The sequence below is a fragment of the Prionailurus bengalensis genome, chromosome A1 (genome assembly GCF_016509475.1).
Source record: "Prionailurus bengalensis isolate Pbe53 chromosome A1, Fcat_Pben_1.1_paternal_pri, whole genome shotgun sequence".
NCBI lineage: Eukaryota > Metazoa > Chordata > Mammalia > Carnivora > Felidae > Prionailurus > Prionailurus bengalensis.
In genome coordinates this window covers 144,489,774-144,561,862 of record NC_057343.1, presented here as the reverse complement: position 1 = coordinate 144,561,862, position 72,089 = coordinate 144,489,774, and the positions used below count along the sequence as shown (strand labels likewise).

Genomic DNA, 72,089 nt, shown 5'->3' with positions numbered 1-72,089 from the left:
GAATCCCGCCCCTAGGAGAGGGGAAGAGAAGGCACACACCAGTCTGACTGTGGCCCCAGCGGTGGGCTGGGGGCAGACATCAGGTCGGACTGCGGCCCCGCCCACCAACTCCAGTTATACACCACAGCACAGGGGAAGTGCCCTGCAGGTCCTCACCACGCCAGGGACTATCCAAAATGACCAAGCGGAAGAACTCCCCTCAGAAGAATCTCCAGGAAATAACAACAGCTAATGAGCTGATCAAAAAGGACTTAAATAACATAACAGAAAGTGAATTTAGAATAATAGTCATAAAATTAATCGCTGGGCTTGAAAACAGTATAGAGGACAGCAGAGAATCTCTTGCTATAGAGATCAAGGGACTAAGGAACAGTCACGAGGAGCTGAAAAGTGTTTTAAATGAAATGCAAAACAAATGGAAACGACGACAGCTCGGATTGAAGAGGCAGAGGAGAGAATAGGTGAACTAGAAGATAAAGTTATGGAAAAAGAGGAAGCTGAGAGAAAGAGAGATAAAAAAAACCAGGAGTATGAGGGGAATATTAGAGAATTAAGTGATACACTAAAAAGAAATAATATACGCATAATTGGTATCCCAGAGGAGGAAGAGAGAGGGAAAGGTGCTGAAGGGGTACTTGAAGAAATAATAGCTGAGAACTTCCCTGAACTGGGGAAGGAAAAAGGCATTGAAATCCAAGAGGCACAGAGAACTCCCTTCAGACGTAACTTGAATCGATCTTCTGCACGACATATCATAGTGAAACTGGCAAAATACAAGGATAAAGAGAAAATTCTGAAAGCAGCAAGGGATAAACGTGCCCTCACATATAAAGGGAGACCTATAAGACTCATGACTGATCTCTCTTTTGAGAAAGAATTGGCACGATATTTTCAGTGTGCTAAACAGGAAAAATATGCAGCCGAGAATCCTTTATCCAGCAAGTCTGTCATTTAGAATAGAAGGAGAGATAAAGGTCTTCCCAAACAAACAAAAACTGAAGGAATTTGTCACCACTAAACCAGCCCTACAAGAGATCCTAAGGGGATCCTGTGAGACAAATTACCAGAGATATGACTACAAGCATAAAACATACAGACATCACAATGACTCTAAACCCGTATCTTTCTATAATAACACTGAATGTAAATGGACTAAATGCGCCAACCAAAAGACATAGGGTATCAGAATGGATAAAAAAACAAGACCCATCTATTTGCTGTCTACAAGAGACTCATTTTAGACCTGAGGACACCTTTAGATTGAGAGTGAGGGGATGGAGAACTATTTATCATGCTACTGGAAGCCAAAAGAAATCTGGAGTAGCCATACTTATATCAGACAAACTAGACTTTAAATTAAAGGCTGTAACAAGAGATGAAGAAGGGCATTATATAATAATTACAGGGTCTATCCATCAGGAAGAGCTAACAATTATAAATGTCTATGTGCCGAATACCGGAGCCCCCAAATATATAAAACAATTACTCATAAACATAAGCAACCTTATTGAGAAGAATGTGGTAATTGCAGGGGACTTTAACACCCCACTTACAGAAATGGATAGATCTAGACACACGGTCAATAAAGAAACAAGGGCCCTGAATGAGACATTGGATCAGATGGACTTGACAGATATATTTAGAACTCTGCATCCCAAAGCAACAGAATATACTTTCTTCTCGAGTGCACATGGAACATTCTCCAAGATAGATCACATACTGGGTCACAAAACAGCCTTCATAAGTTTACAAGAATTGAAATTATACCATGCATACTTTCAGACCACAATGCTATGAAGCTTGAAATCAACCACAGGAAAAAGTCTGGAAAACCTCCAAAAACATGGAGGTTAAAGAACACCCTACTAACGAATGAGTGGGTCAACCAGGCAATTAGAGAAGAAATTAAAAAATATATGGAAATAAACGAAAATGAAAATACAACAATCCAAACGCTTTGGGACGCAGCAAGGCAGTTCTGACAGGAAAATACATTACAATCCAGGCCTATCTCAAGAAACAAGAAAAATCCCAAATACAAAATCTAACAGAACACCTAAAGGAAATAGAAGCAGAACAGCAAAGGCAGCCTAAACCCAGCAGAAGAAGAGAAATAATAATCAGAGCAGAAATAAACAATATAGAATCTAAAAAAACTGTAGAGCAGATCAACGAAACCAAGAGTTGGTTTTTTGAAAAAATAAACAAAATTGATAAACCTCTAGCCAGGCTTCTCAAAAAGAAAAGGGAGATGACCCAAATAGATAAAATCATGAATGAAAATGGAATTATTACAACCAATCCCTCAGAGATACAAACAATTATCAGGGAATACTATGAAAAATTATATGCCAACAAATTGGACAACCTGGAAGAAATGGACGAATTCCTAAACACCCACACTCTTCCAAAACTCAATCAGGAGGAAATAAAAAGCTTGAACAGACCCATAACCAGCGAAGAAATTGAATCGGTTATCAAAAATCTCCCAACAAATAAGAGTCCAGGACCAGATGGCTTCCCAGGGGAGATCCACCAGACATTTAAAGCAGAGATAATACCTATCCTTCTCAAGCTATTCCAAGAAATAGAAAGGGAAGGAAAACTTCCAGACTCATTCTATGAAGCCAGTATTACTTTGATTCCTAAACCAGACAGAGACCCAGTAAAAAAAGAAAACAGGCCAATATCCCTGATGAATATGGATGCAAAAATTCTCAATAAGATACTAGCAAATCGAATTCAATGGCTTATAAAAAGAATTATTCACCATGATCAAGTGGGATTCATTCCTGGGATGCAGGGCTGGTTCAACATTCGCAAATCAATCAACGTGATACATCACATTAACAAAAAAAAAGAGAAGAACCATATGATCCTGTCAATCGATGCAGAAAAGGCCTTTGACAAAATCCAGCACCCTTTCTTAATAAAAACCCTTGAGAAAGCCGGGATAGAAGGAACATACTTAAAGATCATAAAAGCCATTTATGAAAAGCCCACAGCTAACATTATCCTCAACGGGAAAAACTGAGACCTTTTTCCCTGAGATCAGGAACACGACAGGGATGCCCACTCTCACCGCTGTTGTTTAACATAGTGTTGGAAGTTCTAGCATCAGCAATCAGACAACAAAAGGAAATTAAAGGCATCAAAATTGGCAAAGATGAAGTCAAGCTTTCGCTTTTTGCAGATGACATGATATTATACATGGAAAATCTGATAGACTCCACCAAAAGTCTGCTAGAACTGATACATGAATTCAGCAAAGTCGCAGGATACAAAATCAATGTACAGAAATCAGTTGCATTCTTATACACTAACAATGAAGCAACAGAAAGACAAATAAAGAAACTGATCCCATTCAAAATTGCACCAAGAAGCATAAAATATCTAGGAATAAATCTAACCAAAGATGTAAAAGATCTGTATGCTGAAAACTATAGAAAGCTTAGAAGGTAATTGAAGAAGATATAAAGAAATGGAAAGACATTCCCTGCTCATGGATTGGAAGAATAAATATTGTCAAAATGTCAATACTACCCAAAGCTATCTACACATTCAATGCAATCCCAATCAAAATTGCACCAGCATTCTTCTCGAAAGTAGAACAAGCCATCCTAAAATTCATATGGAACCACAAAAGGCCCCGAATAGCCAAAGTAATTTTGAAGAAGACCAAAGCCGGAGGCATCACAATCCCAGACTTTAGCCTCTACTACAAAGCTGTCATCATCAAGACAGCACGGTATTGGCACAAAAACAGACACATAGACCAATGGAATAGAATAGAAACCCCAGAACTAGACCCACAAATGTATGGCCAACTCATCTTTGACAAAGCAGGAAAGAACATCCAATGGAAAAAAGACAGTCTCTTTAACAAATGGTGCTGGGAGAACTGGACAGCAACATGCAGAAGGTTGAAACTAGACCACTTTCTCACACCATTCACAAAAATAAACTCAAAATGGATAAAGGACCTGAATGTGAGACAGGAAACCATCAAAACCTGAGAGGAGAAAGCAGGAAAAGACCTCTCTGACCTCAGCCGTAGCAATCTCTTACTCGACACATCCCCAAAGGCAAGGGAATTAAAAGCAAAAGTGAATTACTGGGACCTTATGAAGATAAAAAGCTTCTGCACAGCAAAGGAAACAACCAACAAAACTAAAAGGCAACCAACGGAATGGGAAAAGATATTTGCAAATGACATATCGGACAAAGGGCTAGTATCCAAAATCTATAAAGAGCTCACCAAACTCCACACCCGAAAAACAAATAACCCAGTGAAGAAATGGGCAGAAAACATGAAAAGACACTTCTCTAAAGAAGACATCCGGATGGCCAACAGGCACATGAAAAGATGTTCAACGTCGCTCCTTATCAGGGAAATACAAATCAAAACCACACTCAGGTATCACCTCACGCCAGTCAGAGTGGCCAAAATGAACAAATCAGGAGACTATAGATGCTGGAGAGGATGTGGAGAAACGGGAACCCTCTTGCACTGTTGGTGGGAATGCAAATTGGTGCAGCCGCTCTGGAAAGCAGTGTGGAGGTTCCTCAGAAAATTAAAAATAGACCTACCCTATGACCCAGCAATAGCACTGCTAGGAATTTATCCAAGGGAGACAGGAGCACTGATGCATAGGGCCACTTGTACCCCAATGTTCATAGCAGCACTGTCAACAATAGCCAAATTATGGAAAGAGCCTAAATGTCCATCAACTGATGAATGGATAAAGAAATTGTGGTTTATATACACAATGGAATATTACGTGGCAATGAGAAAAAATGAAATATGGCCTTTTGTAGCAACGTGGATGGAACTGGAGAGTGTGATGCTAAGTGAAATAAGCCATACAGAGAAAGACAGATACCATATGGTTTCACTCTTATGTGGATCCTAAAAAACTTAACAGAAACCCATGGGGGAAGGGAAGGAAAAAAAAAAAGAGGTTAGAGTAGGAGAGAGCCAAAACATAAGAGACTGTTAAAAACTGAGAACAAACTGAGGGTTGATGGGGGGTGGGAGCGAGGGGAGGGCGGGTGATGGGTATTGAGGAGGGCACCTTTTGGGATGAGCACTGGGTGTTGTATGGAAACCAATTTGATAATAAATTTCATATATTATAAAAAAAAATAATAATACTATCCCTAGGGTTATTTTGAGGAAAGATTCAAGAATGCTACTGCTAATTCTGTTACCCAACCTTCTCTTAAGGTTTTCCTAAAATACAGAAACAAATACAGAGTACTTGCAAGGAAAATATGTATTGACAGTCACCTCTAAGATGTTGTTTTTGTACTCATAACATTTTTCATGGAAAAATATGTTCAACAGAATTGCAACTATATTTGCCAATTTGAAGACACCATTTGGCTTTTGAAATCCAAATAGAGGGAGGATACTTATGGATCGGATGAGCAGTTTAATTGAGAGTCAACTGGTCTCTTTTAATTTTTATAAACTGTTGGCCATATCTCCAAGTACAAATTATTTTAAAGAAGAATGAATTTAAAAATACACTATTTTAAAAACAGGCCCACATACATAATGAATACCTCTACACATAAAAAGATCAGAGAGATTTTTTTCTTCAAAGTAGAGACCCGCTTGAGAATATTTCTTTTGCCTGAGGAAGCTTCTACCACAATTCCTGCCTTGTAACACTTCCCCCACTGCACACACATACATGTTCTTGGAAGCACTGCCCTGGATATTCATACTGAGTCACTGTTCCACACTGGAAAATACACCCAAGAGAATATCCTCTGGACTTGCTTTGCTCACTTTCCTTTATCCTGCTGGTTTCCAGCATTTAGTTAGTCTTGCATGACTAACATGATTTGCATGAGAGTCAAGGTCACTTAATTATCTACTCCAACAAAGAGGAGGAAAAGCACATTAATTGTATTTATTCACAGAATAGTCTTATTGTCTCATTCACATGATGGATTCAGATGTACAGAGTGGAAGACTGTGGTGGCAGTAATAGAAAGCATAAAGTATCAGGAAGCTAATGGATGGATATGCCTTGTAGAGACAGGAGACAGCAAAAGGAAAAAAGGTTCCAGAAGTGGAGAAAAGATGCAATGGAAAGATAGAACACAGCCCTCAGAGGAAACCACTGTAAGAAGGGGCAGACATTGTGATGGGATGGAATGGGTGAGTCTGAGACTTTGGAAATTGAGGAAGCAATTTTTGCTCTTTTAAAAGATTTGCTCTTTTTTGTTTGATTTGTTAACTAGGCTTAAGTTTTCTTTCTTCTTTTTAAAGTTTACTTATTTTTTTTTTAATTTTTTTTTTCAATGTTTATTTATTTTGGGACAGAGAGAGACAGAGCATGAACGGGGGAGGGGCAGAGAGAGAGGGAGACACAGAACTGGAAACAGGCTCCAGGCTCTGAGCCATCAGCCCAGAGCCCGACGCGGGGCTCGAACTCACGGACCGCGAGATCGTGACCTGGCTGAAGTCGGACGCTTAACCGACTGCGCCACCCAGGCGCCCCAAAAGTTTACTTATTTTTGAGAGAGAGAGAAAACAAGAGAGAGAGAGAGAGAGAGAGAGAGAGAGAGAGAACAAGCAAGTGGGGAAGGGGCAGAGAGAGAGACAGAGAGGAGAGATAGAATCCAAAGCAGGCCTCAGGTTCTGAGCTGTCAGCGCAGAGCCGGATGTGGGGCTTGAACCTATGAACCATGAGATCATGACCTGAGTCTAAGTCAGACTTTTACTGACTGAGCCACCCAGACACCCCAAGATTCACTCTTTTAATAGTTGAACATGTGGCACCTGGGTGGCTCAGTTAAGCGCCTGACTTCAGCTCAGGTCATGATCTCATGGCTTGAGGGTTCGAGCCGCGCATCAGGCTCTGTGCTGACAGCTCAGAGCCTGGAGCCTGCTTCAGATTCTGTGTTTCCCTCTCTCTCTTCCCCTCCCCTGCTCAATGCTCTGTCTCTCTCTCAAAAATAAATAAACATTAAAAAAAATAGTTGAACATGTTTGGTGTCCTTCCCTTCCCTTTAGGGGAACGCCATCAACTATGAACATCTATGATGTGCTTGTTGGCTGTGGAGGATATAAGACTTAGCCCCTGCATTTGAAGTCGAAAGTCAGTGCAGCCTGATGTGCAAGCAACCATAGGGTATGAGTAGATACAATAAAACAAGTTAATAATAATTCACAAGTTTTTACATAGAGACATATTGTCAAATAGTCAACATACATTCCATTCTTTTATATACCTAGTCAGTATACCTTTTGGCTTGGTTTTAATGTTGTTGCCTCAGACCTTTGATGAATATGGAGAACAAAAGGATTTCAAGAGCTGTAAACAGTACACACACGTAAAACTGTCCAGTGACATCATTTCAAATATGTTGGATTCTGTCCTTTCCTCATCCTAAATCACTTCCATTACTCAGAATATACACTAATTCCTTTTAGCCTGCTAAGATAACGTTTAAAACATTTATGTAAGTAATGCTTATTTCAAGAGGAGGTTCCATGAAGTAGGGTATCAGACCAGATATGTGTCATTTTACACAACTGATATGATTGTGTAAAGACAGAATTTGTATTTATGAGCTATTTAAAAATGCAACTGGGTTTTGCTATTTAAAACAACTTAATGTATAAAGCAAAGAATCCCTCAAATGAATGACTACTTATCCAGATCTCAAGATTTCACAAGGTAGGATTTTTTTTTTTGTCTTTCACTGTTAATGGCAGCCTATTAATCTGGGAAAGTTAATGCAGCTCCCTAAAAACTTAACAATATCATGAATGACTTAAGTTCTGGAAATAACTGGGATTATTTTATATACTCATTTTTAAATATTTACAAAGACGGTACTTTATAGCTTTTTAATAACTACCATAAAAAATGAGGCATGTGAATTTAATGATTTTCCCCCTTGTAAAATGAGCTAATTCAATGGAAGAAACATAAAGGAATTTATGTACATATAAAATTACATGTATATGATTCTAAGTAATATAATTATTATATCTAATATAATAATTAATACTTAAGTTATCAATTAATACAAAAATTATAGTGAATATACACTATATTAAATATAACTTTATTGTTATAACAATTATATTAATATAATCATATATAACATAATGTATGTATATTTATGCACACATATATAAGTTTATGTATGTATGTATATAAATTCCTTTACACATATATTATATATTGTATTTAATATATAATTCCTTTATATCCGGGAACTGAATCTATGCAACTTTATGCATCACTTTTCTTTTCTTAAAGAAAACTCAAAACTATATCTTTAGCCAAAATAGAGGTAGCTGGATTATTTGTAGGTCATATAGAAGTTCCAAGGTTGACTGAACCCCAGTGGTACAGGGAAGTTTATCTGGTGCTAAGATTGTGTCCTGCAGAGCGCCTTAATCCCAGTTGTCCATCCTTATTCATCATTATTGATTATGGAGAGCTGTGGGGTTGGCTGAACGTAGCCCAACACCTCTTCTGGGAAAACATATAAATGGCATGGCTCTGTTGATGAAAGGATGTCCTAAGTACAAAGGTCCATGAAGGCAGATAGTCTACATTTTTAGTTGCCATCTGGTTGAGGATTCTGGACATTTTATATACGAATTTTTTTTTTTTTGCATCACACACTATTACATCATAACTGTTTTTAAAAAAATGTTTAATGTTTATTTATTTTTGAGAGAGAGAGAGAGAGAGACAGAGTGCAAGTAGGGAATGGGCAGAGAGACAGGGAGACACAGAATCTGAAGCAGGTTCCAGGCTCTGAGCTGTCAGCACAGAGCCCAATGTGGGGCTTGAACCCACCGAACTGTGAGATCATGACCTGAGCTGAAGTCGGATGCTTAACCCAGTGAGCCACACAGAGGCCCATAATTCTCTAAAAAAATCTTTTTATTTTCAAATAAGTATAGATTCATAGGAAGTTGCAAAACAAATGTAAAGGGAGCTTCTGTATACCCTTCATACTGTTTTCCCCAATGACAACATCTTGCATATAATACAACAGAAAACCAGGAAATTAACATTGGTACAACCCGTGGAGCCTTTTCAGATTTCACTAGTTTTACACACTCATTTGCATGTGCCTATGTGTATATAGTTCTATGTAGTTTTATCATGTGCAGATTTGAGTAACCACCACAACTGAGATACAAAATCACTTCATTACTACAAGGCTCTTGAGCTATCCCTTTGTGGACTCACCCAGCCCATCACCCCCATCCCCAACCTCTGGTAGCCACTAATCTGTTGAAATCATACACTGTGAAACATCGTGAAGTTTTTTTTTTTTTTTCTTCGCTCAGAATAATTGTTTCTGGATTCATCTAAGTTGTTGTGTGTGTATCAGTAGTTCGTTCCTCTTTACTGTTGAGTAAGGATGAGCTACTTTGTTTAACTATTTACCTACTGAAGGACATTTGAGCTGTTTCTAGCTTTTTGCAATCATGAGTGAAGCTGCTAACGAACATGTGTGTAGTTTTTTGTCTTAACATTTCTTAGAATTCTATTTAGATTTATTCAGTGTTTTTGAGTATATCTCTTTGTATACTTTTCTTAGTGGTTGCTCTAGGCATTACAATATACATATATAACTTGTCACAGTCTACTGGTATATAGTTCTTTACCACTTTGAGGAGGTATACACACCTTATTTCCTTTTAAGACTCTTCACCATCTTCACTTTTAAAATATAATTTTCCTGTTTGATTGCTATGTCAGATAACACTACTATTTTTGTTGTATCTAATTCTTTTTCATACAAAACACAGACATCAGGTTCACTATGCTGGAGAAACAAAATTAATCCCTTACAATACATACCACTGCCTGATAGCCTTGATACTAAATGAATAAATGAAGCTGGCCCCCTATTTAAACTTCTGGGCCACAAAGTACCACTGGAGGAAGCCACACAACTGTGCTAACTTAGCAAGACATAAAGATGGCTGAGCCCCACTGAATCCATAAGTTCCGTCTTCACACAATTCCTAGGATCCTTTCCTTCCTCTCTGTGCAATCCTCTGGAGCAAACTTTAAGTGGTACTAAAGCCTAGGTTTCCATGTAGGACTTTTAACAGATGGAAAGATTAAAATTTAAATTGATCCTGTTATGTTCTCTAGCTACCAACATTACAGTTTTTGAAAAATGGTGAATATTTAAATAATAACTGAAAGGATGCCTAATTATTAGCCTGTCCATGACTCTCACTTGATTTATCTCCTTCATACTAATTTAAATTTGACCTTTGCCACTGTCAGCAATGCTTCCATTCACTTTTTACTAACTCACCGGTACATTCTCTAAATTGTTGTCCTTCTTTCTGAAGCCCCAATCTCTCTTTCAGGCTCTTTTGATTTTTTTCTAATGTAAGACAGAAATTTGAAGGTAACTGGCTTGGGCTAACTCAGGATCCCATGCTGTCCTTGAAACTTCCTTTGGTGTCAGAAAGAAAGCCTCTCTCATTTTCAGTGCCAGCTGCACTGCTCATACTCCCGATCTCAGGCTCTCAACTCTTAGGGTAATTCTGAGAACTCTAAGAATAGGATACAAGGCATCTTTCTATCTGGCATCTTTAGGCTTTTGCTCACTAGTAGCCAATTTTGTCTTCAAATGTATGTAGATTCACCTTGTCATCTCCTCCAAAACATTTATCTTGAGTCATCTGCTCCCGTCCCATTCTTTCCTTCATCTGTGACATGCTTTATGATCTTTTCCTTGCCCCTGTTCCTAATACCATTTTCTTCAACAATCCCTTCCAGTTTGATTTCTAACAACCTATTCAATGAAAAATGCTCAGCACAAGGGTGCCAGTTGATTTTCTTCTATTAATACTCAGCCTCATTTCCTCACTTCATTTGCCACAACATTTTCCTTCAATTAGTACAATTGATAGGTTCATAAAGCCCTTCCTCCTACGGTGTCCATGAGATGATAGCATCCCACCTTCTATCCATGACTACATGTGTCTGTTAATATTGTATTCAGACTTTTACTCTTCTTTTTTACTTTCTCAAAACTACATATATCCATGCCTTCCAACATCACCAGTTCTGGTTCTTTTTTTTTTTTTTTAATTTTTTTTTCAACGTTTATTTATTTTTGGGACAGAGAGAGACAGAGCATGAATGGGGGAGGCGCAGAGAGAGAGGGAGACACAGAATCGGAAACAGGCTCCAGGCTCCGAGCCATCAGCCCAGAGCCTGACGCGGGGCTCGAACTCATGGACCGCGAGATCATGACCTGGCTGAAGTCGCACGCTTAACCGACTGCGCCACCCAGGCGCCCCTCCAGTTCTGGTTCTTAAGTTAGTCAGTCAACATCCCGATCAGTCTTGTTATCAAATTCAGCATCCATTTACTGAAGATTCTTTGCCATAATCATTCCCAGCACTATGCCTTGACTAAGGTAGCATAGCTCATGTGGAATCTCTTCCCTGTGCCAATCTAAATCCAATGTAGCCATCCTTCCTGCCAGGTCAGCTGAAGTCCCACTTCTTCCACTAGGCCTTTGCCATGCAGTGCAGTATGTTCAAGTCTCTTGTCTAAAATCACATTGGACTTGTGGTCTGCTGGACAAAATGGTACTCCTAATCACCTCTACTTACCTCAAACATGTATGCCTTGTTTTATCAACTATCCCTAGGAAAGCGTGAACATTAAGTTATTATTCCCTGATAGCCCAGCAATGTGCTGGGCATACAGAAATTGCTTAAGGAAATTATTTAATGGATTAATACCAAAAAATATTATTAAAACAGGTAATGATAGTACTATCATGGCATTGATAGGTTTATTTTGACTGAAGCTAGGATTTTTAATGGACTACTTAGAAGGCTACCAGCAGTATGACACAGTGGTTAAGAGTATGAGCCCAGACTACCTGGGTTCAAATCCTACTTCTGTCACTTACTGGCTAGGTGAACTTGGGAAGGTTAATGAACATCTTTGTGCCTTAATTTCTCTCCTTGGAAACAGGAGAACATAACATTACCTACCTTATGGAGTCATCATGAAGATCAAATGAGTTATGTCAGATACAAAGAACAGTTTCTGTCATGTAGAAATTGTTGCCAGAATGTTAACTATTATTAAATGCTTATCACACATAGCATGATAGTATTTCAGTATCTCACTTACTTTATAAGTGAATGAGTTGAGTAATAAAGGTAAAATGATTGGCTTAAGTTCTTATCGTTAATTAGAGGCAAAGTAAGAAACCAACACTCCTGACTTCTACTCAGTGTTTGCTTTTCCTCCCCAAGGATTTTATACCCGAACACGGAACTAAATTATAGATGTTCAGAGTGGAAAGAGATAGTCAAGGCTGTTTGGTTTACCTTTTCCACAAAGGACCATATTTTCTGATCACTTATCACAAAACTTTCATCTTTGTTGACAGGGGCATTTCACAGATTCTTAATCACCCAAACAAAAAGATCCTAATAGAACTTACACCATGGCTTTCAAGTTAGGAAACACATGAAGGATACAAATGGATGCCAAGGTCAGGTCCCCTGAGTTCACATGACTGTCACTAGATGAGGCCCTTTTTAATGTCCTTCTTTTCAAAAATAATATTTCTTTTTAAGGGAAAACATTGTCTGGAATACTCATTATAAAGCTGTGATTCAAGTTATCCCACACATATGTGAATGCTTTGCAGATAATATGCTTCCTGGTAGGAATCTGAAATTATGATTTTGATGAACTCTGAACAACACGCTTTAGCAGCCAAAAAAGGCACAGGGGCCAACTATCCATACCAGGCATAATTCCTGAAGGTTTCAGCTTTCTGTGTGGTTCTCTGGAACAACATTCAGCCTGGTTGTGCAATCAGCTGCGCTAGGGTTTTAAAATTCAACCTAGCAAATATAGACTCTCAGGAGGAATTGCAACAATAAAAGATTGCTATTAAATAGACACAGATAAACCTGTGTGTAAGGATTTTCTCATCAGATGCATTAGCATGCTATTCTGTCTGAATGCAATGCTAAGAGGAGACATTTAATTTCTCTTTAATGCAAACGAAATTGTCATATTTAACATCAGAAATAAGGGAGAAGGCTGAACTGAGCAATTATATTATGTGTCCACAAAAAAATGTGCATCCACTGCCCACTCCCCTCCACCTTGCAAACAAGACTCAGGGCATTCACAGTTTAAATGCTCGGTTGCTGGGGCGCCTGGGTGGTGCAGTCGGTTAAGCGTCCGACTTCAGCCAGGTCACGATCTCGCGGTCGCAGAGTTCGAGCCCCGCGTCAGGCTCTGGGCTGATGGCTCAGAGCCTGGAGCCTGCTTCCGATTCTGTGTCTCCCTCTCTCTCTGCCCCTCCCCCGTTCATGCTCTGTCTCTCTCTGTCCCAAAAATAAATAAACGTTGAAAAAAAAATTTTTTTTTTAAAAATAAATGCTCGGTTGCAGTATATGGACTCTGAGCTTTATGGATTAAGATTTTAACCTCAAAACAGGGAGGTCTTATTTCTTGAGTCTGAAAGTTGAATTACTTTCTTTACTCTGAAGGCTGAAAAGACAGCCTCCACTGATGACACAGAGAATGCATCCTTTCTGGTTTGTGCTTCTATAGTATTTTCATTTATATCTCTGCCTTTACTCATGATAATATGACTTGTTACCCTTAGTTGTATCTTTCCTTTGTGCACTATAAATTCCTGAGGATAGAGTTCATGTCTTATTTATCTCTGTATTCTCCTAGAGCCTTACAGTGTCTTGCATACAGTAACTACTCAATAAATGTTTTGATACTTGGTTTCAATGGTACATATGTTAAGCATTTCCCATTTATAAAGTATTTTTAATGGATTCTCACCATTGACATACTTTACCCTTCTCATTTCTAAGAACTCTTGCATTTGAAAGAGGAAAAATTTAGATAGCCATATAAGCTATATAAACCATGTAACCTTAGGGAGTACCTAGCAATTATATGTCGAATTATAATTTTATGAAAATTTGCAGAGGTTTCTTTTGAGCTTTCAGTTACTTAAGGGGACCCAACTAAGTGAAACAGAGGAAGGCAAAGAATTCAGAGAAGTGACTGAGAGGGTACCCCAGAAAGACTGTTGTGCCTTCTAGAAGATCTAGCACCCAAGGTGTAACTCCCACACTCTGTAAGCATGTTAGGATCATGGCATTCTGAAGGGTCATTTTTCCTCTTTGACAGTTTCTCTGAGAAACTGTCAGTTTGATATTAACAAAAAAAAACACCAAAAACCAAAAAACAAACATTTAGTTCATGCCCACAGACTCAATTGGCTTTACAATCACTAGGACCCAATAGAAAATAAAAATGGAAGGCTCTTGTTCAAAAGTTAAGAATTTCAAGACAATGGTAGCAGAATAGTAAGGCAATTGTGGGCCCTTCTAAGCATGGGGCCTTGGGTGACTGCACAGGTCTCACATCCATGAAGCCAGTCCTTTTGTATCTTCAAGGAGTTTTCAAGGATAGTGAAAGGCAAAAAATCTGTATGGAATAGAAGCTACAATTTAAGTATGTACAAGGAACTTCCTAACTTTGTAAAATCATCCCGGAGAAGGTGACATCTAAGGTCACTTTTGAAGGAGCAATGGCAGGGAAAAGGAGATATTCCAAATTGAAAAAAGGCAATTCACTTCACAAATTTCAGGAATAGGATTACTTTTAAGGAGAGCAGACCAAGTGAACTTGAGGGTGACACAATTCAGAGTGGAAAGAGACAAAAGCCAAATATAAGGAGGAAAGAGTTGAACTATTGAGTGCCTATTGTATGTCAAATTATTTCTCCCTGTGTCATAATTTTAAACACAACAATCATGTCTATTTTACAGATGGCTTAATTGAAGCCCAAGGTAGTAATTCTCAAAGGGCTGGGAGCACTTTAGGTACCTATAAATACTTTAAGACTCTCGAGGAGGGCGGGGGGTCTAACTCAAAGGCCAAGACTCCTAGCCATCAGGCCAAGCTGGGGCTAAGAGAGCTCTTAACCCCTCCACCTCTTGACGCATTTCACAGTCTAAAGGTACCCTTCCCTCCTCTCGCCCCGCCCCGTGTTTCACCGGGCCGGAAATTGAGCGTTTAAGTACTTCCGGGGTAACAAAGGTCGGCCCCGGCAAGATGGCGGCCCCCTTGGAGCTCAGTTGCTGGGGAGGTGGCTGGGGGCTCCCATCGGTGCACAGCGAGTCCCTGGTGGTGATGGTGAGGCCGCCTCGCGGACCAGGGCGCAGGAAAGATGGGCGGGGCCAGAGCGCGAGGCTGGCTGGGCCTGGTCTCCGCTGCTCGCCGCGGTTCCTTGCGGCGCTGCAGGGCCGAGACCGGCCGGGGCGCTTCTCGCTGTACCACATTGGGTTCCCTCCCGTGGAGTCAAAAGCCTGGCTTGTGACCCCGCCGAGGCCTTGGCGGGAGAGTCAAGGCTTCTCCGCTTGCCTGCGAGCCCACTCAGCCTTGCAAAGCTTTCTGGGCGGTGGAGCTTAAGACCAAAGCAGGCTGCGCACGCGCCCCGCTCTGCATCCCCCGAACCTTTGGGGGAACAAAGTCCCCGAAAGCTGGGTAGCTGGCGCGCGCTTCCCCGGCTAGACCTCCGGAGAGGGATTCAGCCCCGGTGTCAGGAGTTTCTGCCTTAGGGCGACCGGGCTGTGAATTAAAGCTGCTTGCAGATTTGCACTACGTACTCAGTCTAAATGTTTTCTTACCAACTTTGTTTCAGGCTTACGCCAAATTTTCTGGTGCACCCTTGAAAGTCAATGTCATAGATAACACCTGGAGAGGTTCAAGAGGTACAGTGTAAACACAATTTTCTCCTCTCTTAAGGGACTCTCCCCCCCCCCCCCCGCCCCCCAACCTCCATATCTAAATTTAAAGCTATGAAGCATATAGCCATGGAGTACCTTGGGGTTTTAGTTTCTTCCTACCATAACTTTGGCTGTGTGTTGCTTACGGTTTGGGCATTCTGAGTAATACTGTAAAGTACAAGTCAGATCAATGGAAATACGGCACTGTTCTCTACAACTGCTTTGTGAAATTGCAAAAAATTAAGATGAGCTTACTCATTTTGCCCCCTCCGAATGTGCAATTGGTATGGTTTTTAGGGGACTGCAATCTCTTCAGAGCAAATAGAAATGTTTCCTTGTATGTAAACTGTTTTTGATTGTAGGAGATGTACCAATTTTGACAACTGAAGACAACATTGTTTCTCAGCCTGCGAAAATACTAAACTTTTTAAGAAAACAGGTGGGTGGTTCCTTTTGAAGAAGTAGATTGTTCCCTACATGTTACTTAAAAAAAAAAAAAATACATTGTAAGGTTTGGGGAATTCTTTTAAATTCTTTTTTACCAACTCAGTAGACAATTGGAGTTTGATATAAAAAGAGACTTGAGAATTACCGCTCTGAATCATGAGTTTTACTGTGATTTGAAAGTCATGTAGTGAGGAACACTCAATTTATATTTTCATGTGCTTTTTTGGATTTTCTTGAAGTTTAGAAATAGGCAGGTTCAATGAAGCCATCTTTATGATTACACTTATTGATATGATTATCACTTGAGTGAAAGCTGCCACTCACTTTCTGCTGCATATGGCATCTGAGTTCCTATCAACTAGCACCTATTTTATTTTTAAAAAGCGCTTCACTGGAGAGTTGCAGTTAAATGTCCCATGAAGTAAGGTATCTAAAATGTGTGAGCATCTAAAGATTTATATAATGCATACAAAATGTTTAAACATGTAAAGACTTTTATAAATACAAAAGTTGTAATTGGTTTTGCCAATACTTTTCTTGAAAAAATAAATCCTAGGTCAACAAAATTTAGAATTGTTCTAACTTGGAAGGTTTTCTTTCTTTTTTCATGGGGAAAAATGCAACCAATTAGAACTTCTTCCTTATTGTTAAAGGCAATAACTTCTATTTATTGTTGGTACAACATACCATGTGCTAAACTAGGTCGTAAACAATCACAGAATATCAATTAATAAAAAATCGTAGCTGATATTTATTGACCTTACTGTGTGCGGGATGTGCTAAGAACTGTATTTGCATTAAACGGCATTTGTCATTGAATTTGTATTTATCATTATGCCTTTCAATATCATATTTGCCATTTTTGAGGAAGAATAGGAATCTTAATTAATTTAACTTCACTGTTTTGGGATACCCTTGACTTCTGAAGTTTTTTGGTTTTATATTTTTTAATAGAAATATAATGCTGATTATGAACTCTCAGCAAAACAGGGGGCAGATACACTGGCTTACATTGCTCTCCTTGAAGAGAAGCTTCTTCCTGCAGTGGTGAGCATTGGTGAATATTACATCATTGTAGTTGACCTACTAAAAGTATGCTTTAATCTATTTAGAAGGACCATAGTGAAAAAGGCTTAAAGGAGGAAATTTCATTTATGAATTAATTTTGATTCTTTCATGTTACTGTGAAACTGGGTTCTGTTAGGCATTCAGCTAAGACATGAAACAACATGAAAGATACTGTCATTTTGGAAATAAAAATTATTTGTGGAAGACAGAGTTTGTTCCTCCATGTATAGAATTTAGCTAACTATCATTCACTCCTTCAACAAATATTTATTGAGCACATATGTGCCAGGCCTTGTTCTGGGTGCCTGGGATATAGCAATCAACAAATCCACATGTTTAAAATCTTGTTTCATCCTTGAGTCATTCTAATTGGGAAAGTTTTATGAAGCCACTTTATACAAGGATATTTACCCAAAACTTTCACACTGTTTAAATGACCTTTCTTTTCATAAAAGAACATGCTTGCGGTTTTTCGTTTGTTTTGTTTTGTAGCTTCACACATTCTGGGTCGAGAGTGACAATTACTTTGCTGTGACAAAGCCATGGTTTGCTTCACGAATTCCTTTTCCCTTGAGTTTGATCCTGCCTGGAAGGATGTCTAAGGGAGCACTGAATAGAATTCTCCTGACTAAAGGAGAGCCTCCCCTTTACCACCTCCGAGAAGTGGAAGCTCAGGTATGGTTGGGATTACTTTCAGAGCAAGGTCCCTCCAGGGGAGGGACAAGAGAGACAGCAGAGATGAACATCCTGGATGCCTGCTTAGAAGGACTTCTAGAGCATCTGTTCTACCTTTGAGTTGTAATTTCATCCTTACTAGATATACAGAGATGCCAAGGAGTGCCTAAATCTTCTGTCAAACAGATTGGGAACATCTCAGTTTTTCTTTGGAGATACGTGAGTGCATTCCCTTAAAAATCGTTTTTGTGTTTTGTATGCATATAGTCCATGAGTAGTTATTTAAAGCAAGTCCTCTTGCCACCCCTCCCACCCATGAGGTTTTGCTTTAAAAAAAAAAAAAGATTTAATGAATTACTATAGTAATTTCTCTGTCCATGGTAATCAGAAATTGACTAGACATGCTATATATATGAATTTAAAATATCTAAGACTATCCCCACCCTGTCTCATATCTTCATATGACACTTGTAAATAAAGATGAATTTTTAATTTATAAGTTAATTTTCTTCTAAATAAAATAAATGGTTAGAGTATTAAATTTTTTTTTTTAAAAACCCTCATTACATCATTTTTATAAGCTTACATGTGCAGTAAACCTTCCAAAAGACTATATTGTATACTTCAGAATTGGTAAATGTATTAGAGAAAAAATATTTTTAACATGATCCCAAGTTAATATTTTCCTATGTGTTTTTTTAAAAATCCTGGATTTATTTTTAGGCCATCTACCTTGGATGCCTACGTGTTTGGTTTTCTTGCACCTCTTTATAAAATACGCTTTCCTAAAGTTCAATTACAAGAACATTTGAAGCAGCTCTCCAACCTGTGCCGCTTTTGTGATGACATCCTAAATAGTTATTTTAAGCTTAGTCTTGGAGGTAAGCTGGCTTCTCTTCAGCTAATCTGCGTTTGCGTAGAGTATCTGCATATTCTCCTAAGGATGGATAAGCAAAATTCATGACTTATTAAAGAAGTTTGTGTATTGTCTTTAAGTGCTGACTTACAGCATTTGAAAAAATTTTATTTTTCCAACTTTATTCCCATGTGTTAGTTCTATTTTAAATAGAGAAATAGATATTTTCCTTTTGCCTATTCTTCTAGATTTTATACATTTCTTGCCTCTTGTTCTTCTTTAAATATTGCCCCTTTGAAGTGGATCATTTTCTTCTAAAAGTTAACTACAGGTATTTATTGAGTCCCTGCTGAAAGATAGCATCTATCCTAATGCAAATGGGCAATTATTTTAAATGTTGCTTCTAGCATTTTCCTGCGTGAACAGAAATCAGCAGCAGATTGATTTGGGTGAGGTACACTCCCATGATACCACTACTTGAAAACTGATTGCATCAGACTGGAGGTATTGTAAATAGAGGGCACCTGTCACTTAGGATATGATTCCTTGGGTGTGTGGGCCATGTGTGTAAGTGATTGGGATACTAAATTTGTATTGGGAGAGTTGGCAGAAATTGTCCTTTTAAGAAACAGCAGTTACAAGGATAGCTGGCTTAGGGACAGTTTATTTTTCATGGTGGTTTATATGTTTTTTAGAGAGAGAGGGGTGAGTCATGAAACTAAATCACTTTCAACCTTGTTACTTTGGAGCAGTGATTAGCAAACCTGGCCGGAGGACATATACAGTCTTGAGTCCTAAGCCGGAGATACCGCATTAGAATCCCTTCAGGGTAGAGCCCAGAAATCTGTATTTTTTAAGTTCTTCCAAATACTTTGGATGCCTGTTTGATAGCTGTTTGGGAGTCCCTGCCTTAGACAGCTATCCAAATAGCTGTGACTAAAGGCCTATTTGATACGGGTGGGGAAAAGGTACAGCTCAAATTGGAGAAGGAAATGAGGACCATTGTGCTCTTTTACTAATCACTTTGGCTGGTTGCATAACACTTGGCTGTCTACTTCATGGACAAATTTAGTCCTTTTGTTTAGGTTTGGTTTTGGAGCATTACTATCCCTCTTTGCCTTTGAACCCATAATGGTTTTTCTCTTTGCTTGATTTTATTTATTTTTGGAGGGCAGTGTACTTGGGAGGGTGGATAGACTCAAAATTCTTTCAGTCTGAACAGCTTTAAAGACTTTCAAAATTTTCTGTCTTTCTGATTTCTGTCCTGGCTTCTTAGGCACCTCTCCTGCTGGTCAAGAAACAGTAGACGCAAATCTGCAGAAACTCACACAACTTGTAAATAAGGAATCCAACTTGATTGAAAAGGTCAAGTTTACTTCAATCATTATTTTATAGTAGTTTAGTATTTTTCTTTCTGAAATTAATATTGTAACTTTAATTGTATAGTTAATATGCATTATTTTACCCTCTTATTTTTTAAAGAGTTTATTTTTTCATAAAGCTGCTCAAATATACATTTACTACAGTTGTATATAATATAGTGTTTTGAAGCCAGTAGTGGTTCGATTACTTTGATAGTGGTATTGGGCTTATTTTTACCACATAATTAGTATTTTTCAAGTTGGGAGACCAAAAGCCTAGCTTAGAAAAAAAAAAAAAAAAAAGACAAAACAAACACACTTCTTGCTTGTCTGTTTCTGTCTCCCAAGGTTAACATTTCTTGAGATTGTAAGCACCAGTGCTGGTCCTTTCTTGTTAATCACACTATGATGTCTTTTTCTTTCTTCTACATAAATTGTTTTGCTTTGCTTCTTCTATCCTTCTCTTTTCTAATTGTTGCCCACAGTTTTTCATCACTGTGGGTGTTTTGCCACTTTGGTCGCGTTCATTTGCTGAGAGAGAGATACTGAGGAAGCGGGTAGGAGAGAGAGAGAGAGAGCACGCACGCCAGTAGTGGGAATTTCAAGGGTGATTCTAATTGGAAAAATACAAGAGAGTTGATTCATTTTTTCCCCAAGTGTCTGATCAACTTCCTTTTTTCTTATGCCAGTGAATGATACTTCATTCTTTCACTAACTAATGAGGCAATGTGGCCTAATAACACTGGCTAGCAGTTTTTGAGGTCTGAATAACAGGCATTGTGTCCTATGAGCTTTCGAGTTACCTCATTGAATCCTCACAGCCGCTGTGTGTGCAGCTACTCCGTCAGTCCTATCTTACAGATAAGGATAGTGAAGCCTGGAGAGCAGTGTATGTTACCTGCCCGAGATCATTCAGGTGGTGAGAGGCAAAGGGGATTGGAACCCTACAAATTGGATTCGATCATGGGCCTTGCAGTTAGTAAGCTGCAAATGAATGAAATTATGTATCCAGTGCTAGTAGTACTAGTAGCAAGAAACCTCTGTCACTCTCTGGAATGACCTTTCTGTTTCTTTGTAGAGTATCTCATGTGTTGTTAGAACTTGAGAAGTGAGTAGGACTGAGCAGTAAAACTGTAAAAGACCAGTATTAAAGTTTAGGTGGGCTCGTTGAATGCCAAGTTTGTCTTCTTAGCCCAGCCCAGTAAATCCCATGAGAGGAAAGATATTGAGTGTTAGGTGTGGATAATGGAAAGATTACTCAGATTGTTGTCGACACTTAGCTGCTGGATGAAGGCTATCCAATACAGTTTTCATTTTCTATATTTGGCAAATTCATGACAGACATGTAAAGGGAACCACAAAATACCTACATATGCAGCAGGTGAACCCAAGAGGCCCTGTCACCGCTTTGTACACTTCGATCTTGGGTCATTATCAGCATGTGAACGTTTCCTAACTCTAAATCAGGCACTCTCCTTCCCACCCCTGTTTCATATTTGCTCTTCAGTGTGGTTCACTGTTGGCTGCAGGACATAAGAGCAACAAATCCTATTGGCTACTACTGTTCGCCATTTGCGCAGAAAATCTAGAGCTTAAGAAAAAAAGAAAAAAAGTAATGTTTGGGGGACTTAGTTCTTACAAAAAAAAAAAAAAAAGACAACCCAATTGATTCAAGCAGTCCACTGGGAATATTTTTTTCCATTGGAAAGTTAAAAGTTAATCTTTTATACTCTTTCCTTTCCTGTAAGCTGCTTGTATCTCTGCTGAGACATTTCCTCTGTGCTTTATAAGAGCATCTGGAGGAGATAAGGGAGAGTTTTGCTCTGCACATAATCAAAACTCTGGAAAAGCCTGTTTATCAAGTGGGTAGTCAGATGCTGTTTGCTGTTGGTGTGGGATCTTTGGCGGCAACTGCTTCCAAGTCTTTTCTGAAGTTGAGCTGATAGAGAGCTCAGCACCAGGCTGTGAACCCTGCACTCTGTTTGTGGGGTGTTCTGGTTGAAAGGTAGCTTTGTAAGGTATGACTCCATTCTTTCCATATATGTGTGTTGTGTGTGTGTGTATATATATACACACACATGGAATATATATATGTGTGTGTATATATATATACATGGAATATATATATACATACATAAATGTATATATGTATGTATATACATATATAAATATATATGTATTTCTTATTTATATGTAAGTAACGTATAATTATTTTTGCTTCTCTTCCCTTATGTTCATCTGCTTTGTCTCTTAAATTCCACATATGAATGAAATCATATTTGTTTTTCTCTGACTTATTTCACTTAGCATAACGCACTGTAGTTCCATCTACATTGTGGCAAATGGCAAGATTTCATTCTTTTTGATTGCTAAGTAGTATTCCATTATATATATACCACATTTTTATCCATTCATCAGTCGATGGATATATGGGACCTTTCCATAATTTGGTTTGTCGATAGTGCTGCTATAAACATGGGGGTGCATGTGTCCCTTCGAAACAGCACACCTGTATCCTTTGGATAAATACCTAGTAGGGCAATTGCTGGGTCATAGGGTAGTTCTATTTTTAATTTTTTGAGAAACCTCCATACTGTTTCTGGAGTGGCTGCACCAGTTTGCATTCCCACCGCCCTGACTCAGTTCTAAATGATTCCTCTCCTAGTGTTTCCAGGGATGCTAATGTCCTCCTGAGGGCAAGTCTGAAACTCTTGGACATTTTCTCAATATGCTCCATAGTAATTTCTTTTTCTAGAGCAGGCTTAGAACTGATCTGGTGTTTGGAATACCTGGAATTCTGGATTAGGTCTAAATAGTTTCTCCTTCTATCTGTCTCTTTTCCTAGCTTCCCATGGTCTAAATACTTGCAGCCTAAAAGAATTTGTCTTTTTGAAGGGAGTACAGGTCATTTTCACTGAGGCTGTGGGGTGCAGTTGAAAGAATAATAGTATTGGAATAAGAAGACCTGGGTTTTGGGGCACCTGGGTGGCTCAGTCGGTTAAGCGTCCGACTTCGGGTCAGGTCGTGATCTCGCAGTCCGTGAGTTCGAGCCCTGTGTCGGGCTCTGTGCTGATAGCTCGGAGCTTGGAGCCTGTTTCAGATTCTGTGTCTCCCTCTCTCTGACCCTCCCCCATTCATGCTCTGTCTCTCTCTGTCTCAAAAATAAATAAAGGTTAAAGAAAAAATTTTAAAGAAGACCTGGGTTTTAATTTCAACTTTTGATACTAGCTTTGCAACCTAATGCAAATTTCTTAACCTTTCTGAGCTTCGTTTTGCTGCTACGTAAAATAGGGAATGATCGTCTTCCATGGTTTCTTCACAGCTGTGTTGGGAAGATCAAATGAGGTATTGTACATCAACATAATTAGTAAACTTTGGAGCTTAGTGTATCAGAAGTAATGCTTTTCCACTTACTATACTAGGAGACCTCTTAAATCCAGTTGTGATGTGGTTGAGTTCAGTAGAATATTCATTTTGTGGAATTGCTATAATTTTGCAAAGGCATCAAGGATGAGCAATATTGCTTGTACACATAAACTGAGTTAGCTGGTATTTGAGGTATGACATTTAGAGTTCCTGCGAGATTATCTGTAAGAAAAAGGTTTCTCGAGCAGTCCTGGAACCATATGGTTCTGTCCTCTTCTAGGCTATAGTTTGGATGAGGAGGTCACAGTCCACGAAAGTGGTGCCACAGCCATCAGTCACATGTACTTTTTGTACTTCCCACAGATGGATGACAATCTTCGCCAAAGCCCTCAACTTCCTCCTCGGAAACTGCCAACACTCAAATTGACTCCAGCAGAAGATGAAAATAATTCCTTACAACGACTATCACCCTGACAGTCATCATGTTTTGTGTCCACAGTCATGATTATTGCAGTAATCTCTTACACTAAGTGTGAAGGCAAAAAGAAAATGCCATTAGTAGGTATAAGGGAGACTCTAAAAAGAAACTTTCTATGACATCTATTTTTTCTTAATTAGGAAGCTTGTATTTTGACCTGGCAGTGCACTTTAGATAACATCAAAGTGAATGCTAAATGAACTTGGGGAACAAAGAAAACATATTGTACTGTATATTAAAAAAAACCAAAAACCTGCCTTAATCTTGGCAGATTTTTGCCTTTATTTCATATGTTGCTGACCAAAAGCTAGAATTCTGTTCTGAATGTGCACTCTTATTTATTCAAGTTATTTTATTAATTTCGTTTTCTTAGAACAGTTTGAATATCTAATATGTGGCTCTTTGAGGCTTTTTTCTTCTGTTTAGAAATTTGATGACTTTAGACATTAGGAAAAATGTAATATTCTAATATTCTATTCACTTCAATAGAAAAGTCTATTTAAAAAACAAAGAGGAATGTGCTTTTTAATTATGCTCTCAGAAGTATAATCTTTTGGGAGGATTAGTACCATATATATGTATATATATAAATATCAAAGGTGGTTACATATAATATTCATCTGACTATATGCACTTCTGGTATTTGCTGATGTGTTCAATATAAGGTTGGCAAGGACGCTTTTAGTTTATTGGGCAAATGTGGCAGCTTTAGACCTGTGTATTTGTAGTACATTTTTAACTTTAGTAATCTCTTTCTTGGATTGATTTCAGGAGAACTGAGTATGTTGGTCATCGTTATTACGCCAGGCTGTAAAGTCTTACTGGAATTTGCCCAGTTGTTAGACCTTCCTCAGCCAGAGTAATAGAAGTACCTACTGTGTGCCTGGTCCAAGTTCACCAGGCTTGGTTCAGACCAGTGTTCTTTCAGAAGAATCCTATCATGTAGTCAAAAGCGTTATGGCAACTTATTATTTTCCATATAGTTAAACTACAACAGTTGAATGATCCAGTGGAATATGCGGAGATAACAATAGTTTTTAAAGAACATTTTCTACTTATTGGTTACTGAACTGTTGAAGGATTTGTTGTGCAGGTGGTTTTGCTTAGAATAGAATCTTGCATACTATAGTGGCTGAGGTGCTCCTGTTGTCCTAAAACCACTTCTGGGTTTTTTTAATTATGGGCTCATGTTTTTGATTAGTGTCTTAAAAGATTACTATGGTGCTCAGCAAATCTTATCACATCCTGCAGAAACTCCCGTGTTAAGAAAACAGTTTTGTAGTCAAGAGACTCCCCTAATTTGAGCTGAATGGAGCTCAGCTGTATTTGACCCGCATCCTCCCAGTTTGTTCATGTATTAGGTATTATACAGGAGTCTTTAAGTCACTGTAAATATTTTTTCTTGAAAGTTTTAATTAAATGAGAAACAAGGTAATCTTCAAAATCTTGTTCATCTGTTTGGATGCATTTAGGGAAAGTAATGAGTTTCACATTACTTATACAACAGGTTTGTGTGTTTTATATTAATTTTCCATTAGACTCCAGCATCCAAAACCTGTATGAATATTCTATGTTGAAAATCATTACCATAGGACTTTATTGTCCCCTGGGGTCCATGTATATTGGAGAAGGGTGGTTAACACATTAATCAGACATCTGGTTATACTGTAGTTAGAGTTGATCATTTTCAATCATGATTTATATTAAACCTTCTAAGAAGCATTTGAAGTGGCTTAAAATTGTCAAATACATAAAACAGGACAATTAAAATTAGTTTTTGGAAAACTAAAAAATGGGGGAGAGAGAGCTATACCAACCCTAACAGATTCTAAAATCAAGTGGTAAATTTAACTCCCAAATTTCTCCATGGTCACAGTCCAAAGTAATACTGGGTTATGTAACTGTTTTCTGTCAGTAAAACTACTAATGCCCATGGTAAGAAATGTGTTCAAATTTTTATAAGAATGTGAGATCATGTTCTTTTGACACAGAATTCAGCCAGTAATCCTACTGTAATATTTCATGTGTTGAAAGTTTAATGAAAAGACATCATTTTAGAATGACAAGGATTTGTCATATTTTAGTAGAAAAGACAACTGTAAATATGATTTATTTCTTTTTGGTCATTCCTGCTTTGACTTGCCTTTAGCCTTGCAGTAGGTAGGGTCTGATGTTTCCAGACTACCTTTCCTAAGATGCAAAATGTGATTTACATAAGTGAGAATTTATATATGGGGCTACTTAGTTGAGCATTTTGGGGACTGGCCAATAAGATGCTCGGAAGCTATAACTGAGTATAACCTGCTCCAGGGAGCAGCCACACATATAGGAAGCTCTTAGAAAGGAACAGCTTTCCAGATTGGGAAGAGAATTTGCGATCAGCCTGGCAGGATGTGCTTTGGATAAAGTTTGAGTTTGCTGAGATGGATGGCCCACAGTCTTAAACAAAATACTGTGAGCTATTTTCTTTTGGATGTGATGGTGGAATATGATAAAAGGGACTATGTGTTTATGTTTGGTGCTAGTATAGGATTAGAAAATTGATCAGATAATTCCCATAAGATAACGATCCCTCATCAACACATTGTCATCAGTCATCCATAAGACCCACCACTTCTTATAACAGTAAATACCCTGTAGAGAGCATTGAGGATGGTCATTCCTTCACAATGGTTTTTTCCCTTACAAAGGTTGGCATTGACAAATTCCAGCTTAGGTATGTTTGCATTATTTTGGGGATACTAGAGAGTTCAAGATTCTTACAATAAATCCAAACATGTTGATTTCTATTTGTAACTTCTATTCATTTAATGTTGCCAGATATATTAACATGAAGGAATAAGGGAGCTTATTTCAGTAACAGCTAAGTTAAAGTTTTCAGAAGCTGCAAAAGTGGGAAACCATTGGACATCAAAAGAGGCAGAGATCGGTAACAGTGACAGAATCTCAGAAAAACAATTTTTGAGGTACCTTCATGTGATAAAAGTGGTATTTGAAGTCAGCAGTATGTTTTCATAGAGCCTCTTCCAAGAATATGTGTTCATCAGGCCTATTAGGTTTTTTGACAGTTTTTCATGTTGTCAAAAGTGTTAACCCTTTAAAAGCCAAAATATAAATAAAGGTAAGAAGCTGAGTGATGGATACACAGAGTCTGTAGTATTTTTGCAACTTCTTGTGAGTCTATAATCTCAAAATAAAAGAGTTTTAAAAGTAAGTAAATGTATCATTATCTAAACTACAATTTAAATTTAATGATCCAAACACAGTATTTACTATTCAGTTTCTGACAAATACATAATGTAAATTAAATATAATTTACTTCCTTCTTAATTTTAAAGAAAAAAACAACTCAGGTGTGTAATGAATGGTTATCTAAAGATCTGTTTTGCCTCACCAGAAAAGAAAAAACAATAACCTAAAACTAAGAACTCCTTTTCCCTATAAAATATGCTCTGGTTTTTATATTTGTAATAGTGTCACTTTCTTCCTATGGTACCTGGGTTTACTTCCAAGGATAAATACGTTGAAAACAGTCCTTCTGTGTCTTCATGTGGTAGTCCTTTGCTTTGCTGTGTTGTCTCTAATTACACGGTGTGACGAGACGACATGAGGACCAGGCTTTAATGAAGCAAGTGCAGTCTGTGTTTTTTGTCCTAAGCTCATAGGGATTTAGTAATTGACTTTGTCTTGGTTTGGTTATTTATATAATTGGAATCCTGAGCAGAGCCAGTGAGTATAATCTGGGTTGTGATTGTCATCTTTTGTGTATATTGTTGGCATTGAGAATTATCTTTTGCCTTTTTTTCTTGTTCAGCCCTGTGGAATATACATGTGCTTTTCGGTGTTTTCACTTTTCTTAAATAGATTATGAAGAAATTCGTTGTTCATTACATGAACTAAAGGTTTGTAATCCTTTTATCCTCAAAAGTTTAATTGAATTGTCATTGGAGGTTCAGAATGCTGCTTTACTCTGAAAGTAAAGATGAAGTTTTGGTTTTTTTTAATGGTTTGCAAAATATTTTGGTCCAAAACTCAGGATGTACTGTTTGCTCAGGGCGCAGCTTCCCAGCCCTAGACTTAAAACCACTGTGATTGAGGTGAGGAGGTATTCTAAGAAAGGGAAACTTTGAGCTGGACTTGTATAGGAAGGGGGCTTGTTATGATAGAAGAGCATTCTTAGCAAAACAAAGTAGTTTCTTTAAAAAATTCACAGAAAAATAAGTGTTTTTGCATCGTGATTATTGTTCATTTGAAATGATACTGTAAGATCTTTCAAAAACATCTTAGTTTCTTGGAGAAGTAGGTGGGTTTTGGCAGATTCTATCATTATTACATCAGTAGAGGGTTCTGTTGTCAAAAAAGTTTGGGAAATGCTTGGTTAGACAACATTAAGTTCCTAGAGCCTTTCTGAACCTTTGAAATGCTATTGTGTAGTTTCAATCTCCAGCAAAGGTCTGCATTTTATACACTATTTTCCTGATTTATTGTATGTGGTTTTTGGTGTGTGTGTGTGTGTGTGTGTGTGTGTGTGTGTGTGTTTAAAGTAGGTCTTGTGGGATTTATATGCTGAAAAGCATACTTGGGGAAATGCTGCCCTGGAGTGTTTTTGCTTGTTTGTGCTCATTGCAAAGGTTTCCTGTTGTTAGGTGCTGCTCTAGTGAGTGGTGATAAAATGGAAAGACAGGTCAGGACTCCCTTGGACCCTGAAGTTGAGAGAGGGGTGGCCATGTGTTTAAACAGTTTGGTTATTTAGGCACCTGTGAGGCCCCTGGTCAGTCAGTCATCCCTTTTCCCTAGAATCCCATTTGGCTTGGAACATCTGCACAAGGGTGTGACCTGGTGGTTCCAGGTGTCTGTGAGACAGAGGGAACCAGCTTGGAATTCCAGAACAATTTTCCAAACCATGTTTGGCTGTGCTTTAAAAGTGACAACGGGGCGCCTGGGTGGCGCAGTCGGTTAAGCATCCGACTTCAGCCAGGTCACGATCTCGCGGTCCGTGAGTTTGAGCCCCGCGTCAGGCTCTGGGCTGATGGCTCAGAGCCTGGAGCCTGTTTCCGATTCTGTATCTCCTTCTCTCCCTGCCCCTCCCCCGTTCATGCTCTGTCTCTCTCTGTCCCAAAAATAAATAAAAACGTTGAAAAAAAAAAATTTAAAAAAAAAAAAGTGACAAAAAGGTGATGGGATTTGTAGTGGTAAAGCCACATACAAGCTGCTGATTTTATAAATACATACGCACACACATACACACATGCACATATACACGGTGTTGTAGAAAGTTTACAGTTGTGTCAGTGACCAAGCAAAAGAAATTTAATATTTTCAAGTTCTAGTCTAGTACTGAAGACATGTTCTAAACAAGGATTGCATATTTGTGTGCATTTTCTAGGATGAGGGTTTTCAGTTTTCATAAAATTCTCAGCAGTTTCCTTTAAAAAAAAAATTTTTTTTAATGTTTTTATTTTTGAGAGAGAGAGAGGGAGACAAAGAATCCAAAGCAGCCTTCAGGCTCTGAGCTGTCAGAACAGACCCCAACGTGGGGCTCAAACTCACAAACCGTGAGATCGTGACCTGAGCCGAAGTCAGACACTTACTTAACCGACTTAGCCACCTAGGCGTTCCCTCAGCAGTTTCTATAGCCTAAAAAATTTAAACATCACTAGACTTCTAAATGTCAGAGGACTAAGTATGTTTGATCTCCTTTCAAAGTATAAAACCAGATCTCGAATAGGGCATAAGGATGCTCTTTGTTTCTTCTCCGCAGTTTTGTACAGTTGCATATTTGGAACTCCACACTGTGATTATGTATTTGATAGAAAGCTGGACTTTGGTTTTGAGTTGTGTAACGGTGAACATCTAGCCATGTGAAAAGCAGTTCGATCTCTGTTGTGATTCTTCAGTTTTCCTCGTGCACATTCAGAGAAATGCCTTTTAATCATTTAGTTTACGTGCCTCAGGTTGTTGGAAATCAAGAAAAATGGCTTGCCAGGGTTTGCGTCAGTCGTCAGTGAGTCACGCACTGTCGAGAAGGGTGTGCCGGCCCCTCTCTGTTTAGACTGTTGGCTACTTCTCTTGCACTGCTCGTGTCTCTTTTCTTGGAGAAGGAAGGCTGTACTCAAGCTTTTATGTTAATTGCATAAAGATGAGCTTTATTCCTCTTCTGATGCAATGTTTTAGTTTGTACAATAGGAGATAACATGTTTCCATTTTTCTAATCATTTTGAAATGGAAATTTGAGGTGTTTGCAATGTAACTGTAGCTTTCTAGAAGATTGACAGCAAAGAAGATAAATAAGAAATCTATGTGTATACATATTGGTTTTGTCTCACCAAGCCTCTCTTTGGTAAATATTTTAAATATCTGTCATACTGTACAAATTACTATAGTTTTATTGTAAAGTAAACATCTTAAAATAAGCAATGTTGGTCATAATTTAAATATTCTAGTCATGCCTAGTGTGAATATATTTTACTCGGAGACTGTGTATAAATACCCAGAAGTGGTAATGATGATCAATGCTGTAAAGAATTTATTCTGATAAGTGAGAAACTGGATATAATGTCAAAATAGCTATTTTCACAATAAAATCTCAAATTGCCTGAATGTCTATTAATTTCTGATTTAATGTTAACAATTCCTTGAGGTAATTATTTCCATTGGGAAGAATTTTTGAGTGTTTAAAAATGGTTATGCAGTGCTGGAACTGAGCTAGGTAGGATTTTAAATGTTCATTCTTTCTATGATACATTGAGGTCACTTGTGCTCTTTTTACCCTGAGCTCAGGCAGCTTGGAGGCCTGCTCCCTCAGCCACTGGTATGCAAATGACTGAGAGGGCTCAAACAGTTTTGCTGGGCTACAGCTCATCCCTGTGGCCCTATAAGTTTCTTCAAAATTTTCCCTTTTGCCCACCTAGACAGCCCAGTGATGTTGCATGTAATTGAATGGATGACATACACAGAGAAAAATGCATTTTAGTGGGGGATTGGGGTCAGTGTGTGGTGGGGGAAGATACTAATTTTTTTTTGGCTGCCACCCCCCCTTAAGAAATTTTTTTTTTAATGTTTATTATTTATTATTGAGATAAAGACAGAGCATGAGCATGGGAGGGGCAGAGAGAGGAGGAGACACAGAATCCGAAGCAGGCTCCAGGCTCTGAGCTGTCAGCCAGAGCCTGATGTGGGGCTCGAACTCACAAACCGTGAGATCATGACCTGAGCTGAAGTCGGACGCTGAACTGACAGCCACCTAGGCACCCCCTCCCACCTTTTATAAATGGGATAGGATATATGGGTATATAGAATCCTGTTACAGCTTTGGTCAAGTAAGGGCAGTTTCCCTGAAGGGGTGAATGCCTTTGTTAGTAGAATTAATTTTTTTTTTTAATTTTTTTTTTAGAAAGGGACCTGAGCAGGGGAGAGGGGCAGAGAGAGAGGTATTGAGAGAGAGCGAATCCCAAGCAAGCTCCATGCTCAGCACAGAGCCCAACACAGGCTCAATCCCAAGACCCTGGGATCATGACCTGAGCCAAAATCAAGAGTCAGACACTCAACCGATTAAGCCACTGAGGCACTCCTAGAATTAATTTGAGTATAATTAACATACGGTAAAATGCATCAATCCTCCAAGTAAAGCTGTCAGATATATCAGATATATAAGTATTTCTCTTGCATGAGAATCTGGCTACATCATTATTGATACTTCTATCCCCAAAGACCACAAATCCTAACTGCATATGAAGTGTAGGTTCTAGGTGAAAGGTTCCTGGGTAAATTGAAGTGATTACTAATGATCACCTGCTTTCTGTAAGAGAGTAGGAAAGAAGAGGTGCTACTGTGGAATAATGGAAATCTTTTGAGGAAAGAGAACTATTTGGAGTTATAAAGCTGAGAACCACACAACAAAGGTCTTCAAAAATTTTATTTCTTAATTGCTCAGCTCAGAGGCTTGACTTGGGTCTGGGATTGTTTTGGGTGCTCAAAACCTTGTGGATGACTGTTTAGTACCATGTCCTTCAGTGGATGTAGCTACGACATAAACCAAGCTCTGTTTTTCCTTTGCCACTAACAGCAGCTGTCAGGAGGAAAACTTTTAAGCTTCGCCAAAATGGGAGCTTGTCCTAAGTGAATCTCCATAGGAGAAACATTGAGATAACGGGGTTCCAGTATGATCACTCAGGGTGGCAAAATATGTTTGAGACGAGCCCGTATGACACTGAGAAGGAAATGGTTGTGGAGGAATGTGAGGGTTTGTCTTACTCAAAAGCATCTTGTAATTAAGTTCCTTATTGTAGAGCAAAGATAAACTAGTCCCTTCTTGAACTGACAAGAGCTTCAAGAGAAAGAATGAGAAACCATGGCCCATTTCTTCAGGTATATGACTCAGCCTCTTGGAATGCGTTGAACATCTGTGATGAAGACATGAAGACAGCTGTGCATCATCAAAGACATTTCTAATTTCTAATGCAGCCAACTTGAGGCTCCAAAAGTTGTTCTTTGCCAAGGGAGCAGAGCTATTATATTTATCCTACTTTTTGAGTAAGCAAGTGAAAACAATACGAAATACAATAAAGGATTGGTTCCTCAGATCCTACTTTGGGGGAGGTGGTCCTTTTAAGAATTCAGGAAATCTTTTGGTACAGAAGAAAGTATGACACTATCCGAATATCGCAGGTTAAGACCAAACAGATTTCAGTTTTATGTTAAATGCATGAAGCAAACTGACTTATCTGCAGACTCTTAGCTTGTGCCTATACTGACATATGTCCCAGTTTTCTCCAGGAGGGGGGAAAATTGCCTTTTTCACTTAGTGAATGTGATTTAGTTTGTGTTACACATAACATCCGAATCACAGGGTCACTGCTGCTAAAATAGGTCAACAGGTTTAGTCAACAGGTTTAGGAAAGGTGTGAAGGGATATAGTAAATGTAGAAATTAGAAGGAAAAAACCCAAGAGAAAGGAACTCTAGATATGATGTCATTGGGGCTCTGGGGAGGAAGATGGATGGAATGGAGAAAGTGGATTTTAGAGTAAGAAAGCCCAGCTTAACACAATATACCAACTGGTAATTTTGAGCAAGCTACCTGATTCTTAGTCTACCTTGCTGTTTACTACAATGTGGGGCAGTAACAGGATCTGAATGTAGGAACAGTTTTACGTGTGTGGGTTTTTTTTTTAATTATTAAAATTTATTTTTTTTTTCAATGTTTATTTATTTTTTGGGACAGAGAGAGACAGAGCATGAACGGGGGAGGGGCAGAGAGAGAGGGAGACACAGAATCGGAAACAGGCTCCAGGCTCTGAGCCATCAGCCCAGAGCCTGACGCGGGGCTCGAACTCACGGACCGCGAGATCGTGACCTGGCTGAAGTCGGACGCTTAACCGACTGCGCCACCCAGGCGCCCCATTAATTATTAAAATTTAAAAGCTACCAAAAAAACCCTCTTATGAGTAACCTCTGTTAACATATTGGTATCTGGTTTTTTTAGTCTTTTTCTGTACACACACATACACAATCCTGTGTATACAGTAATCCCACAGTACACACTATTCTCTAATACACTTTCTCATTTAATATTTACAAAATATTATAGGCCATTACATGTTCTACATGACTTTTAAAGGCTATGAACAATTTCTTTTTTTTTAGTTTTAATTTTATTTTTGAGAGAGACAGACAGCGGGGGAAGGGCAGAGAGACAGAGAATCCTAAGTAAGCTCTGCACTGAAAATGCAGCCCAATGTGGGGCTCAAACTCATGAACTGTGAGATCATGACATGAGCCGAAACCAAGAGTTAGATGCTCAACCGACGGAGCCACCCAGGTGCCCCAAGGCTATGCACAATTTCACTGTATGGATGTAGTATTGTTTATTTCATTCCTTGTGATGGACATTAAGATAAATTCCTCTTTTTAACTGTTCTTGTTACATATTCTTAAACTGTTTTCTCAGGAAGATTGCACTACTTTATCTTCTCTGTAGCCCTACGTAGGAGAGCCTTTATTACTACAACCTCACCAGCTTCAAGTATTCTCTCTCACTTCACCACTTGATAGGTAAAAGATAGCACATTTATTTATTTAATATGTATTTTTTTAATGTTTATTTAGTTTTGAGAGGCAGAGACAGAGACAGAGAGAGTGGAAGTGGGGGAGGGCCAGAGAGAGGGAGACCCAGAATCCGAAGCAGGCTCCAGGCTCAGAGCTGCCAGCACAAAGCCCAATGCGGGGCTCATACTCACAAACCATGATATGATCTGAGCCAAAGTCGGACGCTGAACCAACTGAGCCACCCAGACACCCCTTTCTTTCTTTTTTTTCTAAGTAGGCTCCACATCCAATGTGGAGCCCAATGCAGGCTCTAACTCATGACCCTGAGATCAAGACCTGAGCTGAGATCAAGAGTTAGATAGTCAGATGACTGAGCCACCCAGGTGCCCCTATTTAATATGTATTTCTTTGATAACTTGTAAGGTTGACTATTTTCCTATATGTCTATAGTCCATTTGTATTTCTTCTCTGTGTTGTCTAGTCATCCTCTGCATAAAAGGCAAATGATTTCACTTCTCTGAAACCCTGTTTTCTTAGCTGTAAGATGGGGTTTCCATGTGGTCTGAATGGGATAACACATTGCACATCCAGAATATGGCAGGTGCTCAACATTATTATTTCCCTTCATGTTCTTTCCTGGGTTAAGAGATCCTGGAGGATGGAGATTCTTTTCTTTATTGTATCTTAGCACAGTGCTTGGAACATAGAAAGAGCTCAAAAAGTTTTTGAGGAAGGAAGAATAGATAGGATTTGAAAACATTTTGAGCATAGCAGGAAAAGGAGTGAGAAAAGCTGAAGCCAAGATCCAATGAATCAGCAGTGAGAAAACTGGTGGCTTCCTCAGAAGCTTGCTATTAAAATGGAAGAATTTAAATTTTATTCTTAAAACTCTACCAAGAAACAATTTCTTATAGACTGAAATGGCTGAAGGACACTAAATTCCTATATTCATGTAAGTAGGCTTGTAAAGTTGTTTTTTGTTTTTTTTTTTTTTTGTTTGTTTGTTTGTTTTTTGGTAAGCAAAGGAGTATTTTCAGTATGCTAGGAAAGGTGACTAAAGGAATTCATAATTAACTTTTTATAAAGTGAATAGTAAATGAATTTAAAATATGATTAATCTTGATTTTCACATTCGATTTTCCTAGACTGGGAGTAATGTGTAATAATAATGTAATCATATTTCAAAATGTTTATGAGTTAGAATGACCCTGAGTGGTGGTGCCTCAAATGGAAGGAAGAAGATTGGTGATAGGTCTTGTTTTATTCAACATGTCCTGTGACTGTGGGGGAGAGGGAATCAGTGGTTTGTTAATGAGATTTGCAGATGGCTTTAAATCGAGAGGTATTGTAAACAGCAGGAATGACAGAGAAATGATACAAGAGGAGCTGGAAAGGTTAGGAACATGGACAGGAAATCAAGTGATTCAGGCTGGAGTAATGCAAGCCAATATGACATTTGGGGCCAAATAGGAAGAAATGCAGATATGCCATGAAGGAGACAAACATGGAAAACAGTCATCTCAAAGGAGTTTGGGGGGTGGTACTAGAGACCAGGAAAGGTAGGAAGCAGGAACCACTGGTTGCTGAATGCCTATGTGCCCCAAACTATGATTTGGTACTCTCTGTGTTGATTTCTCCCTCCCTTCCTTCCTCCCTCCCTTCTTCCTTCCTTCTTCCCTTCCTTTCCTTTCTCTTCCCTTTCCTTCCCTTCCCTTCCCTTCCATTCCCTTCCCTTCCCTTTCCTCCCTATTCTATACATGACTCAGTGTTCATGTTACTCATGCTCATCATGGTAAGTGTAAGTGTATTCTTAATCCCCTTTATCTATTTCACCCATCCCCCACCCACCTCCCCTCTGGCCATCACCAGCTGTTCTCTGGATTTATGAGTCTGTTTTTTGGTTTGTCTCTCTTTTTCTTCATATGTTCATTTGTTTTGTTTCTTAAATTCCACATGAATGAAATCATACGGTATTTGTCTTACTCTGGCTGACTTACTTCACTTAGCATTATACCCTCTAGGTCTATCCATGTTGTAAATGGCAAGATCTCATTTTTTTTAATGGCTGAGTAATATTTTGTTATATGCATATATAAATCTTATTTATCCATCCATTTATGGATGGACACTTGGGTTGCTTCCAATAGCCATAATTCAGCTACTGTAAATAATGCTGCAATAAACAGTGGAGGGGGGGTATATATCTTTTCAAATTAGTGTTTTTGTTTTCTTTGGAAATGCAAATTGATGCAGCCACTCTGGAAAATGCTATGTAGGTTCCTCAAAAAATTAAAACCAGAATTACTGTATGATCCAGTAATTCCACTACTGGGTATTTACCCAAAGAAATGAAAACACTGATGTGTTGATTTCTTTTTGACCAAGGTTAAGCAATTCAGTACTGTGTAAGAAAGAGTTTTTGAGGATTAATTATGCATAAAAGCTCAGTACTTAAACAAAAGCTCAGCCTTCCTCTGTTGATCCTAATGTTTGTTAGAGTGTTATAAGTACTGGAGAGCATTGTGGAAGTCCCGGAATCTCCAGAAAAGCTCTAGAAGGAAAGGTTCTTCACATTCCTACCCGAGCATTTCTTACTCAGTGGATATTTCTGAGAATTCTTGGCACAGTTTTCCCTAGGCTATCCTAGTTGCCATCAACATGATGGAGGCACCACAAAACCTTTGGCAAGTTAGCACAGGAGTCCAGCTTAAGCAAAAATAAGATGTGTGTCTCATAGTGGCTACCCATGAAGTAGTCTATTCCTACCAGCCATTCCCCTCTCCTTCTCTCTTCTAGTGTCCTTATGTTAAGCCCTAGTTACATACAGCTCCCATCACAGCCCTTTGCTTGGATTTCCTACTAGCCCCATCCTTCTCTTGCTGTAAAGGTCTAGCAATCATTTGTATTTACTCTAGATGTCAATAAACAAAATCAGATTTATTGTGATATTGGCCTAATTTAGGAACCTCCAACTTTTTTTTTAATGGAGTCACTACTTCTCTCTCTCTCTCTCACTTTTTCAGTTACAAGGGTCAGAGTGAGGATCCCATGGAGATGAGGAGGAAGAGAACCAAAATATGGTAGGGAGGACAAACCCTAAGCAGGCAATGTTCAGTGTATTCATTCCCCATCCTGAGGACAAGATCAGAACACTGGTGCAAAGTATATGTTGAAGGTGTGAGCTGGAAAGGAAAGGTGTCAAAGATATATTCATTCATTCACCAAGTATTTACTTCATGCCTCCTACGTTTCAGCCACTGTTCTTGGTACTGATGATATATCAGCAAACAAAACACTGCCCTTGTGTTACATTCTAGCTGGGGAGACAATAAATAATGAACCTAATGAATAAGGAGGTTACATAATATACTACAAAATGATAACTGCTATGGAAAAAGAAAAAGTAAGGCAGAACAAGGGGCTGGGAGTTCTGGGGTTGGGGGCACATGACAGTATTAAATAGGTCAGGGTAGACTTCATTGTGAAAAGGACATCTAAATAAAAACTTGAAAGAAGTGTTGGGTTGACCTTTCACATATCTGACAAAGAGAATTTTAGGCCTAGGGTACAGGTGGAGCAGCAGTCCTAAGGTAGGGCTTGTCTGGCATGTCTGAGAAACAGCAAAGAGGCCAGGATCTCTGGAGCAGAGTGAGCAAGGCAAAAAGTAAGAGATGAGGTCAATGAGCTGAAGGATGGGAGCTTGTAGACATTTGTAAACATTTGGCTTCTACTCTGAGCCATTTCATGGTTCTGAGTAAAGAAGTGATGTCACTCATTATTTTTCAGAAGGATTGCCTCAGCTATGATACTCAGGATGGACAAGTGTATAAGTAGGAAGACAAGTTGGGAGTATGTTATAGTAACCTAGCCAAGAAGTGGTGGTGGCTCAGATGGATTAGGATGGTAACGGTGGAAGTAGTAAGAAGAGATTGGATTCTGGATGTAATCTGTGGGTAATACCAACAAGATTTATTGGCTGATTAGATGTGGGTTGTAAGAGAAAGAGAAAAGTCAAGGGCAACTTTAAGATTTTGGCTATGAGCACTGGATGGACTGGGTTGCCATCAATGGAGTGGGGGAAGGCTCTGGGTAGAACAGCTTTTGAGGGGAGTTTAGGAGTTCCATTTTTGACATGTTGAGTTTGTGATGCCTGTTAAACATCCAAGTGGAGATGCTTGGAGTACCAAGTGGAGCACCACACGAGATGTTCAGTTTTACATGGGAACCTTAATGAACCAGCATTCAGAAGTTTACGGTCCTTCAGGTATGGTTTTAGTGGTGGGTCACTATAGACAGAGTGAAGCTCTACCAGTTCCTGATTCTTCCGATCCAGACCCTCCTCAAGGAAGGGACCAACTAATTTTAAAACTCACTTGAATGAAAGCAGGGCTGGTTGTACGGCTTGGTATAAAGTTCGTATTCCACCCCTACCTATGAATATGATGATCTTGAATTGGCACCGTGTGTTTAATTCTAACCAATTTCAACAGAATACTGTTGTCTTTGTAATAAATTAACCTAGCAACAAATGCTAGCAAATAAAAACTACCATTCTGTTTCTTTCTTTTGCTTTTTGTGGGAAAAAAAAGAGCCATAAAGAGGATAAAGATGCTATTTAAAACCATATGACTGAATGAAAGCATTAAGGATTTAAATTATAGAGAGAAGGACTAAGAACAGAACTCAGGAACATTCTGAACACTATAGGATAATGGAGAGAAATAGCAAAGAAGCAGCAAAGAGGAAAACCAAAAGAACGTGGCATCCTTGAGGCCAAATGTGTCAATGAAGAGGGAGTCATTGACTGCAGTGAATGTTGCGGATGGGTCCTGTAAGATGGGGACTGAGACTTGATCATTGAATTTAGCAAAATGGGGGTCATTGGTGATCTTGAGGAGCAGTTTGGATGGAGTGGTTGTTAGGGGTAGGTTCAAGACAGGCCAAGAGGAAAGGAACTGGGGTGAAAAGAAGCAAATGAAAAATCGGATAACTGTAAGCAGCATGACAGGGCTGGGAAAGATACCTAGAGGTAAAAATGCCTTTCCCTGGGTCCTTGAGCTCCCATCAAGGAGGCAGCCACTTATTTATGTATGTATATTTATGTATAGCTGCAAATCAAGTCAGCATGCAGCTGGCAGTGTTGAGCTAGGTCATTAAGAAATCTTCCCCATTAAAAGAGATCCAAATGGGGTCTACAGAATTTGTTAAGGGACTTCTTATTTATTTTGAAAATATTGCTATTTGAAACATGGGCTCTTTCTCACAATGATGAGCTAAATTATTTTCCTTTGTAAGTAAGGTCTAGCATATTAATACTTTATCCTTAGTTAAGCCAGGTGATAAGGAGACGAAGTCAGTCATGGGGGTATTTTCTTTGGAGGATTTCAGCTTCTGTGGTTTAGGTAATAGAATTTGTTTCCTCTACCTAGGCCTGGGGCCCAGAAAACTGAGCCCAAATGAAGTAAATCTGCATCTTTATTTTCCATTTGAGCTACTTAATGACTGTGTGCATTCATCAGGGGGCAGGATGAGAACATATTTGAAAATTAAAGGGTTATTGCTGTAGAAAGCAATGAGAATGCTGTGTGAAGCACAAGTACATATTAGGAAAAAATGTAATGCTTTAAAGGCACAGACCAGTCTGAAAACAACCCAGAAGCCTGGGCGTCATTTTCTCTCTCACCCGCTCTATCTAGTCAGTCTCCTACTCCCCTCTGTTCCTCACTACGGTTATCACTCCAGTCTGAGTGATTCTGCTCCCCCCTGGCCTTTTCTGTCCTGGGTCACAGCCACAGATACACCATTGGTCTCTCAGCTTCTGGGTTTGCTCCAAACCATTCTCCATATTGTTTAAGAGTGTTCTTTCTAAAATGCAAAATGATCATGCATCATTCTTGCTTAATACCTTTTAGTGGCTCCTTGTTATCAAGCCTAAGCTTCTTAACATAGCTTATAAGACATTTAATCATCTGGTTCACGTTCAACTATGCCCCACTTTCTGTCCTCACAACTGAAGATCCAGTGACCAAAACCACCAAAATCTCCAAATTTATCTCATCCCCATACTTTAAGTCTTTGCATGAGGAGGCTCCAATGAGTAAGAGAAGAAGGCACAAAATCAACTGAACGAGACTAAACAGAGAATTAAATCTTCACGCTCCCTTAAAATAAAAAAGGAAGGGAGATCCTTTGTTTCAGTATTCATTATGTTCAAATTATGCTAGATGTTTCTATTTCTGCTAGTGTAACACAGGTGTATACCAATGCTGAACATAAATCATTTGTTGGTTTCTTTTCGACTCGGCTTTGAGAAGTCTCCTGGCTCAGTCTTTGGCCCTGTTTTTACATTCTACTCATTTACACTACACACCCACTTTATATGCTTTCCCTTGTTTGTCTTTTCCATTCCCCAGTCTTTATATACTGCCTATACTGTGAAGTCTCAAAGATTGACATCTCCAGCCCAGGCACCTCTTCTGAGATCAGATTTCTATCCAGAGATGACCAAAGGGTCTGCAGCAATCTCAGAATTTTACCTAAAGCTGAACTCTGATCTTCACTCTACCAAAATCTCTTCTGCTGGTTTTCCCCACCTCAATAAATGTCACCTTCCATTGCTGAAGTCAGAGACCTGGAAATTTACCTCTTTTTAGTTAGTGAGAAAACCTACTAATATACCAGGCATTGTCTGAAATGTTTATATTTGATAACATGTTCAATCCTTTTAACAAATGTGTTAGGTAGCTACTATTATTATCATCCACTTTATAGATGAGGAAACCAAGCCACAGAAAGGTGAAGTAATTTGCCCAAGGTCACACAGTTTACTAATGGTGGAATTGGGATTTAAACTTAGACGATCTGTCTTAAGAGTCCATGTGCTTAACCTATACACCTATAACCTTAACGCTTAACCTGTTACTCTTGGCACCTTCCTCTGATTCACCCCTACATCCAACTTATCAGAAGTGCAATTAGTTATACCTCCAAAAATGTCCTGAATCCATATACCTCTTTCCATCGCAGTGGCCACCACCCTAGCCTTTGGCTGAGACTGTCAAAATAATTCCTTGGAGATCCAATTCCACTCTTGTCTACTCTGCCACAGCTGGCCACCCCAACTTTCTTCCCCAAGAAGCCAGGTCTTAGATTAAATGTTTTGTCTTTTTTTTTTTTTTCCTGAGAAGCCTTCTTTGACCTCCATACTTGAATCTCATCACCCCGATAATTCCTTCTCAAATCACCCTATTCTTTTCTATTATTGTAAATTTCAGAATTGAAATTCACATTTGTGTCTGTTTTTTAAAGTAAGTACCATGAAAACAAGGATTTGTTTTATCTTCCACTGTCTACCCTGTACTTAGCACAGAGCCAGGCCCTTAGTAGGCAGTTAGTAGTATTTGTGAATGGGTGGATGGATGAGTGACTAATATTAAGAAGTGATAACATTATTATTTTATGTGTTATAACAAAAGTACAATTTCACTTCTTAATAATGGGCTAACGGGAAGAGGCCATATGAATTAGTGAAAAATACACAGTGTTCGGGTTTTTAAAAAATAAAATGCAGTTTTACTCTTTCAATGAAGGACATTGTATAATTCTAGTAAGCATGCTACCCATTGCCTCCACCCCTGCATTCTTTTCTAAGACATTCTATTCCTACCCTCATACCCCTAACTCAGCTCATTGGACCAGAAACTGACTCAAGATTCTCCCTGTTCAGAATTTAGAACCAGAACACTTTAATTTAGAAGTACGTTCATTTACCCTTCAAATATTTATTGAATGTCTAGAATGAACTGATGGTTGGTGATATAATGAACAAGACACATCTCTCCTGAAGGCATTTATCATTCAGTGGAGAGAACTGATGACTAAATCTTCTACTGCAATTCAGTGTATTAATCGCTATGATATGGGAACCACCAAGGAACACACAGGAGAGGTATTTTATGCAGTCTTGGGAAGGCAAGAAAAGCTTCCTAGAAGAAGTGATGTCTTGGCCCAAAAAAAGATTAATAGATTGAGGAGACAGTAGGGGTGAGGGGAAAGGGTGTTCTACGCACAGGGAACAGGAAATGCAGGTATAGTACATTCCATCTGTGTGCATGGGTAGGGGATATTACGCTAGGTGAATTACGCTAGGTGAATCGAGTCTCCATCATGAAGGCCCTTGTCAGCCTTCAGAGTTTGAACTTCATCCTGAGGGCAGTGAGAGGCCTGAACACGGGGTTTTAACAGAGGGATGATGCGTTCAGATTTGTACTCTAGAAAGGTCCCAGTGGTCTCAGTGAGGGGAACATCCTGGAAGCAGAAGGACCAGTTAATAGATTGTTCCAGAAAACCAGACAGGAAATGATAAGGGCAGGGATAAGTTGGCAAATGTGGGAAGAACAGAGTGGATTACGAAAGTGATATTTAGGATCATGATGGGTGAGGGATTACGGAATGAAGGACACGTGCAGGTTTAAGGCTGAAGCTAGCAGTAGATTGTGAGGTCACCTGCCGAGACAAGAGGCACATGAGGGAGCCTAAGGAAGAGGTCAGGGCTGAAGACCCAAATGTAAGCCTTTTCTCCCTAGAATTAAGGTAAGCTTTTGGGGTTGAGATTACCCAGTGAGCTGTGAAACATGAGAAAAGAAGAGGTCCACAGATGGAATCCTAAGTAACTCCACCATTTAAGTAGGTAGTAAGGAAGAAGAGTCAACAAAAAGGATTTGAGAAGATGTGTCCTAACAGCCATTTGGAATCCCAAGGAAGAGTGATGTCAGGGAAACCAGTGGATAAGACCCTTTCCAGAAGGGTCTAACGACCATCAGTGCTTCAACCAAAAGACCAAAACACAGAGAACTTCAAAGTAAGGAATTGCCTGGGCCATCTAACAAATATGAACATTTCTCTCACTGAAGTAAACGTTATTCTTAACTATCTTATTTACAGTATTCATCTGTTTGTCCTTAAGAATGCTAAGATAAGCTTCCTTGTAGTCCCCTAGCCTAAAGCCTTAGAAATTCTCTAAGAGTGGAGTCTGGATTCATGAGGGTTTTCTGAATTTGGTCTTCAAATGTTATTACGCATCGGTTCGAGAAGTACACTTGAATGTCAGAGTTGAGCAGTGGAAAAAAGGAGACATAAGGAAAATTTATTTTAAAAATGTTTTTCAACTTTAAGAAAAGCATCTAGCAACTCACTAAGTTTAGCATTTCATGTGTGTTTATGACCTGTCAAAAAGTGCCAGAAATTTACTTGTGAGCAAGAAGAAAAAGATGTTGCCTGTTTGTCATCTGTCAGAGTGTCCAAATTCTGAAGGCCACTTTGCAACCAAAAAACTTTCCCTCATCAGTGGACATATGTCGAAGAAGAGAAACATTAGTAATAGGATCCAGGCCATGTAATGTTCATTAAACAATTAGATGCTGATGCCAGCGGGTAATCGCTTTTTTCCATTTTATTTTCAACAGTTTGAGTGTTCCTGAGAGACTTCATGGGACTGGATCTGGTATTTTCATCAGAATTTTAGTGTATTTGCAGTATTGGTAACATCTCCCTCTCCCTTCTGCTTTCACTAAGCAATAGACTCTCCAGGGTCTGATTTGTGTTCTTTCTTCTGAATGTTTAGTCAATTTAATATACACAGTGGACATATTCTGGGGGAAAAAATGCTAGGCTTCTCAGCAGAGTCATTTTAAAGATTAGGTGTTGTTTAAAAACAAAGGCATACCATTCATCACAATTACAAGGCAGAAAATACAGTGCTCTGCTCTGCATGATTAGAACTTTTCTTTAAGGACTCTTGTTTTTTGACCTTACAAGTACTCAACTTCTCTGCAGATGATTTTGTGACGTCCCTCTGAAGTTTCAGCTCCTGGAAACACTCAGCATGGTTTACTGAATGCTTTCCATTTAAAACCATTTCACTGAATGACTACTGGAATGGAAAAGAAAGCACAATACGAAGGCAGTCGTGGTCAAGGCTACCTATTCTGGGGTTCAGGACAAAAGGTCTGAGTCTTGCCAAATGCCTGGCCAGAGCACCAGCCAGCCTCTTCCCTCCAGAGGGAACCCAAAGGGGCACTGATGGGGGAGTTGGCACAGATCCCAGTCCAGAAGCTCAAAGTTTAGGAATAACTGCCTTATTTTTCTAGAATAACTTATTTTCTAATGCCAAGGTCTCATTTCTCCTAACAGAAAAAAAAAATGCATAACCTCAGTCCTCCCTGGGGTCCCCTCCCTGTGGCTATTTATGCCAGTGTTTCTGGAGCTCAGGCAGAGCCAAGGCCTGTGGGGTGGGGCCCACCTGGTCCTCACTTCCCTGTCTACACAACTGATCTCCAACCTAGCCTTGTCCTGGCCCAGCCTGCAGGGCCCCCTCAGGCTCAACCACTTTCCCTCCCCACTCCTGCACCTCACTCTGAAGCATCTTTGCCTGGTCGCCTTTGCACCATAATCCTGTCACTTCCACCTTCACTTCCTCCTAGCTGAACAGAGTATCTTCCCAGTTTGGAGAAATCACTTCTTTCCTTCCCAGTTTCTCTAGGACAGTCTCTCTCTGTCTCTGACTCTGTCTCTGTGTGTGTGTGTGTGTGTGTGTGTGTGTGTGTGTTCTTTTTAATTGAATCCTCATCTACTAAGGGCTTAGGCTTTGTCTTCAACCCTTGGAAGGCAGGTCTTTGCCTTGTATCCTGCCACAAACCTCCTGTGAGGTAGCATTGCAGAGTCAGCTATTATCTGCTTGAATGCAAAGAAAGAAAAGGAAGAGAAATGGATGAAACCATGACAGCTAGCTCAAAATCTTATCTAGCCTGAACACACACCTCCCTGACTTGCTGTCCCGAGACCTGAACACCCAGTGTTTGTTAGGAAATACCACCTTCCACCCTCTACATTTACTGATTTTTAGGGACCCACAAGCCTATGGCTTCACATACAGACACGCACACCAATTATGGGGAAGGACTGGGACTTTCCTGTAACTGGTGAAGGAGCCCTGGCTCAATGAGCTGAGCATAACAGTCACCCAAGGGAACCACCCTGATGCAGCCCAGGTACTTCTATGCCCTGGATGGGAGGACAGTATAGAGAAAGGGAACCAGAGCCCCAGCGTGGCCCAGGCAAGGCTGCTAGTAGTCTGCATCTCCCCACCCCACCAGAAATAGGCAAAATGAAATGCACAAAAAAGCAGGGCACAGAAGGTGGAGTCCTTCCCCCTCTGCTATAGAGAAGCCTGGGTGGGTAGGCGGGTGTCACAGAGACACCAAGGGCGCCAGAACCAACTGGAGAAATGAGGGTAGATGGCCCAAAGTCTATCAGAGGTCACAGGAGCTTTGGCTGGTCACGGGATGTTATGGTCTGCATCACTTGGCTGATCAAGCGCCCAGCAGAGAGGAGCAAGACAGGAGGGGCAAGCAGCAGCTGGTATGTGGGCTACAGCTTGGATATTCCCAGAGGCACAGAGGAAGGGCTAAAGGAGAAAGTTCTGTCATTCCACGGGCAGGAAGAGGCTGGGGAGGTGGCTGTTTTAGCAGAATTAAGGACGAGATGTTAGAGAACCTTAGCAAGAACCCGTAAGCTAGGAGGAGCCGAGGCAGTTACAGATGTCCACATCACCTGTCTCTATGTCAGAATTTTAATCCATGCACCACAGAATAAGATGAACCTTCCACCTAGGTGGACCTAGGTTTAAATTCCAGGTTATTTCTTAGCTATCGAGTTCTTTGCAAACTACATGATCTCTTTCACCTCATCTGCAATTGAACATAACAGGTTTGTTTTTTTTTTTTAATGTTTCCTTATTTTTGAGGGGGTGGAGGGGCAGAGACAGGGGGATAGAGGATCGGAAGTGGGCTCTGTGCTGACAGCAGAATCGGGGTTCAAACTCATGAATCGTGAGACCCTGACCTGAGGCAGAGTCAGAAGTCAGAAGCTTAACCAACTGAGCCAGCCAGGCACCCCTGGACATAACAGCTTTTGGAAGTACTAGCATATTACCTGCTGTACAATAAGGACCAAATCAATGGGAGTTGCTACTATGGCGGTTTTTGTTACCATTATTATTATTATTATTATCACTATTATCACCTAATCCCTTCATTTCACTAGTGAAAAAGCAAGGCAGGAACCTAGAAGGTTGCAGACTCTTTGGATTTTTGCATTTCAGAGCCTCCATTAGGCCAGCTAAGAGAAGAGGGAACATAATCCAGCGTCCAATGGGTGACTTCTGTGAGACTCTGGACGTGTGGTCACTCTTTGTTCACTCATCAAAGTCACATACGTGGGTTGTCATAATTTCTCTGGAGGTATTGGGACTGAGTATGCAAAAATGATGGCATTTGCTGAACCTAAGCTGTGAACAGCTGTGCTGGGTTAGAAATAGCTTTTCAAACGATGACTTTCTTTGCCAAGTCAAAGGCACAGCTCTCCGTGGGCTTGGAACCACAGAAACATCTAAGAGAAGAGGTCTCTTTCAGGGGGACACCGAGCAATCTTTCACCTTCAAAACAGGGAAATGGCCGGTTTCTAGAGCACATTCTTTGGCCTGTTTTGGAACAAAGACACAAGTAAAGATTCAGAGGAAAGAGAAGCCTCAGCAACTTATTAGGATGAAACAGGTTCATCAAATCAAAATCCCAGCAGGAACTGTAAGTTATAGAACTTCCAAAGCCTCTGGCTCCCACATCCTCTGTTGCCTGTTGTCAAGAGCATTTGTGGTCATAATAGCCAAGTCTATGTCCCCAAAACCCCAGCCAACTAAAGAAAGCAATGCATTTGGTGGAAAAGTCATAAAAATAAAGACATCCTAATAAAGTGGTTGGACTATTCTCACTGCATTGGACCAGAAAAAGGGAATGATGGAAAGATCCTGTCACCATCTATGATCTACTTGCCATAAAATCATAAATCATAGAATGTTGGCAATGGAAGAACTGTAAAGGTACACATCACAGTCCTTTCCCCCTGCCCAAAGGCTTAAAGCTAACATAAGACATCTTCAGGACTAGAACCCTGGCTCCCAGCTCACAGATAGGGTCATTTCCACCAACCAGGCACATGTCCCAGAGGTGCCAAGAGCACACCTCTTCAGAAAGTAAGCACATTAATGAAGAAGTGCCATTTAAATACATATATATATATATATATATATATATATATATATATATATAGCATCTGAGGACCAGGGACAAGAATAACACTGCATGTTGAATCCAAAGGGACCAGGAGACCAAGAAGAATATAGGCTGCCTCCAGCTTTGATCAGTCTGCATTTCAAGTTCATTTCCAAGTCATTTGTTTGGAAACCCTATATACTTCCAGAGAAAAGCAATGGTATAACTGGTTAAATTCCCAGGTCAATCTAGACAAGCTAATTTAACACCTAACTTTACCTGAAGCACCTGACAATTTCTGACATTCCAGATGTTAAAAGACAGCTGGATTTATAAGTTTGTTTCATTCATAGGGGAAAAAAAACATTCCAGGCCCAGAAGGCAGCAACCTGTCTTCCTCTTTTTCCCAGGCTAGTGGTTTCTCTTGCAGTTGCCTGGGACTCCAGGGTCCTGGGGTCAGGAGAAGAGGCAGGAACTCTCCCCCAAGGCCTGGGAAGTTGCTAACTTCTGGCTCTCAAACCTGGTACTTGGAAAGTGCTCATCATTGGCAAAGGTCTCACTGGTCTAAGATGAAATACAACATGTAAATCCAGTGCAGGAAGTTTCTCACAAAGCAAAGTGTACTCAACTTAAAGAACCACCCTTATCCTTGAGATGACTTTTCTTGCCTTTTGGTGCTAAATTGTTTTTTGTTTTTTGTTGTTGTGTTTTTTTTTTTTTTTTGGAAATGATTGTACATGTTTTCTGAATGTTCTTTCTTGGAAAAAGAACATATTAGCCAGTCCTATGTTGTCAGTCCCTAGAACTTCATTCTATTGTTTTGGGAACTCCAATTCTGAGAACCACTGCTCAATGCCTTCCCATTTCTCTGGGTTGTAGGCGAAGGCTTTTTGCTGTAGTGTTCATTCCTCAGGGCTTTGGGAGGGGTGAACCAAAGGTGGAATAGAAGACCAGATGGGAAATGGGGGTCCCTAGTCTTTTACCATTGATGTCTAGGAGCACACGGCTCACTCATGAATTAAATATTCCAAAGGAATATTTTTGTAATGGTTTAGAAGAAAAGTTCTGGGTGACTCAAGGGCACCTCTCTCAAAGTTTATTAATTAGGACTCATTAGAAATGTATGATATTTCAGAGAGACTAATCATTCAGTTAGGAGCTACTACCTCCTGAGGTGTGTGGAGGGAAAGGGGAAGTGACAAAGCAAATCAAACAACAAATTTACAGGGAAACATTTTATCTCCATAGGAATGTGATCTTTAAAATAATGTTAAAATATTAATTTTCATTAAAAACAAATATTTTGGAGACAGATCTGGGTAGATCTTGTTTTGCACTCTGTTGTTTGTTATTCTGGTTTTTTAAGTAATTTTTTAAAAATTTATTTATTTTGAGAGAGACAGAGAGAGTGCAAGTAGGGGAGGGGCAGAGAGAGAGAGAGAGAGAGAGAGAGAGAGAGAGAGAGAGAGAGAGAGAAAGACCCAAGCAGGCTCTGCAGGGGCTTGACCTCATGAAGATTGTAACCTGATGTGAGATCATGACCTGAGCCGAGCCGAAATCAAGAGATGCTTAACCGACTGAGTCACCCAGGTGCCCCTATGTTATTCTGTTCTTAAAAGCAAAACAAAACAAAAAACAAAAACCATATTCCTATCCTGTCACCACCTCCTTCCTGTGCTCTAGGAAATCTCTCTTAAACTGCCTTTTATACCTCTTCTTTCATGGATGCTGCCATGACCTCCTGCTCTGAGCATGGCTTTCAGACTTAAAAAAAATCACAGAATAAGATTTCAAGCAAAATCTATATGGAAATCCGATTTATAAACAAAAGAGAGTTGAAGCAAGGTTGGGGCCTGGATCCCTGCCTCCACCATTAATTCATTTATTTATTCAATAAATAGGAATTCAACAAATACTAACAAATACCACTGGCCTAGTGTGTCAACTTAATTTCTTGACTGGGCCTCCTGGTTCTTGTCACATGTCTCCACCATCTATCGTCCATCCTGGTAGCAGAAATAATTTTCCAAAACAGATCTGATCCTATCAGTACTACCCTTTTCAGAAACTTTCCAGGGTTTCTTCATTGTCTTCTGATTGGCATTCCATCTCCTTAGGCCCTTTAAAGTTTGGCTTCAACCTGCTTTTCCCTCCTTGTGCTCTGTATGCTACAATCCATCTCTGTGAGACACTCCCCAGTACACTGTGGACATTCATGACCACTTGCCTTTGATGGTGCTGCTCTGTCTGCCTGGCCTGCCCTATTTCCTCCTTCCCACTGTGACATTTTACTATTTTTATGTGAATATCACCACCACAGTTCAGCCTACCCTGAATGCCACAGCTCTCCTCCCTCAAAATCTGTATTGATAGTTAGGTGCCCCGTGTCTGCCTACCCAGCTGTTGCTCAAAGGCAAGCATCTTATTTTTATTCATCTTGATATCTGCAGGATCTAATGTTACCAATGTGCAGTTGGTTAGAAACAGCACACTGATTTTATTTCACAGGCCAATTCCTATTGATTGGTAATGATTTCCTGCAATTTTGATGAAGATGCTGCCTCATGTAGATTCCATGGTGAAGTACTTGATTGGCAAGCAATGTCTGCCACGGGCCAGGGTGCAAAGAGTGAAGGCATCTGGCCTCCTGGGTGTAAATGCACAATAAAGTTTGCCAGTGAATAGATGAGTGGATAGAAAAGTAGGCTTTTTCCTAGTTCAAACAAACTTTCCCTTCAGTCCAGTGAGCTTTTGCAGTGATTCATCTCCTTGAGTGAGGAGGGTCTTCAACCTTGAACTCAAATTGATGTTCTAGCATATCTAGGTCTGTCTTTGAGCTACAAGGCAGCCCAGTGCTGGTGGCATTTCATGTGAGGTGGTTTGCAGAAGGGCTTCTGCTACTGGCCCCATAGGCAAGGCAGGTAGGAGAGCTTATGGAGGATGAGAAGAGGGAGGGGATGGAAAAGGTGGTGTGATGCCTCGATTTTCTGGGATCAGCTGCCCCTGAGCCTTTACCGAGAAAAAGGCTCCAGAGAGAAGCTGAAAGAGTCGATTTCGTTAAAGTCTCAGTGAGACATGGGAGTGCAAGTGCGAAGAAGTACTTCAGTCCAAGTAGCAAAGCAAGACACAGAGTCAGAGAATGGGCCAATCATCCCTCCCAAGAGGAACAGACACTGTTCGGTACAAGGTAGGGTCCAGCCAGATGTATATGGGCATGTGCATCACACCCCCCCACCTGGACCCCCCGCTCACCCCAGCAGATTCAGCAGGGGGCCGCTGATGCCCAGGGGTCCCAGCAGAATGTGTTCACCCACAGCAGAATGAGAGTGATTCCCAGCAGCCTGGGCAGTTGCACCACTAGTGGGAGAGGTCTTGTTAGGGAAGAGTGAGTTGCCTCTGGGGAATGTCCATATTATTTGTGGGATACCCATTTAGAGCAAGGTGGGGATGAACAAGAGCCTGTGTAATCCAAGTCAGAATGGTACCTTTCGAACCCTTTGTTCCTATATTCTGATACAATCTGAGGCACCAATTGGGTCACAGAGGCTTTAAGAAAACAGTTTCTGAGGGGCGCCTGGGTGGCTCAGTTGGTTAAGTGTCCAACTCTTGATTTTGGCTCATGTCATGACCTCACAGTTTGTGGTATGAGCCCCGAGTTGGGCTCCACATTGATAGCTTGGGTCCTGCTTGGGATTCTCTCTCTCTCTCTCTCTCTCTCTCTGCCCCTCCCCTAAGCACATGCTCTCTGTCAAAAGGAAGAAAGAAAGAAAGAAAGAAAGAAAGAAAGAAAGAAAGAAAGAAAGAAAGAAGAAAACAGTTTCTGAGAAAGACCTTAGTTGTTGAGAAATAGTTGTCAGGACTGAAATGCTGCCCTTTCCCAGAGACCCGTGTTGGTATCATTCTGAAAATGCTCTACAGTGGGGGCATTTTGACTAGAGTTAGCTCATTATGGAATCTGACCTAACACAGAGAACTGGAGTCCTGGGCCAGCCACGCACCTTGCCGAGGCCTCTCCTTCTGTGTTAGCAGATTTATGCTTCTCAGGCTAGTTGTTCCCTCACTCGGTTTGTGGGCAGAGGATGGGGTGCGGATGAGAGGACCATCCTGCAGTGGTAACTTCTGCAATGGAATATGGTTTGGGGATCTTTGGGGAAATAGGGGTGGCCTATGTTCATTCCTTATGTGCCTCAGTTGGCTGTGGCCCATAGCATCTGCCTTATCATCCGGCTAAGAGCTGTTTGACATTTGAGATAAGGAAGGCTTCAGAGCACCCTGGTGGGTTAGAAGAGCATTAGCACTTCCTTAATTGGTGAGATAGGCTTGTGTTTTAAAGCCCTGTCCCCTGGGGCCTGTCCCTGACGTTAGAACCATCATATCAGGGTCCTCCCAACTGCACAGGGGTGGAGTGGGGGGCAGGGTACAGTTTCCTCCATTAGTGTGCCACGGGCAAAAATTCAGTGCCTCACAGGTCTGCTCGTTAAGCCACGATCTTGAACCATCTGTTTCCAATGTTTTCCCAGGTTGCAAACTTAATCCAGGGAAGACGGAGAGTTTTGCAAACTCTGCAGCTATTAGTTTCCCTGCTAATCACACTTCAGGGTAGTGGGACGCTTCTCTAATGGTAAACTCTTGTTAAGCTTGAGTCACTTAAAATGTATGACATCAGCAATGTTCAGAGGAAACATATTACATACAGCTGACCAAGCAGAAAGTCCTCTGGAAACCTCTTTGCCTCTGCTGTTATTCCATTGTCCAATTCTCCCTTCACAAAGAAAGAATTTACCCTTCAGGAAGGATGGTCTGGAAATTTTCTCTGTCTCTCATCAGTGATTTCACCAGATGCACTTCTTGCCTCCTGCCTTGCTGAATGGCAGGAGGTACATATTTTACGTGCATCTGAGGGTGCCAAGGATGGTCTTGGATGCTTTGAGTGTATGTAAATGACAGGGCCTACCCCCTCATTCTGTGTGGGGAGAGCTGTCTTAGGATGCTCTTATCACTGGTTTCACTTGCATGCTGCCTCCTGCTGTCCTACAAGTACCTTTTTAGGGCGTGTCAGGGAGGGAATTTGATCGCAACTTTCTGGGTAACTTGAGATTGAACTGCTTTATATTTATTGGCCATTTGCACATTACCTTCTGTATACTGCCTGTTCAGATCTTGACTATCTTTCTACTGGTTTGTGTCTTTCAGAGACTGTCTGTTGAACAAAAGTCAGAAAACCAAAGCCTACTGGCTGGCCGCCCATTTTCATAAATACGGTTTAATTAGAACATGCACATTAGCTTATGAATGAATGTCTGTGGCTGCTTCTATGCCTCTAGGGCAGGGTTATGTACTGCAGTAAAGGATGAATGGTCTAAAATATTAACTATCTAGCCCTTTACAGAAAAAGTTTATAGATGCCTGACTCAGTGGTTGGACTCCATCTAGTAACAGAACAATACAAATTGTAATCACAAGGAGACAGGACTTTACACTCCCATCAGACTGTCATAAAGTATAAAGTGAGAAAAGGAAGAAACACACATAGTAACAAAGACACATACATGTACAAGTATGTTCACTGTATAATTGTCAGAATTTTAAATTTGGGTTGTTTTTCAGCGGGAAAAGAAGATACAAATTTTGCTATATGCATACTTTTTTTTGAGATATAATGGAGTTATAAACCTTCAAAACATAAGGCTGAGCAAAAAAAAAAAGGCACTTTGCAGAATGATATAAATGACAACAGCACATTATTTATATAAAATTGAAAATATGCAAACTTGATCTGCTATTGTGGATGAAAGATAAGGAACTAGACCAGTTTACAAGGGCTGGTCCAGGCTGGTGGGTGGAGAGCAAGGCTGGGATGACACCCGTGTTGGTTGACACTCAAGGTTGTGTGGGGGTAACAGGGGAGTCCTCTCCCCAGGCTCTCAAGGACGTGGTCTTCACAGCCATCAAAGAGTGAGGGAACCTCCGGGCCCACTGCCGTTAATGCCCTTTTAATCTGGGGGTCAGCGTATTGTCAGACAGAGATTTCTTGCCCCACAACACTTACAAACGCCCACGTTTTATTTATTTGCTGAAGCAGCAGGTCTCTTCAAGTTCCTGGTTCAATGGACTGATCATATATATAGGGTAAGTACATGTAAAGCACATAAATACTGACTTCAGGAACGCGGTCACCTTTGGTGAGGAACAAGAGAGAAGGGGATCAAGAAGATGCCCTATGCTAACTAAACTTCTTGTGGTCATCATGTCACAATACATGCAAGCCAAACCCTCCGCTCTATGCCTTCAAATCATGCAGCAGTGTGTGTCATTCTTTCTCAATAAAACTGGAAACAAGATGACATCCTAGTGGATGTAACATGTCTCTTTCTTTCTAATGTTTTCTTTCTTTCTAGCAGAGAGAGCCAGTGTGACAAAATGTTATAATGTGATTCGGCTGGGAGAGGGCAAGATGTGAACCTACAAGGTGGAACGAAGTCGGGGGACAGAGGAGAACCAGAGCTTCTTGGTGAAAAAGGAGAAAAATCTCTTGAGGGAGAAGGGGCCGGTCAGAACTGGCATCCAATCAAGGCTAATACGCCTACTGTTCTATACTCAGTGAATATTTTTTGAATGAACAAATTGAACACATTCTTTCTGAGCATTATGTGCTAGGCACTGTGGGTGGGGTACTTAGTTCCTGCCTTGGAGGCACTTACAATCCAGCGAGAGAGTGTATGCCATGACTGATGCTCCTGCAAAGCAGGGTGGGAACCCCACAATACAAGCAGTAGCAAATCGCTGCAGGGAGCACTAGGGAAGAGACAGCAGTCTGGCGAGAGGAGGAAGGGCGCAGCAAGGAGTGTGAACAAGAAAGTATTTCTAAAGGAGGAGCTGAAGGGAGGCTGGGAAGCACAGCTGGAGAGGGGGGGCAGGGACGGTGGGGTGGGGGAGAGGGAGGAAGAGAGGGAGAGGGAGGGGGAGAGGGAGAGATCTCATTGAATAGAAATCAAGGTCAGATAAAGGGCCTGGGAAGGCTGTGGCTGCTATTCTAATCTTTCCACCCTTGCACAGGTGTGGGAAGCTACTAAAGGTTGGAAAGGGCAGTGTGACCTGACCTACCCTCATAAATATCTCCTAAAATGGGATAGAGGGAGGCAGAGAGGCCTTGTAGAGGCTGTTGACACATGTCCAGGTGCAAAATGACATGGAACTGACTTAAAGAGTTGGTCCGGGAGTGGAGACGCAGGGACAAGCAAGGACCCTGTGGAGGTGAGGGGAGCAGGGATGTCACCATCACCCTGAAAAGTATCACTTCCTGGAATACTAGCCATCATGGCAGCTGGACTCCCACAATACAGCATTGGGCAGAGGGTGAGGGCCACACACCCAGAGGGTGTGTCTCTGGGTGCTGAGATAGTGTTTTCCTTTATACTATAACCCTCTCAAGCCTCCCCTCAGCCCCAGATCTGGCGTAGAGCTATTTTCTTAGTAGGCATTTAGCAACTCACGCCCCCAAAACATCAAGAAGACAATGGATTATATCAGAGACACTGAAGATTCTTCTTAGCTTTTAGCACCTGAGGTGCAGAGAAGTTTCCAGAGCTATGGGGCCACCATCACCCAGTCACAGAGGGGAAGGGGGCCTGTGTCCTGCATGCTGCCTCAGTTACCAAAGACACACAGGCAGCCTGGGGGAGTCTGAAGAGCCTGGAGAGGAACCAAGGGGACATGAGCTCTCTGTCTAGCTCTGTTCTCTTCTGCTGTGTGACTTCTGGCAAGACTTGCCCTGGTCCTCAGTTTCTTCAGGAAATAAAGCAGTGGAGTCAGATAAATCCTTTGCTAAGTTGCTTTGGTTGTAAGCAACAAAAATTGATTTTAGCAAACTTAAGCAAAAACAAAGAAGAAAGGAAAGAAAGGAAGGGGGGAGGGAGGGAGAGAGAGAGGGAGGGAAGGAAGGAAGGAAGGAAGGAAGGAAGGAAGGAAGGAAGGAAGGAAGGAAGTGAGGGAGGGAAGGAAAGGAAGGAAAAAGTAAAGGAAAATCTATTATGGGGCTATCCAATAGCTTACAGAATTGAAGCAAAGACTAGAGAACTAGGATTGAAAAAGGACAGGAACCAGGACAGCTTCAGGGGCTAGTTGGCAAGATTTAATCAGTGGCCTTGTCAGGCAGTGGTGGTGGGGTCCTTTTCGAATGCCTGAGTTCTGACGGCCTCCCCCTTCCTTATTTCACTTGTTAATATTCAGTCTAACTAGCTTCACTCAGATCACTGCCCACCCCTCGGGGAAGGCAGATAAGGGCGTACTGACACATTTTTAACCAAGCCACACACTGTGGGGGAAACAGTTCCATAAAGAAAATTGAGGTGTTGTAACCCCAAGACATAAAATGGATGCCAACTGGCCAAAAGTGATTTTTCAAGTTGAAGATTTCCATGGAGCTCTAAGATTCAATAACCTGTAGCATGCAGTGGGGCATGGATCATGAATGGAACCTCAGCAATGTGGGGCCACAGACATCTTCCCCTCTCCAATGGGCTGGAGGGGTGGTGAAAGATGAGGGTAGGTAGGGGTACACAGAGGGCTACAAGAGGAATGGCCACAGTGTAGGGGCTTCTAGGGGCTCTTCTCTGCTTCTCCCGAAGGCACCTTTCTTTAATCAAGGTCTGCAGCCTCCCTGGTGGCATTGTGGCATTGTGAAATTGCTTACTGGATCCCTCTTCTTCCGAGATCAGAGGATTAGAGGTAACTCCAGAAAGTTTCCATGAAGTCCATGCATCTGACAGCCTAGACTAGGCTTTATGGGGCAAGAAGGCCAAGGAGCTAATGTTTTCAGAGGACTCTGGGAGCGGTTCCCCCAGAAAATTTTTTCAAAATCTGGAAAAAAGTGTTTAAAAAAATAATGAAAATTGGAGCCTATGACACATCAAGAAGTGGAAGCTGAGTTCTTGCGAGGACAACCCTGAAATCCGGAATTATTCGTTGTGAAAGGAAGCGCCTTTGTAAAAGGTTTCCAAAGGAGCTTCAAGGCCAGGACTGAAACACAGGTTGTGGTGCCAGGCACAGCTGGGGACATGGAAAGGGTCATTTTAGTCACCACGTGTCACTTTATCCAGGGCTACAGTCCCATGGCCATGAGGCAGGGCAGTACCATAACCTGAGTCCCGTCAAACTGTTTCTGAGGGGGCTCTGAAGGATGTAGACAGTCCAGGGCTACTTAAACCTAAAAAAGACTCCAGCAAAGGTATGAAGTGACCAAGTGAGCTAGGAAGGAGGTGGGCATGATTGGACTGAAGAGTTTAAGCACACCTACCACTGACCATCCCTACTCACTGGGAGCAACATGTGACGCTGCCATGTGAGGTTAGCATGGCGAAAAGACTCCATTTGCAAGTTCTTTTCATCAGGTAAGAGAGAAATCTTCTCTGCCCTCATGGGATAATCCTTATCCATCCTTTTATCTGACTTGGTCTATAGAGACTTTAATTTGACCTAACACCCAAAGATGGTCTTGGGGTGCGCAGCATCAGTCAAGATGAAGAAAAAAAAATAAAATAGGTGGGGTTTAAAACTTGACTCAGAGGGAGGAACTGGAAGGAAGCCACAGTTAGGTTAATGTTGCGGAACAGTGAATACAGCCTGAATGTAGAAGAGCTTGGCCGGCTGGGAGTGAGAGTCCCATACCACTAACAGTACTCCTACATCAACTCCACTAAATAAGCATATCGATGTGAAAGCATATTACAAAGTGGCAGGCTCACTAGAAACCTCTTTCACTTGTTTCTTTTTCTCTCCTGGTATTTAGTTATAACTTATTTAGGTCATTCCGTCTGTATTACATCTGGGCCCCTCGACTGTAAGCTCCTGGAGGCCAAGGATGGCATCTCCTTCATTCTGGCACCCCAGAATTGGCGCAGTCCTTCACCTATCATCAGACACCAGTCATCGTGGTTGTGTTTAATGGAAAGCAGACAATTCCTTACTCGATCCCCCCTCATACAGGTCATCAGAAATGTGTCTGCCTCTGAACACACTGACTTGGTTCCATGACCACCTGGGTGGTTGTCTGTCCTTCTGAGGAGGAAGGAGAGGCACGTGTGCTAAGCATAGGCTAGACAGGCAGTTCCAGCGTATGCCTCAATTCTGCCCCCGTAATTGCCCATCCTCCTTCTAAGATCCCCCACACACTTATCTCTTGTTGACAAGCATCTGGCCAAAAATCAAAAAGGCTTAGGAGTTATCAACAGGAAAAAAAGAAAAGCACTTTCCCATACAAGTGTTTCAAACTCAGGAGGTCCAGCCTGGGCTCTTCTCCTCCTGATTAATGACACTGACAGGGGACTTTTCAGATGACCTTTTGCTGACTGGCAATACAAACTGGACATTTTAACAGGTCTCACCGAAGACCTCTTCTGTTATCTTGGTTTGATAAGGACAAGGCACCAGAGGAAAACTGAGTAAGTGCTCTATTTCCAGGATGAGATGGCAGGTGGAGAGAAACCCCATCTTGCCATAAGTGCAAAATTGTGTTTCTTTAAAGCCTGTATGACTCAGAGTATGCATTTAGGATGAATTTGTGGATATCAGAATAAAGATATCTGTGTGGAAACCTCCAGCTAGTCATTTGAACCATGTCTTTAAACATGTCGCAATACTATTCTGAGCTCTTACATCTGAAGATAAAGTTACAGCCATTTATATTTTCAACATGAATTCATTGAGCCCTTGAGGTGCCATAAGGGTCACCAGCACTGCCAGACATCTTGCCGTGGCTCAGCTACCTACCCGATGAGGGACTGCATTTATTTTTACCTTTGCCTCTATTTGGGTTTCCTGCCACTTCTCTTTTCCAAAGGCTTTTGGAATGTTCTAAGGAGAGAGATAAAGAAGGTTTTAAAAAAAAGGATAAACTTTCTTTTAGCTTCAGTGTTCTCTAGCCGTATCTCGATGGTCACTGTTAGTATCTAACAATAGATATTTTGTGGTATGGCCTTATAAAGGGATACTTCACAGCGGTTATAGATACTAGATTTATATATATTGATGCAGGACAGGTTAATTAAAAACACATTTAAAAGAATATGTATCACAGGACTCTGTCCTGTAGGAAAAAGCAACAAACCTGAGTCAGAGTGTGTGTGTGTGCGTGTGAGTATGTGAGTGTGTGTGTGTGTGTGTGTGTGTGTGTGTGTGTGTGTGTGGAGTCCACGCATGTAAGCGAACATGCATAAAAACCACCTAGGAGGATTAACTAAACTGTAGCGATGTTGTTCTGGGATTTTTCAGGTTGGGGGCAAGAGTGGATCATGGGGGATATTTTACTTATTGTTGAATACATTCCTGTATTATTTGGATGCTTTATAATAAGAATATGCTCTTCTATAATGAGAAAAAGATAATTTAAAAATATTTTCTGTAGCTTTGGACTGTCACTATTTTTGGCAATGCCTAGGATCTGGAAACAGTCACTAACTCTTTGCCATACTCCTGCCTGATCTCAGACCTATCTATTCTTATATTTTCCAACGTTTCAAAGGATAAGAATAAAAGAATTTATCATAAGAGACATTAAATTAATATTACCGAGTGTTTTCTTAGTCCATGAAAAGGTGTTTGTTTTTCAGGAATATATGGAAATAGGCCACTTCCACAGCTCCATTTTACAGAGGGGGATGCAGGCTCTTCCGAGGCTGATCCTTGGCCAGTGTTAGACACACTTCAGATCTCTGCCCTGCTAACAGTGACACAGCCTTCCTAGCAAACTCATCTGGGCCTCAGCAGCGCTGTTGGCCCCATGTTGTTGCTTTCTGGAGCAGGAGTGGAAAGCCATCCCGGGCTAAGCCAATGGGGTGACTCCCCCAGGAAACTGGGTTTGGGGCTGACAGTCACAATCCAGTGTCTGGACCTACAATGTGTAAACCCAGGGGCTATGAGGCAGTGGTCTCCTGCCCACCTCATGGGCAGGAGCTGCTGAGCCAGGCGCAGAGGGAGGCAGTGAGGAAAAGCCAAGAGTGAACCTGCTCTTTCTTGTTGGCTTCTGATGAGTCTCCTTCTTGAGGCTCAGCTGCCATCCCACTCGTGGATCCCATGAGACACCCCTGCATCTCAATCTTGTTTGAGCTTGGCTTCACTTGTTTGGAATCAAGGAGCCCCTAGACCCTAAGCCAGAAAGTGACAGAACCAGAAATCAGACCCAAATCCCCATTGCATAAGTCACTCATTCTCTGCTAGGCCCTGTCCCCTCTGTGTTGTTCCCTCCCCCACCAATGGAGTGACATCCATTCACAAATGCTGCCACCGAGCCTCAAGACACTCAGCTTCTCCTGGGGGTGGCACAGAAGCAGGAGAGGACTGCGTCCCTATCATAGCACAGCTGTGGAAAGCTCTGACGACAGATGTGCCACTTGAGTTGGATTTATTTGTCTGTAAACATGTCACAAGTTTTGGTGTGGGAAATACACCTTCACTCATATAAACAGCAACACTAGGCTGTGTCACCTCTCCATATCCTGAGGGATTCCTGAGAGGTGCCTGTTGTCATTTATTAATAATTATCCACAAACACCCCCATCCCCTTATGCAAGGTTCACGGGTCTGCCTGCTGGAGCAACACAGGTGTGTGGGAGTGAAAGAAAGGAAAATCTATCTTTAAACATTTTTTTAAGCTTTATTTATTTTAGAGACAGACAGAGTACAAGTGGGGGAGGGGCAGAGAGAGCCAGAGACAGAATCTGAAGCAGGCTCCAGGCTCTGAGCCGTCAGCACAGAGCCTGACGTGGGGCTCAAACCCAGGAACCATGAGATCATGACCTGAGCTGAAGTCGGACACTCAACCGACTGAGCCGCCCAGGCACCCCTCTCTGACTTTTTAATGCTGTCTTCAGCTTGGGAGGAGACCCTGAGGAGTTGGAGAGGACCCAAAAGAAAAGGTTCATTCACATGGAGTGAACAAAGCAAAGACAGTAAGGGGCGCTAGGCAACATCCCACATTCACCGACTCCTGGCTTTGAACTCAATGCACTGACCTTGAAGGCAGTGGGAATCATGCCTTTCAAGCAAGCTGGGAGGGCATTTGGGTGCTGGTACCCATGGTGGGGCTCAAGGCTGGCCGTGGAGCTCCGGGCCAGTGGTTTCTCAGAACTATAATTTCCCAAATTGGTAAAATTTTAAAAAGAAGTGGGAGGGTAGGAGACATACACAGGATAGTCAGCTTTTAATTTTGCCAAATGACAGATTAATCAAAACCAAACACAAAAATCCTAGCATCTTCTGTCATACATTTTTCATAATAGGACTTTTTGACCCCAAATGAGTGCTAAAAGCATAATCTCCGTATAATGAACAGTCTTTCCCCCCAAATGAGTTAGTAATCTTACACCATCACATACATATGATTATAATTATATATATGTATATAATTATCCTTGTTTTTCTCATATCACTCTAGACTTGTGAAAATTTCATCACAGATGAGTCACTACTCCCGCCTTCCCTCTGCTAGGTGCCTGCCTACCCCTGCAGGACTTGGGTTGAAAGGTATATTATTTCGTGAGCTCCTGGCAAGCGAGAAGACAGAAGACCCCCCCACCCCAAAGGAAGTCTGCAATCTCTGTGGGGAGGTGAGGGTGTGGTGGTGAGGGGTGTTTCATCCCTCACTGTGATGAAAATTCAGGGTGGTTTGAGAGGGAGGCACCCCATCTCAGGCGCTTGCCTGAAACAGTCTGGAACAGCCCACGTGTTCCTCTTTCTGTGCCACCTACTCCACTGTTTTCTCTTATCCACCTCCCCCTTCTTCCTGCTCCTACCAGCACAATGATTCATAGAGCGGTACTTATACTAAATGCGTTAAGTCATTAAAAAATTCTCCACCATCTTGGTCCTCGCTTTTAAAATTCAGATATTAAAGAATGTACAGCTTGCTTGGAGACAAGGATAAGCCAGAATTATCTTCTGTGGTTGCAAAGCCTGCAACTTCTATTCATCATCTTTATGCGTCTGTTATGTCAGTGGAGTGTAGCCATAATCCCAGAATGGTTACTGCATACACAAAATAATTTAGTTTCGGAAGGGATTACCTTAACCCACAGCTCTGTTCTTATTAGCAGATGTGGGAAGCTAAAAATGCTAATGATGAGAAAATTGGAATAGACTGGGACTCTCTCAGGTATTTGCAGGTGTTGTAACGTGAACAATGTAATCAGTTAAATGTAAAGAAACCGGAAAATAACTTCTGTCCGCAATTTTTGAGTCTTGGTGGGTAAAACTGGGGAAAGCTGCTGGAAGTTGGAGCAGGAAAGTCTGTAGCTTTGGTGGCTACAGAAAGCAACAGAGTGCACCTGGGTTTGGTGGGCCCACGGTGGCTTGGAGTCTATTGCAAATCAGAAAAAGCCCTCCCACCCCAGCACCTTGGAGGGCTGGATTTAACACAACTCCCCGTTGAAATCAGAGGAGGAAAGCATCTCCTTTCTTTCTCTCTCTCCCCTCCAAGACCCACATTTTTAGGTCAAAATTAACATCAAATTTTCACTTTGTTTAAAAGTAGAAATAGTTCAAGCCTTTTTGCTAGCAACCTTGAATTAAGAGATGGTAATTGGCGGTCTTCCCACTCCCACTCAAGCCTAGTTCATCTTATTTAAAACCCTAATTTGCTTCTTTGGAGGCCAAGAGGCATGAAACGCAGTCACTCGATGCTGTTTCCCATCAATATCCTAAGGCAGCAACCGAGAGGCAGACGACCACAGTCTTGCTTGGGGCTGAGCTGGGAACGGGAGACATAAAAGAGCCGGGCAGCTGCACGGTAGAGGCGGAGCTGTTTGAGACGAGATTTAGGTTAGGGGCATGACAGCAATTCATAAGGAATGCCAGGACATTCCTGTAAATGGGACAGGATGGAAAAAATTGTATTTACCAGAAATCTTTACAGGGAGAGAGTTGGAAGGACTCATTCGATGAGCTGCTTCATGTTGAAACTATGGGGCTTGTTCAAGTAAGTCATACATGGCTTTTGTTTACCTGAGAAGAGCATGCAAGTTGGGGTCAGAGCTGAACTGCTTAGACCAATAGAGAAGAGGCAGAATGCTACCACCAGAAAGCCTCCCTATTAACCTTTCTGCCACATAAAGCTGCTAACTCAGCTTCTTCTGTAAATATATACCTAACAAACCTTCCACTGCTTTGAGGAGATTTCAAACTGCTGAGGACATTGCAGGTCTAAGAGGACTTGGCTGGGCATTGTGTTGGTGGGGTGAAAGCAGAGCCCGTTGAGTCCTTAGAATGGCTGCTAGTTCATGGCCAGGGTCTGCGGGGAGGGGATCTGACTGTGCCAGATCAAAAAGAGCCATAGAACATGCTGTTCCAGGGAATAGACTAGTAGATGAAAGTCACATGCCAGTGGCCAGACCACATGGGCCTGAAAACTGCCCTCTTTACACAGGGGAGAAATATTCCAAGTTCTTTAATGTGTGAATGGGCACCCCAGCAGCTTCTCCAAGATTATGTTTGTATTAGTCAGGGTTCTCCAGAGAAATAGAACCAACAGATTAGATAGATATAGATATATATACGGATAGAGACAGAGATGAGATTTATTATAGGAATTTGCTCATGCAATTATGGACTCTAAGAAGTCTCATGATCTACTGTCTTCAAGCTGGAGAACCAAGAAAGCCAGGGGTATAATTCAGTATGAGTCCAAACGCTTGAGAACAAGGAGCATCAGTGTCCAAGGGCAGGAGGAGATGGATGTCTTAGTTCAAGCAGAGAGAGCAACTTTGTCTTTATCTGTTTTTTGTTCTATTAAAGCCCTCAATGAATTAGATGATGCCCACTTATGTTGGTGAGGGCTATCTTCTTTACTCTGTCTACCGATTTAAAAGCTAATCTCCTCCAGAAATACCCTTACAGATACACCAGCTCTCTGGGCCTCCCTTTGCCCAGACAGACCGCCACATCAAATTAACCATCACAATGATGATATGAGCTTAAAACTCTGTTATTTCCCCAGTGTGCCTGTCTGGATTCATGAGTTGCTGCCAGGTGAATGGTAGGGCCAGGGAAGGGTAGTCTTCATTCTGTGGGGGAGAGGGGGTTGCTTTCCTCAGATGATAAGACCTAAGAAGTAAGGGCTATGACCCCCAGTCTCCTTGTCCAACACAAACTCTGTGCACCAGGGCCTAGCCAGGTGCTGGAAATATGATGATGGAGAGATGGACGTTCTCCCTGACTGAATTCATGGTTGGGCACCAGAGCAGACAGAGTTAATGACAACAGAGTCCGGTATGCACAGTTGGGGGGTGGGGTAGGGAAATTCTCTGCCAACAGTGGGGGGCTATGCCACCCTCTCCCTCAATCACCAGCAATCAGGGGTGTGGTTTAAAAATTCTTGAACAATTTGATAGAATAAATGTTCAAAGGAATTAATTTGAATTAAAAGTAGTTATTATGGCAGCGTGTGGCATGACTCCATTGGCAGGAACACATGGGAGGGAAGGGAGAAGGGAATTTTTTGGGGAAAGAGGAAAGAGCCAGAGTGTGGTAGCTCTTAAATGCCTGGCTAGAAGATCTAGTCTTTACCCTACACATGAACCATTACTGGTTAACCTTTGAGGACAAAAGCCACGTGTACTCTGTATCCCTTTTTACCCAGCATGATGTGGGCAAGGCTTCAATTTGTCCTCTGACATCCACTTTCTCCCATTCCACAGGTGTTAGACCTGCAGAGACTACTTTTCCCAGCTTCCCTGACAGCCAGGTGTGGCTATGAGGTTGAGTTCTCACCAACTATAAGATAAAGTGAAGTGTGTAACTTCCAGACCACATCCTTGAAAGGGAAGCTTTTCTTCCTTTCTACAGCCAGAGCACAGACAGCGTGGGACTGAGTCAGTTTGTTTTCTGCACATACCAAGGAACAGTAGAGCAACAAGGAGAAAGGAATCTGGGTCCCTGAGTGGCTTCAAGGAACACAGTTAACCATCCAGGCCTCAACCACCCGCTGCTGCAGACAGGTACGTGGGAGAGAAATGAACTTCTGTCTTACTTAGGCCATAGTATTTGGGGTCTGTTACAGCAGATTAATTGTACCTGACCTATTACATTAGGACTCAATATGGTTGTCCAAATGTACTATTAAATTATTTTTTCAGAAACTCATAAAGGAAAAAAATTCATAAATGGCTGCAGAAATCAAGATCAAGCAAATGAAGAAAGCAAAGCCTATTATCAGAGATTACTAAAGCAGCGGAGTCAGCCGCTGTCACATACGTTTTAGTAGAGACTCAAAGGCAGGCAGAGGAGTGGGAAAGCTTTAGAGTGGAGGAAAGGGAAGGCTTCTGGTGCACCTGCTTGGAGGCTGGTGGCATGGGGAAGCTGGAGGCTGGCTAACTAGGAGTGGGGCATCCTGTATGATTGGTTAAAGGTGCATATTTGACTTTCTCTAGTCCTAGGTTGAAAGCAGGGACAAGGATTAGGGAATCTGGAAGTTATTAACCAAGCTCTGGCCATCTGTGGCTGACTGTTAAAGAAGTTATCGATTGGCTTTCTGGATTGTCACAAGAGATGGCAACCTGGCTTCTCACAAGCCTCATGTACAGCAGACTGGCTTCCGGGCTGTTTACTATACATAAGGGGATTGGTTTCCTAGGCAGGTTGCTGAAAGTTGTGGGTAGGGTTCTCTTTTTAGTATGGTCTGGCCACTGTCCGTTTGCATATTCAGTCTCTCATGGCTAATGAGCATAGCCTTAACACAGAGGGGAAATGGCGGTGGGGGTGGGGTGTAGCACCTTAAAATAATCTCATTGGCACAGAAAAGTGTAACTAAAGAGAAAATTTCCTATGTCCCTGATGGATCAAGAGTGCACTACTGGGCTGTGCTGAGAACTGGCCAAATCACAGCAATTAAAAGAGAGGCCTCAGAGTTGAGGAACAGGGGCTCTGTGACCCAGGCTGACCAGTGACAGGATTTCTGTGGTGCTCACAGCCAAATGGCATTAGGACTTGAGTTACTCCCGACACTTGCTTGAAAAGAACTGGTGGTTGGCTTCGATGCTGTCATATCCCCTGGGGCTCAAGCTAAGGGATGAGGCTCCCGGCCACCCTCCTCGCCCATCCTCGACCCCCAGAAGCCCAATGAGTCCCAGAGCACACTTTGTGGATTAGACAGACCGGTGGTCACAGAAGAAATGTGCTTTTCTTAGCACAAAGCCAGTCGTGAGCAGGACCAGACGCATGAGGAGGCCCCTGATTGCCTGCAGATGTCTGAACGACACCCAACTGGCAGGCCTGTGCTCTCTTTCAGATCTGGTTTCCATTCCTGTGGCGTGTGAGACGAGGGGACCCTTCTTCAGGGATTCGTGGGCAGTGTGCCGAGAGCTCGATGTGAGCAGTTTTCCTGATTGGGGAACACCTCTCCTTCTGGTAATGGGGCTGCAGACATTTGAACTCCTGCACTTCAGTTTCCAAGAACATCGAGTGTTGATCTTTGCAGGAGACAAGCACTGCTTTATGCTTTGTTCTCTCTGTGGTTACTCACCCCCAGCACTGCGGGCCTTCTTTTCCCCAGGCTTCCCGGGGGCCCCAAGAACTTCAGGCGATCTCAGAAGAGTCTGGGCAAGGAGTGCAGCTGGCTGTCCTGAGGCAGGCTCTCGAGTTTCCAAAAGGGAATTGCACATTTCCTAAAGGGAACTCTTGGTTCTCTCTAAAATCCTGCCTACTTCCCTCAGTCTCTCTTATTCCTATAATCATCTACTCAGAGAATCAAGCCCCAAACCTAAAAGCCATCCTTGAGTCTTTCCCTTCCCTCACCTCCACGGTCAGGTAGTCCTATCATGGCTCCTTTCAAAGTGTATCAGAAAGAGATTTACTTGATCTAGTCCCTCCTACCCACACATTTGCTCTCCTATAATCCATTCTCTTCAACAGTACCAAGAATAATTCTCTCATTGTCTCAAAGTGTGTACTACGCTGTGAGAAAGGCTCTGCACGGACTGCCCTCCCCAAACCCACCCCTCCCACCAACTCAGCCTCTGCCTCCCTCCCTCTTCTTCCTTCACACTGGTTTTCTCTCCCCTTGTCAGGATCTTTCTTAGCCTGAAATATTCCTACCTTTCCCATATCTAGCGTCTACACATTTTTTCAGGTCATCTTAAATTTCCTCTTCTCAGAAGTCTCCAACCACTCTGAGTCCCTGCTGCCTTTCTCTCTCCCCCTTTATTTTTTAACAGCAGATTTTATGGTTGTTTATTGTCCACTGTCTATCCCCTGTTTGCCTGTAAGATCTTGTTTGATACCTGTTTCTGGTGCCTAGCACAAATTGGTGCTCTCTAAATCTTGAGTAAATGGATAGATGGATAGATGGATAGATTGGTAGATGGATAGTCTTTTTTGGGCTTCATAAAGGTTACTTGAGTCTAATTCCCAGAGCTGAGCCAAACTGAGTCTTGCCTTATTCTGTAAACTCTGCCACATGTCAATTCGATTCGATTCAATTCAATTCAATAAATATTTACGAAATGCCTACAATGTGCTAGTCCCTGGAGATACACAATCATGAACAAGACAGATACAGACCTTATGGGAAAGAGGGGTGGGAAAAAATTAAATATGCAATTGTAGTCTAGAATAGTGCCATCTATAATTATGATGTGAGAAGTGGAGGGTGCTGCCAGAGCACACAAAAGAAGCATCTGAATGTAGTCTGGGGAGTTCAGGGGAAGGACAGACAGACCTCCTGAGCACTGTAATGCTACCTTTCCTAATCTTGAGAGTTTGAGAAAGTGGAATAGTGAAATCTGATTCTGACAAGACTTAAGTTTTGAGTGCCTGCCACTAATCAAGCATTATTCTAGGCACTGTACACACAAAGTCTCTTCTCCCTACAACGATCTTGCCAGGTAGGTATGATTATTGCCATGTTACAAATGTGGAAACTGTAAAAGCAAGCACTATGCCCAAAGCTACTGTTTTGGAACAGATCCCCTAAGAAATCAACCGAGGTAGAGATCTATATACAGGGGTGCTCCTGGAAACACCACCTGCAAGGACTTGAAGGCAGTGGGTTAGGCCGAGGGAGAAGCTGAACAGTGAAGCAGGTACAACAATGGCTTTGATTGATACCACAAATGCTCTGGAGCTGGGAGGGCCCCTCAGAGTTCTGAAATGAGATATTAGGTGGGCTTTAAACCCCTAAGTTGACCAGTAATTGGACCCAGGCCGTCCCTGGGATGAGGGTATAACCTGGGGTGTGGTAGCCTCCTTCAGCAGAGGGCAATTCCTGGAGGTGGGGGGTAGATTGTTAACTGCTAGCAGCTGGGAAAAATGAGTGCCTTGGTCCTAACCCTATCACCCCTGCAGCCACCCAGATCCTCCACAGTAGCTGGGCTACTGTGTCGATGTGTCCCAGGGCTCAGTCCTAGAACCTCTTCTCTTCCCTGTCTACCATCAGTCGCCAGTGCTATCAGTGATTCCCACAATTTTAAATACCATTTACATGGTCCCACATTTATATCCTCAGTTTAGGTCTCTCTTGTGTGCTTCAGACTCCTATGCCACAGTTTATTCATCATCTTCGCCGAACAATTCCAAAAGTGAACTCCTGATTCTGCCCTTCCCTGCCATCAGTTCCTCCTACATCCTTCCTGTCTCAGTTGATGGCACTTCCACTCTTCCAGTTGCTCAAGCCAAAAACCTTGGGCTCCCTCTTGACTCTTCTTCTTCTCTGAGACTTCATTCAATCCATCAGGAAATCCTTCAAAATATACCCCACAGCACCTCCCCATTTTGCTCACGGTAAGTACTTGCAATGGCCTGATCACCCCTCATCGCCTTTAGCCACTTATTTCCTACCACTCCCACCCACCCCATTCCATCCAGACGTGCTGGCCTCCCTGTTGTTACTTGAACCGAACTCAGGACCTTCCTGTGGAACCCTACTCCCCACACATTTTGACAGCTCTCTCCTTCACCCCCTTCAAGTCTTTGCCCAACGGTCATCTGCTCAGTGAAGCTTCCCTGAACACACTAAATTGCACTCTCCATTCACGGTCCCTACTTGATTTTATCCTCAGCACCCATCACCTTCTAACCTACTATGTCATTTAATTAATTTTTTATGTATTTCCAGTCTCCCCCCAGCTAAATGTAAACTTCCCCAAAGCAAGGACTTTTCTGCTTTGTTCACCATTGTCTCCTTGGGGTCTAGAACAGTGCCCACCACTTAGTGGACATTCAGAAAGCGTTGTTGACTGGACAGTGATGCACTGTTCATCGACACTGGCATTCAGAAGTGGGTCGATCTTGTTCCAAAAGCCTGTTCTTGCCACCACACCACACCACACCTTTCTTGCATAATCAAACCCCTTTAAGACATATGTAATGCCACCGAGTGACCAAAAGCAATTCTTGGCCCTGCACGAGGTCACACAGGCTACTCGGCCAGGGTCTATATATCAGAAGGGGTTTCAGTCAGGCTTTGTTTACTGGGTGCAAAGAATTTCTCAGGATGCTTCATAGGCGAAAATCTGGCCCCCAGCCCCTTGTGACAGGGAAGTGATGGTGTCAGGGCTTCTGGAGTACTCTCTGAGTGAAACAGGTGCAAGATTCTGACTTGCTAAGTGATTCACAAGGCTTTCTGTGGTTGCTTAGGTTAAAGTGGGGAAACCCTGAGCTGCACCCTTGTACAACAGTCCTCAAACCTTCTCATAAATCAGGCCCAGGCCTGCATGTCCGTTCAGGCTCTGACCAACTTATCTATATATTCTGATGCTATTCAGAATTTGTTGTTAAAAGAAAGCTGGGGACAAGAAAATTTGCAACATTTCTTTTAATGACAGCAACATGTAAGTGAGTCTCTCTTCTTTTTTTTCCTTTGTGTGAGAGAGAGGTCTTCATTTTACTCCAGCCTGCATCCCTCCCTGGTGGCTTACACCTGGTCAGAGTCACTTATCTGTGGTATCTCCCTGGCATTGAAGGTATCTGAGTTCCCCTTCTACTGACAAAAATATAATGATTCTAAGAAATAGAATTTTCCCCATAAATAATGATATCCAATGGGTGGTGGTGGGAGAGGGAAGCAACAGCTTTTATATTTGAGAATGAAGAAACAGAGTTTATATGATCTATATAAACTCATTCTGTTAGACTTTAAGCTGTATTAATTTTGTTGCATTCATTTCTTAAAGGTCACACATTATTCTTACAAGATCTCTAAACTTAAAAGAATACTTTTTCCATGATGTAAAGGAGATGGGAGGAACTTCCTGCAATAAGGAGAATCTGAGCTGCTATAGATATGACCCCTCCCACAATATATATAATTCCCTTCTTGAGTGCCGGAAACAAAGAAAAACCAGTGCCATGCATGTGAGCTGGTGTGGAGGGAGCCCAAGGGCGTTTTGGACAAAGACATAGATTTAGGGGTAGGAGACAAGGCTGGGGGGTCTGTGCAAAGCAGGGAACCTAAAGGTAGCATTCTGTTCCATCTTAAGGAGCCTCAAAGAGGAGCCCTTCTGTTCAAATGATTAAGGCAATGCAAGAAGAAATAGAAGCCATTAAAAAAAAAAAAAAAAGAACAGTGTGTTTGAAACAGGCATGTTTGAAAAAGAACAGAGCTTTGCTTGCCTTAAACAACCTCCTCTACTACATGAATACTCACACTTCTCTGAGCCAGTACAAGAAGAGATGAGTCTATTTTTATAGCCAATAAAGTGCATATTGATCATTCCGATCTTGAGATTTCAGATCTCAACATTTACTGACCGCCTATTTCATGGTAGGCACTGATAGTCCCTGCCCGCTAGGTCTCTCATGACCACCTGGCCTTGGGAAGCAAATGGCCATGCTGGCCCCTCTGTATAGTCCCTAATACTGGCCAGATGCTCAAAGTGGTGCTACCTGTACTGGGCCACGAGAATTTCCCAGAACATGAGAAAGACTGTACCTTATACTTCCAGCCCAAGGTGCCCATGGCAAAGTCCAGATGGAAACATCACGGTCTTATTTAGTGGGAGAATTTTTTTTAAAAAATGAAATTCTTAGTATCAAAAACTATTTTACTGGTGACAGGGGAAGAGATTTGAGGAAGGTATTCTTAGTATAACAGTTCTCAATGAGTATACATTGAATTAAATTATAACTCAGTGTTTGTGCTGCCCTATCTCTGCTGTGTTATACCAGGATATTCTGACATTTGGGATAAAAAGAGGCTTGGCAGGAACCAAGGCATTTATAATGGGAAAAACAGAACATTTTCTTTTCATGAAGGATAAAACTTCATCACATGTTCTCCAGATCAGATTTTCTGACATGTGCCCTTTAATCCAGTTCTTTTTTAGGGACAGGGAGGAGGTTAAGGATGAGGGTGGATAGACCTCTTTGTCCTATTCTTAGCAAAATGATAGTCCCCTTGGAATGAACAGCTTTTGTACTTCAAAAACATTTAAGACCATTGCAAACACATTAAACAATATGATCTTGGAAGTGTCACCTCTCCAAGGCTTTCTGCTTTGTGGGTGGAGACCTGATATTCTTGACAGTCTGTGGATTCCTCTGTCCTCCTGGAGAAAAGTAAGGGAAAGGGGGTGGTTTCTATAGCTGGGAAAGCCCAGAGTCTTCAGGGAAAGCATTGCACAGGTATCTTGGAATCCAGGATAAAGCTGTTTTATTCATGTCAACTGCCTTTGTGACCAATGCCAACTGTTCTAGTCTATAGGATCTGTGTGGGGAAGGTAAGGGGGCTGGACAGCAGGGTCAGAGTGTTGAAGTCTATTCCTTCGGTTGGCTAAGGTTTTCTTTTTCAAGCAGGGGAAAAAGCAATCTTAATTTTGAGAACCATTAATGGTATGATAATTCTTATTTTTCGTGTGTACAAGTTACATACATATACATATATACATATATTATTATGTATTAGTTTCTGAAATCAATGTTATTTTTCTGATGTTAAGACAACTGGACTTCAATCACTCATTCTACCATTTCACAGGTGGAAAACAGATCATCACTCTCTTTTATGAAGCAGATGAACACTAACCTCCATTCCCCAACCCACGACTTTGCCCCTAGTTTGTTCTCTCACTCAGCTCAACTTTGTCTTGTCACTGTTTGGAATAGTGCTTAGGCTTTGTGAGATGCATTCCTCTCTCCAACTCATAAAGCATTAAAATAGAAGTTTCCTTTGCTCCTTGGGCCATTCTCAAAGGGAAGCTTTTTAAATAGTCCTTCTACAGAAGTCACCAAAAAAAACAGAAAACAGGAAATTAAATGAATTACCAAGAAAGTCTGCATATGATTCTAACTTTGCTTTTCCAACTAACGAAGATAATATACCCTGAATATAACACAACACTACAGAACAATAAAATAACTTCCATGGGTCACATTTTTGCCTGTAATTTAGTATCAGGATTTATAATGCAAATATTATTTTTTTCTCTCAACACTTGAGGGAAGAAAGTGACATTTTCTTTTCTCTTAAAGAAACTAGGAATTTGTATTTTGTTTCTATCACTGGAATGAGCTTTTAAAAACTATCTTGTGACCCTGTTGAATAGATTCTAAGTGTCTGTGATTTTCAGAATAAAATGTACATAATAGCAAGAGCAAATAGAAATCTGTTTTAACCAAACCACAGTTATCCAAATGCTGCTGTTTGATCCAAACACACCGTGTTTTTCAAAGCTACAGGCACGTGCACACACACTAACAACAAAATCCCCAATCCCACATAGATCTCAATTGGAAGCATTTTGATTTATGGTAAAAGTAAGCCCCCAACCCCGTCACCCCAAACAGGGAATGATTCAAACCAGCATCTCAGGGAAAGGTGACTGATCAACTCTGAGACTTCTACTAACAAGTGTACTTCAGGGGATACCAAGGCCATTGCAGACTCCATC

General features: G+C 41.3%; 1 protein-coding gene across 4 annotated transcripts; it reads left to right on the top strand.

Annotated features, from left to right (window-relative positions):
* Positions 1–15,112: 15,112 nt before the first annotated feature.
* On the top strand, positions 15,113–27,208 carry MTX3 (metaxin 3). 4 transcript variants are annotated; one of them, XR_006299124.1, is made up of 10 exons: positions 15,128–15,224; positions 15,733–15,802; positions 16,180–16,256; positions 17,219–17,311; positions 17,825–18,007; positions 18,150–18,226; positions 18,731–18,888; positions 19,271–19,367; positions 20,140–20,228; positions 23,954–23,981. XR_006299124.1 is itself a non-coding variant. In XM_043592918.1 (9 exons), the coding sequence occupies exons 1-9, from the start codon at positions 15,144–15,146 to the stop codon at positions 24,062–24,064; spliced, it is 939 nt and encodes a 312-aa protein (XP_043448853.1). In that variant the 5' UTR covers positions 15,123–15,143; the 3' UTR covers positions 24,065–27,208. The 4 variants fall into 4 exon arrangements, 3 of the variants coding, with proteins under 3 accessions (XP_043448873.1, XP_043448853.1, XP_043448861.1); XM_043592918.1 differs by lacking the exon at positions 19,271–19,367 and having other exon boundaries at positions 15,123–15,224; positions 23,954–27,208; XM_043592938.1 differs by lacking the exons at positions 19,271–19,367; positions 20,140–20,228 and having other exon boundaries at positions 15,113–15,224; positions 23,954–27,208.
* Positions 27,209–72,089: the final 44,881 nt, after the last annotated feature.

Coding starts and splice junctions, on each gene's coding strand:
- MTX3 (XM_043592918.1), top strand. CDS start 15,144: ATGGCGGCCCCCTTGGAGCTCAGTTGCTGGGGAGGTGGCTGGGGGCTC. Junction 15,803..16,179: donor CACCTGGAGAGGTTCAAGAG/GTACAGTGTAAA, acceptor TTTTGATTGTAG/GAGATGTACCAATTTTGACA. Junction 18,008..18,149: donor TCCGAGAAGTGGAAGCTCAG/GTATGGTTGGGA, acceptor CATCCTTACTAG/ATATACAGAGATGCCAAGGA.